At 47.8% G+C, this 71282-nt stretch overlaps 1 protein-coding gene across 2 annotated transcripts; it reads right to left on the reverse strand.

Annotated features, from left to right (window-relative positions):
• Positions 1-1546: 1546 nt before the first annotated feature.
• Positions 1547-55932, reverse strand: Slc7a8 (solute carrier family 7 member 8). 2 transcript variants are annotated; one of them, XM_055615823.1, is made up of 12 exons: positions 55593-55932; positions 55126-55313; positions 38187-38391; positions 37128-37279; positions 16070-16195; positions 14392-14545; positions 13762-13885; positions 11806-11909; positions 8058-8154; positions 5633-5782; positions 4003-4180; positions 1547-3565 (listed from the first exon to the last, which is right to left on the reverse strand). In XM_055615823.1, exons 2-12 carry the CDS (start codon positions 55280-55282, stop codon positions 3402-3404), a joined length of 1611 nt encoding a protein of 536 aa, XP_055471798.1. In that variant the 5' UTR covers positions 55283-55313; positions 55593-55932; the 3' UTR covers positions 1547-3401. The 2 variants fall into 2 exon arrangements, with proteins under 2 accessions (XP_055471798.1, XP_055471804.1); XM_055615829.1 differs by having other exon boundaries at positions 55126-55332.
• Between the last annotated feature and the right edge of the window lie 15350 nt (positions 55933-71282).

Genomic DNA, 71282 nt, shown 5'->3' on the forward strand with positions numbered 1-71282 from the left:
CTAAAAGGTTCTCAAAGTGTCTAAAGAAGAAATACTGCCTAAACTCAAGACATCTGAAATTCCTAGCATTAAAGTCACCGCCGGGACTAAGACAGGAAAAAGGCTCAGGCTAGAAAGCCATGCGTGCAGTTCAGGAGACCCACACCTGCTGTTTTGACCAGGCTGAAAGATCATGAGACGCCACTTTATATGGGGAGAGAGAGTCCCAGGGACAAGTGTTTCCGTCATGTAAGAGGGTTTTGGGGAGGCCTGGCCACACCAGAATGGGGCCAACACGGAGAAGCCTTGGTGGGGAGACTTGGAGGAGAGGAAATGGGGTTGCAAAAAGGTGATGTGAGGTTCAGAGGACTGTCTGCCTGTGCTTTTGGGATAACGAAGGGTGACAAGAGGGAGAAATGGAGAGGAGGTTCAGTCCCACCCAAACGTTAATCCAAAAATGTCGAACAGGTGAAGTGACTTGTCTGCGGGTACACAGCTGCTCTGTGGCTGCCTGCCCTCAGCTCAGCATCTGCCATCCTGGCATAGAGCCTCTGAGGAGGGCAAGCTTCCAGCCTGTGTGCAGCAAGGACAGCCACAAGCGGGAGCGTTGATGCCAGGCCAGGACGTGCGGTGGAGAGGCCTGGGCCTCCGTGTCCCGGGTGAAGGGCGGTGTGCTGCTGTCCACCCACCTCCTCCCCACAGGTGCCAGCGTTGTCTGCAGAGCTGGAATGATGGCGTCCCTAGAGCGGCTCCCCGGGGGCTGCCCAGAAAGGAGGGGCAGAAGCAAGCTCTAGGCCTAGTCCCATCAACTTTCCAAAATACCATGAGGGCCCTGGCTGTCCTGGAACTTGCTGTGTAGACCAGGATGGCCTAGAATTCAAAGAGATCTGCCACCCTTTGCCTCCTGAGTGCTGTGATTAAACACATGCACCACCATGACCAGCCAATGTGTGTGTGTATATATATAATGTGTATATATATAAAAGACACTTGCTGCCAACCTTAATCCAAGTTAGATCCCTGAGACCCACATGGCGGACAAAAAGAATCAACTCCTGCAAGTTTTCTGACGTCCACACATGTGCTGTGGTATGTGCTCACACACGCACGCACATACACAGAGTGACTTTAACTCCATCTTTTTTCTAGTCCTGGCCCAATATTTGTCTTTATGTTCCTCCCAGCAATTACCCTCTCAGGTGCTTCTGCCAGGCTCCTTGGACCCTCTGGGGCTCTCACCACTGTGTATAAAGCCTTTCCTGCCAGGCTTTGGGTATCACCCCCATCTTTGCCTTCCTGGACTCAGCGTGGTGCTGTTCCCTGGCCTACGTCTCACTGTCTGCAGGGTCTCAGGCTGGCACACAGAGTGGGAGCTCAGCAACCCCTCGGGACTCCACAGAAGGGACAAGGGAGAGTTGCTGGAAGGCACAGGCTCTGGATCTTCTATCTGTATCCCGGGCCTGCTGGAAGGTGGCAGTCAAGGCTCTCAGGAATGCAGTCCTGGAAAGAACCTGGACTAAACAAAAATGCCCACTGGCCAAGTCAGAAGACATTTGATTCAGTGAAGTTTAAATTCATTTAAAAATTTATTACATGAAAAGAAAACACTCCACAGAACAAACCAATGAAATTTAAAACCTAAATGAACTCAGTGACAGATTATTAAGGTTTAGCGCTGCCCCCAAACCACCGTACATTAAAAAAAAATCCAAAAGAAATAGAAATACCAGCTTCAAAAATAGTTATCCAAAAAGTAAGGCATCCACTTAAAAAAAAATTCACGGAAGGGGTGGGCATGGGCTGGAGGAATGAGAGTCAAGGGATGGAGGGATGGTCCCTGGTGCCCTGAGGCCCCACAGCCTGCCTGGACTGTATTTTGAGGGGCCAAACCCAGCCTCTCACTAGTCAGGGGTTCGGTGGGAAGCTGGGAGACCTGATTCAGCCTGGAAAAGGCCCCTGGTTATTCCAGTTTGAGTAGGTGAACCGGGGAGTTGGCGTCTTGCTTTGTGATCAGAGGATCCTGGACTTAGCACAGCAGGTGCGGGAGGCTGCCGGGACACTGTTGCCTTCCTGTGGAGAGCAGGCCAGCAGCTCTCCCGGAGGCAGCTTGCTGAGGTCTCCAAAAGGAGCGGCATTCTGTCCCTGCCCTTCCATCTTGTCCCAAATGGGATGGCAAGATGGTGGTGGGGTCACTTGAGCTGAGGAAGGGGAGGGGAACTGGCCTTCAGAGAACATTCTCCATCCCCACAGCACGGTCTCCCCACAGTGAGGGAGGAGTACCTCTGGGAAGGGGGAAGCACCCTTCCTTCCAGGGAAGGCATTTAACGCTAGGTCTGTCCTGAAGGTTAGAAATAGGGAGCAATTTTAGGCCCAGTTCTAGGATGGGAGATGACTTAAGGCTCGTTTGACTCTAATTTCAGGCCAGAAGGACTTGGGGATCCTTCCTACCTGGTCCTTGAGCCAAGGTCCAGGGGAGAAAAAGGATGAGGGTGGCCGGCAGTGCTGTGGATGGGAAGAGCTGCTGAGAGGGCCGCTGCTTGTTCACACGGGGGGGGGGGGGGGAGCTGTGTCTCTTTGCCCTTAAGAGAGAGATGTCTATTAGACTGAACAGAAGTCTTTCTGGCTTCAAGAAGCTTTGGCACCACAAGGGGGCAGGGGCAGGGCAGGGCAGGGCTTGGCTTCTGCAGGCTGAGCCTTCCCTGTATATTCCACAAGCCTGGCTTAGAGCTGGGGGTGTGAGGGGGGGAGTGGGGGAGTAGAAGGTTTCAGAAGATGGACAGTCCTCCTTCTTGGTCCTTAGCTCAGTGGGGAGGAGGTATGGACTTCCTGGGTGGGGGTGACGGGGTGGGGTGGGGTGAGGTAGGAGATGGGGTAGAGGCCGGGCAGTGGAGTGGAGGTGGGACAGGGTGGAGAAGGTGGAGGGAAGTGAACCCTCTGCCTCTGGGTCCCTGGTGAAGGAAGAGGCATTTGAGTTTCTCCAGCTGACACATTTGTCTGCTCTGTCTTTCCCAACTAACTCACTGTGGCTGCTACCTCTTTCCCAGCTGAAGCTTCACCTGGGCTAGGAAATAGGGAGAAAAAAACAGCAGTGAACCCAGGTTTCTTAGCGGCACCTAAAGGGTGTGAGCCCAGGAGGAAGGGCCCCATAGGGTACCCATGGTACCTCCACTTTCCTCTAGCCCATAGGGTGTGTACAGGCCCTGGTGCACTGACCTTGACCTTGGGCCTTGGTATTGGAAGCAGGTTCTTTGGGTACAAAGGTCAGCATCTTTGTTTAGAACTTTTCACCATGGACACCCAGGTCTTGTCCCTGCCTGACAGAAGTATAGATGTGGGTGTGTGGGTGTGTTGGGAGGTCCTAGGCAGGGAAGCAGGGCAGAGAGGATGAAGGAGGGTGTGGTCAGTTAAAGGGATGGCAGTCTTCAGGGCCGGGACTGCTCCTCTGAGTCCTGGGACTCGGCAGGAGTAGGCCGGAAGATGGGCTTCTGTTGTTCCTCCATTTCGTTCATTGTCTCTTCTGTCTCTGAGTCCCTCTCCTGGGGATACACCACCACGCACATCTTCTGACTCCCTAGGGTTAGCAGCTCTGTGGAAGGAACAACACGGAAGCCAGGTCAGTGTTTAGTGTGCTGCCGGCCCCACCAGTCAGGCCCTGCCCTGGCCAGCTCCTCCATCCCAGCTATTACCTGCCAATAGCTTTTGGAGCACAGCTCGTCCTTGTCCTACCTTATCTGATGGCTGCCTCTTGTTCACCGTGGCTCTAGCCTTTCATTCTCTCCATGCCCACTGACTGTCTGCCCTCATCTCCAGCTTCTATACTGGGTCTCAAGACAACCTGGAGTGGCTCCTGAGAGCTAGCCAGTAGGTTGCCTAAGGTCTGTGTGGGGATGCCAGCTGGTCGTCTCTCCCCGGAGCCCTGTGGACTCAGGTGAAGGAGAACCCTGGCTTCCTGATTCTGGTAAAGCTCCCCAGTCAAACTGCTCTGTGCCTTCCCAAGAGGTCCTCTCTCTAGCCACCACTTACCAATGAAGTCATTGAAACACTTGGGCTTGTGTTGCCAGTAGACACCCAGGAAGTAGACCGGTACTCCCGTCAGCATGATGGCCAGGCCAATGCCACACACCACTGGCTCCGACCACAGGCTGAAGATCAGCAGGAAGGCCCAGAACAGCAAGTAGATGATGGGGAACATCAGGTTGATCTGTGGAACATCAGTGCTGTGAGTTAGGTGGCTCTTAGTGTCCTCTTTACCCTCATCCCCGATGGCAATGGCTGAGCCGCGTTCAGCTCTGTGCCCCAGGCCCTTAGAGGTGCTACATCAACAGATGTGGGTGAAATTGGGCAGTGGGACAGGGAAGCAAAGATCTTTATTGTTCATGTCCCTCCCAGGTGCGGTCGTATAAGACCTCATGACTCATGTCAGTGCCTGTGGCAGCAGGGAAGACAGGGGGATCGAGGATCTGGCTAGGATGTTAATGAATACTTGCAGAGGTCCTTGGGAGGAGAGGCAGGAAGGCAAATGACCCGGAGGTGTTTGGACTCCTGTCTCCACACCCACTTCCAGGCCAGGCCTCATCTGGATGCACCACGGCTCTGCTCAGCACTCACTTTATTTACTTTTAGATAGCATCAGCCTCAATTTATTTCTCCCAAGCAGTTGGAGAAGAAAAAACTGCTTAGGCTCAGGAGACCAGGAAAGCCAACAGGACACAAGGCAGGCTAGGGCTGGGCTGTATTTTGTTCAGAAGGAAACACCAGTTCCACAGGCTCGATCTCCTGCCGGCCATGTGTGCCCGGATACCTTAGATGGTCTTCCTGATCAGGGGCAGCTGTTTTGCTGCCTACTTCCCTGTGTGCTCCGGCTTCTTTCCTCCCCACCAGGAAGTTTTTTAGGACTGGGAGAAAAGTAGCCATGAAAATGCCCAGTGGGGAACTGACAGATCTTGGAGAATCTTTCTTTCTCAGCAGGAACAATCTAAAAGTGTCTTGTCTGTGTTTCTAGATCAGGATTCTCAAGTAGCTTTAGGCTCTACCCAGTTGCAAGAGAACTCAGTACTCCAGTATAACTTGTTCTGAGAAATCTAAGAACAGACAATGCCAGGCTTTTTTGTTTGTTTGTTGAGTTCACTGAGGCTCCTACTGTGTTAGTGTTGGGAGTTTGAAAAGAAAGGAGTGCAGACACAGATTGGAAAGCTTCATGGAAGAGGAAATACTTTGAGACTCTTTTGGCCAGTGGTTAGAATTTCTATAAGCAGATGGAAAGAGACTCATTTTCGGATAGAGGCATAGTATAGTGAAGCCAGATGTTGGAGGAACAGGGCAGATAAGAGAACCTTGAACACTACCCAGAGTGTAAGATTAAGAGTGAAGAAAGGGGCTGGGGGCAGTGGCATACTGTATCCCAGCACTCAGGGAGGCAGAGGCAGGCAGATCTCTGTGAAGCTAGCCTGGTCTACAAAGCGAATCCAGGACAGCCAAGGCTACACAGGGAAACCCTGTCTCGAAAAAAAAAAAAAGAAAATAAATAAGTAATAAACAAAGAAAAGATTTAGAGTAAAGAAAGGAAATGAACACCCCACCCACCCACGGCAAGAGCCACTCGAGTCAATCTGCACTGCAGCTGGTGAAGGGGCTGCCGGGCGGATCCTCTCACCTTGATAGGGCGGGGCATGTCAGGCTTCTTCCAGCGGAGGACTATCTGGCCGGCGACTGTGACCCCGTAGAAGAGGTAGTTGATGAAGCCCACGTAGTTGATGAGGGTGTACATGTCACTGGTGACCAGCATCAGCAGGGTGGAGAGGCACTGGAGACGGGGAGGCAAAGAAGGCACTGGAGGGGATGGTCACAGGTCGGGGGCTGCTCTCCCCCACCGCCAGCCGGGTGTGCTGTTTTCTAGTGGACATCTCAAGAGGGGGACTCACAGCCACTTTCTGTAGCCCAGGATGGCCTATGCCTTTACTGCAGGACCTTCCTTCTGGCTTTTTGAGACAAGGTCTCTCTATGTAGGTTCTGGCTGTCCTGGAACTTGCTATGTGAACCAGGCTAACCGGAGGTTCACCTGCCCCTGCTGCTGGAGGGCTGGGATTAAAGGTGTGCACCATCATGTCTGGCTAAGAACTGCTTTCTTAGCATAGGAGTAAAATCAGGCTATGTAAGCACTGCTGTGGCGTGGGGAGTAATTAATTATTCAGAGTGGCCTGGCCTTGCTGGGATTAGCTGGCTCTGGGAAGCTCTCATGGCTCAAGCTAATATACTTCTTTTGGTTCTTTTGGCCTCTTAGGGAGATTGTGAACTGATAAATAAAAGCTTTGGTCTTATCGTCATTGTCTCACAGCTGTGAGATCTCATTTATTTTTCCCTTAAAAAAATGACTAAACAAGTCTGGCCCAGTGACACACGCCTGCGATCCCAGCACTTGGGGAGGCAGAGGCAGGCAGATCTCTGTGAGTTTGAGGCCAGCCTGGTCTACAAATTGAGACCAGAACAGCCAGGTATACACAGAGAATCCTTGTCTTGAAAAAAAAAAAACAAACAAACAAACAAACAAAAAAAAACAAATAAAAATCATCAACAAAATATGATTAAATACAAACACAATAAGGTTGTTTTCTTAGCTTTCTACAGATACAAACTCATTTAGGCCTCTAACATCGCTATGAGGTTTTCTCGATGGAAGTCACTTTCCAGCGTCCAAGTCGTCTCTGTGACTCTTTCGGAATCAACTGTGCCCTTCCACTCTGATAATCTTCGAAGGCCATTGGAACGCTTACTTCTCCCATGAGATGTGATGGTGACCAGATTTTGTAGGCGAACAGATCAGATTTTCACTGTATTTGCCTCCAGTCAGAGCTGAGGAAAAGCTGTGTGGCTCCTGGGAAACACTGTCTGCCCTCTTCCATTGCTTTCTGCGGCTACCCAATCTCAATGGCCTTCACGCTGCGTCTGAACACTCACGAATTCTCCCAGGGAGCTCCATTACCTTCACTTCTTCTGACCACCTCTCTTGGGGATCAAAGTAATTTTTGTTGTTGTTGTTTTGGGACAGAGTCTACTTAGTCCTGGTGGGTCTGGGACTTGCTATGTAACTGGCTTTAAACTCAGAAATCTGCCTGCCTCTGCTTCCTGAGAGCTGGGATTAAAGGTGTGCGCCACCATGTTTGTAATGTCTTGTTCATGATTCAGAAGGAAAATAAAGTGAATTCAAAAAAACTTCACGAGGGCAAGTCTTTGCTCCTTAACTCTTCGTATTTATGGTGGTGAGCCTTTAACAGCTGAGACCTCTCTCCAGCCCTCTTTTAACTCTTTACATCAGCGGTTCTCAGCCTTCCCATTGCTGTGACCCTTTAATACAGTTCTTCCTGCTGTGGTGACCCCCCAACCGTAAAATTATTTTGCTGTTACCTTATAACTGTGATTTTGCTACTGTTATGAACTGTAATGTAAATATGATATATGATATTTAGAATATCTAATATGAGACCCCTGTGGGGGTCATAGCCCACAGGTTGAGAACCACTGATCTAAAAGTTTCTGCTTTTTTTTTTTTTGCCCCATTCTTCCTTATTCAAAGTTGCCTTTTTCCCAGCTTCAGATTTATGAGTTTTCCTCTGTGTTTCTTATCAGGTGTACCCTGAACTAGATTTACTCTGATGGCTTTGTCCAAGAGGCTGACAGGGTACCCTAGGGCAGGAAGTAGGGAGAGGGTGAGCACGTGCAGTGACTGGCTACAGCACAGGTTCAGAGCTGTACCCTGGCAGCAGGTGCCAGTAAGTCCAGGGGTAGAGACACATTTTTGTGAGGCTTCGGCATCCCACGTCTTTTCAGTCTGACCCAATAGGACGGGAGGATAAAAATGAGCCAGCCTGAGAGTTGTGGGCGGTTTTAGACTCCGGATCTTCCCTAATTAGATCCCTCACAAAGCCAATGGCAACATGTGCTAGCTTAGCTAGGGCCTGCTGAAATGCAGAACTAGACCGGAAACGTGATGGCTAGGTATGCACAGACAGTCTGACTCCCAACCAAGACTAGAGGATCCATGCACGGCCAGGAGCAGCGGCAGCGGCAGCGGCAGCCCTTACCGTGAAGAGCAATGCTGGGATTGGGGTGCAGCGTTTCACGTGGATCATAGCCAACACACTGGGAAGGTGGCCTTCTCTGGCTCCAGCAAAGAAGAGCCTGGCAGGGAGAAAGGGTGGTCAGCCTGGGACAGCCTGTGGACCACCAAGCCAAAGCTCTCTCATCCATGCCCAGCTTTGGCCCACACAGCAGCACCCAGCACCAGCCAGGAGCCTGCCTTTGTGTGCACACTTCCCAGCTCTGTGTTCTCAAGGGCAGGCACAGTCAGACCAGAGGCAGCCAGTGGAGAGGAGGACAGATGCCAGACATGGAGACAGTGTGATCTGGCAGGCCCAGGGCGCTGTACTGTCCCTCCGAATCACTCCTCGCCTACAAGGCTACATGAGCAGCTCCTCTGCCCTTAATTTTTATTTTTGGTTCTTGGAGACACAGTCCCACGCGGCCTACATGACCCTAAACTTCGCTGTAGCCAAGACAGGCCTTGAATTTCTGATCCTCCTGCCTCCACTACCTGAATACTGGAATTATGGTCTGTCCCACTGCCTGGCTGCGTTTCTCCTTTAATTAAGAACCTTCTTGTCCTTAGGAGTTACTGATTCGCTGGCACACAGCTCTGAGCCACCTGTGCAATGCTTTAAAACATTCTCATCATATTCAGGGTGGGGCTACCTCTTTAGAATAGAGAGGGGTCATGGCTGGAAAAAGACAGGCGGGAGCCCCTGAGAGACACTAAAAGGTTCTGGGGGGTCATTTCTTGGGCGTCCATAGCTGTCACGACTTATCACTTAAAAGTTGTGCATTTTACTGTAGATTCAGTGCATCTAATAAAACTACACATTCTATTCCCAGGAAGCCTTCCAAAACAAAACAAAACAAGATGACCCCCTCCCCCCCAAATCTAACGGAGAAGTGCTGAAAGGTACTAGCATAGAGAGCCAAGCTGCAAACGTTCTGAATGCTTAAAATGATGAGATTGGGTGAAGAAATTAGGATATATCTGTGAGACAGAAAATTATGAAATAAAAAAAATGTATTCATTTTTATTTCGTGTGTAGGGGTGTTTGCCTGAATGTATGTCTGCGCACCGTGTGCCAGCTGTGTCAGCTGAGGCCAGAAGGAGGAGTCGGATTGTTGCACATGGTTGAGCCGCCGTGTGGGTGCTGGGGGTTGAATCTGGGCCATCTCTCCAGCCCTCAGAAATCATGTTTCTGAAGAAAATGATTATTTGAGAACGCTGACGATAGCACGTCCAACAAAAATGCAGAACACAGAATTGTGACCCTGAGCTAGGCATGGGGGCACACGCTTGTGACGCCAGAGCACCGAGCCCGAGGGAGGGCATTTCTCTTTGAGGCCAGCCTTATAGGAGACCCTGTCTCACAGATGGGGAGAGCGCTGGAGGGCTGGCTCACTGATTAAGAGCATTTATCGCTCTTGCAGAGAACCTGGGTTCAATTCCCAGCATCCACAAGGCGGATAACGACCATTTACGATTCCAGTTTCAGGGGGACCTGACACCCTCTCCTGACTCAGGGGGCACCAGGCATACTCATGGTATACAGACATACAGGGAGGCAAAAGTCACATACGTAAAAAGTGACTTTACAAAGTCTAAACACTGGGGGGATGATACACTCTCAGGAGGGAAGGAGATGGTGGGGAAGACAGAGAGAGACTCACAGACGCACAGAGAGACTAACACTCTAAACAGCCCCTTCCCTCTTTTCTCTTTATGCCTCTCTCAAACAAAACCGAAAGCCGAAACAACCCACTGCCAACAAAACCACAATCCTGTAGCTGCCAGCAGCCCTTTACATGTTAGTGTTAGCAGTCTGTTTTCCTTACAAGGATTCAATCAATTAGTGTGTATGTTATTTATGACACACTCGTGGAGTCAAAACGACAACTTGTGGGGGTCAGTTCTGCCCTTCCCCCATGTGAGTCAGGTCCCCCGGATCCAAACTGGGATCACCAGACTTGACAGCAGTGCCTTTACCCGAGAGCCACCCTCCTTTTCTTCTCCTCCGGGGGCAAGTGGCTCCTGATGAGTCTGAGCGTGGTGACAGTGTTAAAGTACACCAGCTCTTGCTATCTGAGGCCACAGCTGGCCTGGAAGTCTTGGCCTTCATGCTTTAGGCTTCTGCGGGCTGAGCTGGGAGGTGTGTGCTGCACCCGGTACAGACTATGGAGTCAGAGAACTGCCACTCCATGCCTGGGGTACAGGGGAGAAGGATGGCAGCAGCAGCCGCTGCTCAGAAGTGCGAGGGCTGCCTGCGACTCCAGCTCCCACAGGCAGCTGTCACCATGGGAACTGCTCAGGCCAGCTTCCCTGATTTCATGCAGACACATGCAGCCCCTCTGTTCTTCCATGCTCCGGTCCTTTCCGCATGCACAAGATGGAGCCTAGGTGGCTCTGCGGGCTTCATCATGCATGTGACCAGGCTCTCATTCACATCCTCCTCCACAGACAGCCAGGGCCAGGTATAACTGTCCAGGTCCAACTGCCCCACGTCAGGGTCACAAGAAACAGTCTCAGCTAGGGGTAGGGGACACACACACACACACACACACACACACACACACACACACACGCTTGCTCAGCAAGGACCATCTGATTCAAACTTTGGGACATAAAAGAATGAAAGAGAAGGGGGGAGAAAAAGGGAGGGGAGAAAGTAGTAGGTGAGCAGAGGTGGCCTGGGAGGGGAGGCCACGCCCCTGGCATCTCCTGCATGCACACGTGACTATGCTACATGCGTGCAGACCACTGTGTGGCCTGCCTGAGGGACGAACCCCAAACTAAAGCGACTGTGGCCAGCCACTGTCCTCCAACAGATCCCAGGGAGCCTCACGGGTCACTGCTCTTCCGCCATCTGCTAGGGCCTCCAGGTGGCCGCGGCTCCTGTGTAACATGCACATGAGGTTGCTGCAGGTGAGGGTGTGCCCCCTCGGCGCAGGTGCTACCCATACTTCCTCTCCATTGCTCTGGGCCCAAAAACATGGCAGTCTCTACTATCTCGTAGGAATTTCTCTGGGATGCGTCAGGTGGCTTGAGAAACAGCGGGGCCCAGACTCATCTCTGCAGAGAGCCATGCATCTAGGGCCCAGAAACCCCATGGGCCACACACATGCTAACCCTTTCACGTCCGGACATCCAGAGGTCCACTCTGGAGATGGCAGGAAGGGGCATAAAGGAGGGGCCTGATCCCTAGATGGATAGGGGGTAAGGCTTCAGGGCCCACTCATGTTTCTGGCTTCCCCAAAAGTTCTGGGTTGGGGTTGTGGCTCCTGGCCATTGCACTGACAAACATTTCCTTACTGCTCTTCCCTACTCCAGCCCTGCGGCCTCCCACAGCACCTGCCTCTTGAGTAGGGAGCAGGCCTGCCTCCCTAGGACACTCAGAGGGAGCTCACGCCATGTCAAGTCCCACTCCAGACATTCATGAGAGGCCAGACCCAGGGGCTTCAGGCACAGGGATCCTTCCTGGTTCCTATCAAAGCAGCGTTTCTTTCTGGCCAGTCCAAATCCAGAAAGGGAGACTCTAGGAATGTAGCTGAGATTCTATCCTGCTGCCAGCCATAGCTCTGTCTCTTCCAAAGTGAGGTGGGCTTCTGCCTCAGAACACCTCAGCACCCATACTAGCATGCATACTCCCGCAAAGGAGGTTGCACAGACCTCCACTGACAGACGAGTCCAACAAATACACACAGCGCAGTGCACACAGAAAAGTGGTCAGGGCAAGCACTCACCGGGAGGAGGTGAAGAGAGAGCCATTGACTCCTCCAAATGTGGACAGGGCAACAGAAATGGGCATGATCCAGGCCATGACTCCTAGGAGCTTCTCGCCGAAAGTCTGGGAGGGAAAACAGGAGATGAGTGGAGAGAAGGAGGAAAAGCCCCTATTCCAGCCTGCTCCTCACTTCTGGAGGGCCCATCTCCCGTCCTCCCTGCCGATTCTCTCTGGCTGACTCGGGAGCCCAGGCTACCATGCCACAGGGGCAGCTGCACATCAGAATACACACCGTGGGTCAACTAGCTGAGGGGCTAGTGGATGGAGATGATAACAGGAATGAACTCACACTTATCCTTCTTCAAGAACGAGGAAACCGAGGCACTCAGTGATCTATAGCTTACCAGAGACTGTACGCTGGGGGAAACGGAGGGATCGTGATTGCAGGCCAGGCGCTGTAAGCACCTGTGCACACTACAGCGTCTCCAGAAACGGAGAGCCACAGACTCATGAGTCACATTCAAACCCTACTCCCACCTTCAGCAAGGTCTGTCTTATCTATCTATCTATCCATCCATCCATCCATCCGACTATCTGAGCTATTCTCTCTCAGCCCTGGGTTTGCTATTTTTGAGCTTTATACACTAGGAATGAAACCTTGTACAGTTGCTGAATACACAGAAGCAGATAATGTTTGTAGGAAAATAAGGCTATTTCTTTTTCTTTCTTTCCTTCATTCCATTCTCTCTTTTTCTTTCTTTTTTTCTTTTTTCCTTCCTTCCTTCTTTCCTTCCTTCCTTTCTCTCCCTCTCTTTTTTTCTTTGTGTAGTCCTGGCTGTCCTGGAACTCACTAAACTCACTATCTAGGCCAGGCTGGCCTCAAACTCAGAGATCTGCCTGCCTCTGCCTCCAGCATGTCCCACCACAGCCTGGCAAGACTGACTGGTTATTTCTTTAGCTGAGAAAGAAGTGGTTGTGAATTTGTAGCTGAGGCTTCACGCGCACATCCATGTGTACGTGCAGTGTAGGAGACCAGCCTTTCCTAGAGTCTCGGAGGCAGGCTTACCGCAAGAGCCCGGGGAAGCGGTGTCTAGACTAGGTGTCCCGCTGTGCGTGGGCGGCTGCTGGCTGTAGGAGGAGGTGGCCGCAGGTGACGGCAGGGACAGTGTTTGTTCTGAAGCTAGGTGAAGGTACAGCATGGCTCCTCATCCTCCTTCAGATAGCAGGCACTCTGTGATCTCTTGCCCAAAGAGCACAAATCACTCCAGTTTCTGATTTACTTACTGGAGTGTGTGTGTGGGTTGTGACTGTGTGGTTGCATGTGTGTGAGAGAGAGAGAGTGTGTGAGAGTGTGTGTGTACACGAGTGTGCCAGCGCGTCTGTGTGTGTGAGTGGTGTCTGTGTATGTGTGTGCGCCTACACATGTGAGTGTGTATGTATATGCATGTGTGTGAGTTTGTGAATGTGTGAGTGTGTGCTGCTGGGGATGGAACATGGCCTTGCACTCTGCTACTGGATTACATCCTTGGCCCTTTAATACCCAGTCCTTCTGGATGAGAGCAATCAGCTTGTATGAGTGTGCTTGATTCCCAGGGGAAGAAAGAACAGGATGGGTGTGTTTTGTAGAAGCATATGTCTCTGTGAAGAGCAGCTCATCTTCTTACATAGTATTCACACTCAGAGTGCTCCAGACCGGGAGTCAGTGAACTTGTCCCATCAAACATTAGATGTCTTACTACTAAAGGCCATATGGACTCTGTGGAACTTCTCAGGTAGCCGAGGTGGCCCTTCTGGAAACACCCCAGCCATCAGTTTGCTCCTGGGCACTTGAGACACCCTGCTGAGGATACGTTTGGATCCCACCCTGAGGATATAGGATGACATCCGAGAGGCACTGGCTCAGGGAAAAGCGAGTGGGCTAGGCAGACGGAGCTACGGCAGAGTTCTGGGTCGGGGACCCTGAGTGAGTTCTTACCACAGCGACTGCATTTGAGGCCAGCAGCTCCTGGGGGGACATTGCAGTGACATACGCGACATTGGCAAAGACATACACAAATGTGACCAGTGGGATGGAGATGAAGATGGCTCTAGGAAGGTTCCTGTAGAGGGAGAGGAGGTGAGAGGGAAGCCTGGACCAGGCATGTGCTCTGCTAAGGGGCCAGTTTCTGACTCGGGTGGGGCAGGATAATGGAGAGGAAACAGGGGCACAGCTTAGGCTAGACATCTGCTTCACACCTGCTTATCACTTCCTGACTCAGATGTGGACCATGCACCCTTTCTGTTGTCTTAAGACTGGGCCTGGCCCCAAACAGATAAAAAGCCGAGCCCTCTCAGGACGGCCCCTTCTCTATGGCAGTCGGCAGTTGCACTGTCCTGCACAGCTTTCTGATTTTTAACTTGCCCTGGGACAGTGATAGGACCCTTTCTGGTCTCTTAGCAAGGCAGACAGCAAATGGTTCAAATTCCTGGGAAATGAACTGTGGCTTCATGGTTGACCAGGACATGTCCAGGATAGGGCCAAGAAGGGGCTCTATGGTTCTTCCTTCCAGCAATGGATACTGAGTGGGCTACGGGCAAACAGAAGAGCCGCACTCATTCGACTTACTTGTAGGGGTCCACAAGTTCCTCAGTCACATAGTTCAGAAAGTTCCAGCCACCATAGGCAAAGGAGCCCTGGAGGAAAGCCAGAGCAACGAGGCCGATGTCTGGCTCTTGGAAATTCTCAAATGCGTTCTCTGGCTCCAGCCAATAGAATTCTCCTGTGGGCACAACAGGCAGGAGGAGGCTCAGAGTCAGGATGAGCCTAGGCCCAGTGGCCCACCCCACGAATTGTCTCGCCCTCCCTTGCAGGGCTAGGCCAGCTCCTCGGTCTGCTCCTCAGTGAGCCCACGGTGGGAGAGGGGGGCTAAGAGGATTGCAGAAATGCAGATCACAGGAGCTCCCGGAACCATGAGTCTAAACAGGGCTTCGGGCTCAAGACACAACTGAGAGTGGGAGGTTCTTGTAGGTGGGGCGCCAGGGTCAGCAGCAGTCTGTCGACCAGCTCCCTCCGATACATATAATCCTCGTTTCGTGAGGAGAGCACCCAGAACCACCACCACTTTCACAGGCTCCGCTGTTCTGTAGTTCAAGTCCATTTTTGCCTGCCTCGCCAATAGCCCATCCCTTCCTAGAGGTTGGGCTGGAGAGATGGCTCACAGAGGCCCAGGGTTCCATTCCCAGCACCCACATGGTGGCTCACAACCAGCCTTCTGGCTTTACAGGCACCATGCCTGCACATGGCGCACATACATGGGGGGGGGGGGGGGAGACACTTACAAAATACATAAAGTAAAAATAAACCTACTTTTGTGTTTAAAGTTTCTGGGCTACCATGGCTTTGTAGTACAGTGCCTGTCCAGCATGTGCCAACCCGGGTGTGAATACACACACCCACGGCACACAGACCCACAGCTGCTGACTCAATCAGGCTGGGGTAAGACGGAGTAATAAGATATGCTATTAGGACACGGCAACCCAGCATTAGGACAGGAAATGAGGAGGTTTGTGTGAGCATGAGAGAGTTGAGACCAGGTTAGGAAGGATTCATTATCTCTTAAAAGATAGGACAGTGTTTCCTAAGCCTAAATTCCTGAAAACACTCTATCACCTCCCTCCTCCTCCCCGATGAAGGGCTTTAATCCTGCTGATTAGAACGATCAAGGGCAGTGCGGTATATAGTATGAACTGCTGATGGCAGGTTCTCTGCTCCGCCTTCAGAGCTTGTGGGCAGGCAGGAGGTGTTCCTGTTTATCATCTCATTTTCTCCAAGAGACAGTGAAGCTGTGAGGAGCCCAGCAGTGCTTCGGGTCCCATGGAAACCAAATACAGATGAAATCCAATGGGGAATGTTGGCAGAGGCCTCAAGAATGTAGAGCTCTTTCCCCCAGAGATTATGAGCAGTATTGAAATATATGAAATTCTCTTCTTCGGTTCTTCATTTTATGATATTAACGAAGAGCAACAGAAAAAAGGAATATCGTCCCCGGGGCTGTGGCAAAATAGCAACTGCGTACAGGGCTCCAGGGCCCTTGCTTGGCTATGTCAGTGCTGGGGCAAGCGTGGAGAGATGGGTCTTTTCGAGGCAGTACAAGGGAGTGGAGGTCCGGCACCCTAACCCCGAGGCAAACAGCCTCTCAGCCCAGCAAGTGAACAACAATCAGAGTCACATCTGGGAGATCTCAGGGTGGGTCCAAGGGAGGATGGGAAGCTGTGTGGGGTCCCGGGGTCCCCAAGTTGCTTACCTTTGCATATCTGCACGACACCCATGATGATGATGAGGGCCAGGGCCAGGAGCTTCCCAGCCGTGAAGATGTCTTGAACCCGGGTGGCCCATCGGACGCTGGAGCAGTTGACCCACGTGAGCAGCACTGAAATGACAACCCCAGAAGCTGTAGGATAGCCACTGCCCAGTAGCACCCCGGTTCTGCCTCCCAGCCTCACACCCACAGCCCCACTGACCAGAGATGTTGGCTCCATTAATAGGTTACAATGGGGATTACATGCCCCAAATTAGAGCTTGGTCAGAGCATTCATTCCTGGCCTAGGGCCAGCGGCCAGGAGTAGGCAGGGCAGTGTGGGCACTGACTCAGGAGCCTTATTCATGACCAGGGTACAGAGTGGACTTAGGATTCCAGTTATTATCTGTTCCTGGGGAGCCCTGAGTCACTAGTATAATCTTGGCTATTGCCTTCCTAAATCTGGTTCTGGGACAACAGAAGGCTAGAAACTTGTGACTTGGGTTTGTTTGTTTATCTTATATGAAAGATTTATTTGGGGAAAGGGAAACAGAAGAGTTAGGGACTATGTGGGCCATGAGGGCAGGGAAACAGAAGCAGAGAGAGACAGAGACAGACATGGGGGAGGGGGCGCCTCGATAGAGAGCAAAAGTATATTAAAAAAAAAAAAGTTTTTTTTTTTTTTTATAGGGATGGAGAGATGGCTCAGCAGTCAAGAGCGCCAGCTACTCTTCTGGAGGTCCTGAGTTCAATTCCCAGCAACCACACAGTGGCTCCCAACAATCTATAGTATGATCTGATGGCCTCTTCTGGCCTGCAGGTTTACATTCAGGTAAAAGCACTCATATACATGAAATAAATAAATAGATCTTTAAAAATGCTTTTTATACAATGTTCTGCCTGCATGTGAACCAGCACACTAAAAGAGGCACCAGATCTCACTATAGACAGTTATGAGCTACCCTGTGATTACTAGGAATTGAACTCAGGACCTTTGGAAGAACAGCCAGTGCTCTTAACCTCCAAGCCATCTCTTCAGCCCATAACTTGGGTTTATTAAAGTATACAATTCAAGCCGGGTGGTGGTGGCACAGGCCTGTAGTCCCAGCACTAGGGAAGCAGAGGCAGGCTGATCTTCGAGAGTTTGAGACCACCCTGGTCTACAGAGTGAGTTCCAGGACAGCCAAGACTACACAGAGAAACCCCGTCTCAAAAAACCAAAGGGGAAGAAAAAGTATGAAATTCACGTTAAAGCAACTAGCAACAACAACAACAAGCCTTTTGTCTTCCTGCTCAGCCTCCCCTTGAAGTGTCTGAATTACAGGCTAGGGCCACCATGTCCACGTCAAGGTTTACCTTTTTAAAGAGTACATTTTGATGAGACTTGGCAAATTAATTTTTTTTTTTTGAGACAGGGTTTCTCTGTGTAGCCTTGGCTGTCCTGCACTCACTTTGTAGACCAGGCTGGCTTCAAACTCACATAGATCCACCTGTGTCTGCCTCCCCGAGTGCTGGGATTACAGGCATGAGCCACTGTGCCTGGCTGGCAAAGAATTGTTAATTATTACCATACTCAATATTTCCAACATTCTAAAAATGTGCCTCTTTGTTTTGCTCCTTCATACTCATGAATCCTCTACCCCTGTTACTGGTAACCACTAATTTGATTTCTGTTCCTCTAGTTGTATCTTTTTCAAAATGTCACACCAATGGAATTATAGAGATCATGGGCCTTTTTGGATCTGACTTCTCACACCAAACATAATGCTGAGACCTACTCATTTTGTTATATATTAACAGATTGTTTTCATTGATAGTTACTATTTATTCCATTATATAGACACAAGCATCCTTTTCCTATTCAGTACTACCAGTTTGGGGTTAATATATATCTAAAGCTACTTACAGTAAATCCTAGTATGGAGGCCAGGCCTGTAATCCCAACAGGAGACGAAGCAGAAGATTTGCTGAAAGGTCAAGGTCAGCTGGGGTCACAGGAGTTCCAGGCTAGTCTAGACTATGGTATGACACCCTATCAATGAACCAATCCCTCCAAGACCAACAAACTTTCCAACAACTGGACGTGGTGGTATATATCCTTTTCTTTTTAAATGTAGAAGAATACAGTTTTAACCAAACAGAAAGGTAAACTAAAATCATCCTTCTGCCTAAAAATTAGAAAACAGTAGACAAACTGCTGAAACAGGCAGTTTCTCCATTCTGTGATGAAAATGTTCAACATGAAGACAGATGTCAGAGAGTTGTAAGAGGTAGATAAAAAGCCCCAAATGTGTCAAGGTTGTCCTTTTTCTTCAAAACACCACTAGCAATTACAGTTAAAGGGGTTAAAAATCATTATTGACAGCTTTTTTGTTTTTGTTTTTGTTTTTTTGAGACAGGGTTTCTCTGTGTAGCCTTGGCTGTCCTGGACTCACTTTGTAGACCAGGCTGTCCTCGAACTCACAGGGATCTGCCTGACTCTGCCTTCCCGAGTGCTGGGATCACAGGTGTCTGCCACCGTGACTGGCTATTGACAGCATTTCTGAAATGTGGCTTTTCTCATTGCCAGTGACACCCCTGAAAAAGAGTGCCCCTAAGAAGATAGTGTGCTATGGGGTAAACAGGTTTTAAAGTTTCTGGAAGATCCGAGTTTTTCACTGTAGTTTCTCCCTCAACTCCTAGATAAGGGAAAATTATGTCATTCTGGCCCTGGCTTCTCATGAAGATTTAGGGGATCATACTTACCTGGGGACCTGCTCTGAACAAAAGGGGTACCCATCATTTGGAGAGAGGGTGGGGAATGGTTTCTCTGAGCCCCCTCCTTCATGTCCATCACACCGGGAAGAGGGAGGTCCCCAGGAAAGCCAGCTAGCCTTTGGAGCTCAGGTGGCCCAGTCTTAGTCCTAGCAGCTGTGAAAGGGCAGGGACACTGCAAGCTCATCAAACAGCAAGACATTTGCCTCTAAATCCTTGTTAATATTATCATGTTTAAATTTGCATGTGTTTGTATGTGTGTGTCTATGTGTACACATGCTACCAGTGTGTGTGTGTCCTGGGAGACCAGATGAGGCATTTGGGTCGAGAGTTCTAGGTGGTAAGTTAACTTGGGTGCTCTGGAAGAGAAGCAAGGGCCCTTAACTGCTGAGCCAATTTTTTAGCCCTTACATCTTATTTATTTATTAATTAAAAAGAAAAACCTTTATTTTAGTCAGGTGTGGTGATGGATGTCTTTAATCCCAACATCTGGGAAGCAGAGGCAAAGGAAGAACCTCTGAGTTCAAGGCTAGCCTAGTCTGCATAAGGCTGTTCCAGGCCAGCCAAGGCTATGTAGTGAGACTTCGTCTCAAAAACAAAACAAAACAAACCCCCACCCTTTATTTTATTACTATTGTATGTGTGGGAGGGGATCACATGTCATGGTGCCATGTGTGGAGGTCAGAGGACAACTCTCAGGACCAGTCTGTCCTTCTGCCATTACACAAATTCTGAGGATTGACCTTAGTCATCAGGTTTGTGGAGCAAGCGCTGAACTGAACCATCTCTTGAGCAACCTCAGCATCCCTCTAGGTCTTTGAGTTTTTATTTCTTGTGGGTAAATAAGCTAGGGCTCTGGTCATATGGTAAATGCACATTTAATTTTAGAAGCTGTTTAGCTCAGTGTGAGGGTATGCACCTTTAATCTCAGCACCCAGGAGGCAGAGGCAGGTGGCTGGCTGTGAGTTCAAGGCCAGCCTGGTCTACAAAGGCCAGGGCAGCCAGGGCTACATAGTGTAGCCCTATCTCAAAAAACCAAAATGGGAAGGAAGGAAGAAGGAAGGAAGGAAGGAAAGCAGTTGTATGTTTTCCAATAATAAATGACAGCAAGTTTTCAGGTGCCTTCAGGTGCCTGATGGCCAGCAACTTGTCTATGTTCATTGGTGGCCTGGAGCACAGATGGTGGTGCCTACAGCTCTGCTTCCTCACCTGGGGGTCACAGCACTTCCAACAATGTGGAACCTTCCGTGCTGGCCAAGTGTGCAAAGGCCAAATGCTAGGAAGGTGGGCACTCGGTTTTATTGTTGCACTGTCTAGGCAACTCTCAGGAGCTACGGCTTGCAAAAGCATGTTGTTTTACTTCATTTTTGTTTGTTTCTGTTTTTAGACTAGAACTCACTATGTAGATCAGGCTATCCTTGAATTGACAGATAGATACCTGCCTGCCTCTTCCTCCAGAGTGATGGGATCGATGGTGTGTACAATGGTGCCTAGCAAAACCATGAATTTTAACTTCCTGGTTGTTACAAAGTACTTGAGAACAAAGCGAAGTACTTCTCCTGGCTTTCCTTTTCCTGAAAGAGTCATCAGGATATTCTCTAGTGCTCAAGTTTCACACAACACTGTAAAAGCATTGTCTCTGGCTTTCATGCCTCCCGTGGACTCTGGCTTCCCTTGAATGGCTAAGTTACAGCAACGCCTTCTCCTTAAATGGACTGCTCTTTTCCAAGTGCTTCCCGACCTTGCTGGATACAGGGGACATGTCAGCAGGACAGGAAGGCCCTGTAGTACTGGCTATTGGTCATCTTCTCTCCTGCATTGTTCTGAGCTGTCAAACTCCTTTCCAGACCTACCTGTCCCATAAAGCTTTGTACTTTTATTGATTCCCAGCAACGCGCCTGCAAGGTAAGCTGTATAATCACATTTTATAGACACGGTACAAAGTTTGTCCTTCCTGGATAGAACAATTCCAGACCATTTTACTTATATCTCATTGTGTTACCTGTTCGTATTAATATTATCTGAGGCAGGGGGACTGCTCTGAGTTCAAGACCACCCTCGAGTACATATCAAGTACTCAATTAGCCAGGGCTACACATTAAAATTCGTATGTACATATGTATGTATATATACTGAACATACATAAATATAAATTTTCTGTTTCTCTTTTTCTCTTTTTTTAAAAAAATCTTTTTCATGTCTTTAACTCTCAAGCATACCATTGGTACCTACAAATAGCAGATGTACAACAAATATTTAATAAAGGGAAGAGCCATAATCCATTAGTTCTCCTGTCTCACTCTTCATTCCACACTGCATGCCATTCTCTCCTGTTCCTTAGAATTTCATTGATCGTGGAAACCTCCATTAATTGTGGTTGTTTTCACAGAGTTGAAAGAGTATTGGGAAGTTTGACTTTTGAGAGTAGATTCCTGATTCCTCATGCAAGAAGAGCTATTAGCCAACCTGCTATCATAGCAGAAGTATCAAAACAGGTTGCTGTAGGAAGGATTTTAAGTGCCTGAACAGGGAGAACATTTTGTAAACACTAGAATGTTCCAGATGGACAGAGATCTTGATAAACACACATTTGGTTATCTTACTCAATTCAGTAAGGACTTCAAGATCACGTGCCTGGTGGTAATCCAATCCAAGCCACTCTGAACAACTTGACCATGACCTCATCTTCTCCCTGGGGCCCTGAGACTTGCTGGGTACAAGGCCAGGTGTCCCATACCCAGAAACCTAGGCAGAAACAGCAGTGCGCAAAGGAGCAAAGGAGACTGAATTATAAAAAGAAGACTAGAAAATAAAACCTGCATGGCTCAGGGATGGGTAAGGATTGGGGAGGTGAGGGTTGGTGGAGAGAAGGCAAAAAGTACCTGAGGAAAACAAAGGCAGAGTAGGGAGAATCTATCTCCTTCCCTATGTGCTGGGATAGAAAACATAAAACCCTCTTTACAAGACTCAGGGTGACTGAGGTGACCAAAGAACAGGTGTTCTGTCATGTCGTCTTGCTGTTAAGTGTCTTCTGTTGCCTCCAAACTCCACAAGATCTCAGACCTTGACTAATATTTAACCTTTCATTGTCAAAGAGATCTTGCACAAGTAAGAGAAATGCTGAGGAAGCAGTGGGGTTGAGCAGATTGCCCCTGCTCCCCAATCTCTGCAGAACAATGCTACAGGCCCAAGCCTTACCCTTCACTCTGCAGTTGGACCATCACAGCACGTGACTGAGAGAAGAGAGGGTACTTTGAGTCTCTTGGTATAGCAGAACAGCTTCCCTCCCAGTACAGCTGAAACCTGAGCCTCTAACCCAAGAGGAAAGGTCAGAGAGTGAAGGCAATACTTGCTGGGTGTTTGCCGAGGCCTTTCCTGAGCAGGAGGCCTGGTGCTGCCCATCTGCCACCCAGCACCCCTTTCTGCTGCAAATGACTATTCTCTCTCTCTCTCTCTCTCTGCAGCTAGACCCTGACTTCTGCATGCCTGAAATCTAGTGATTTCAGGAAAGCCACATGTTTATGGGAACACTGGCACTATAGCTTGAAACAAAGATTTCTATCTACCTATCACCCTAGCTACACAGGACCTCTCAGGGCCAGGCACTCTGGTATGAGAGTAAGCCAAGAGACATGAAAGCTAGGCCTAGGGGTACACGCCAATAATCCCAGCACTCAGGAGACTGAGGCCAGGGAGCTGACAAGAGTTTGAGGCTAGCCTTGGCTGCTTAACGAGTTCAGGCTAGTCTGAGCTACAGAGACCTTATCTTAACTTCCTCTTCAACCTAAACCTAAAACAAAAGGGTGAGCACAAAACAATTGGTGGTGAGCACAGCTAGCATGGGAGTCAGAGAGTATCCATAGTGGGCCCTGGCCAGCCCAGGGCACCCAGTGGAAGGGGCCCCAGCAACGAGAACTTTATAGCTTTGGTCTAGCTAGGAAAAGTAATGGAAAACTTTAGTTCTTGTCCATGGTAACCTATTCCTAGTGGTTGCTGGTATCTAGAGCTCTGTGGAACTCTAGACTTATCTGATTCTCTTGAGCATTTCCCACCTGCCCTCTTTTTTTTTGTTTGTTTGTTTGTTTTTGTTTCCTCAGTTAAAAAAATAGAAAAAAAATGAAAAAGACACCAAGACCTGCTGAGGTGGTAAGTCTTGAGTTCAAGGCCAGCTTGGGCAACCTAGCAAGGTTCTGTTTGAATGGAAGAGAGGGAGAGAAAGATGAGCACCCAGGAGCTCATTGGAAGAGCTCTTGACTAGCATTCATGAGGTCCTAGGTTCAGTTCCCAGTGCTGGTAAGAAACAAACCCAAACCAGAAAGCACCCATGGCCAGCAGGATGGCTCAGGGGATAAAGGTGCTTGCTATGGAGCCTGGCGATCTGAGTTCCATCTCTGGGACCCACATGGGAGAGGGAGATGGGATGGGGAGAGACAATTGCTGTAAATTGGCCTCTGGCCTCCTTCATCTGCAACCTGGGATATGCCCCTTCCCCTTATGCCCCTCCCCCAGACAGAGAGAAAGAGGTGAGAAAGAGGTTAGGGGCTGTTGCTTAATCTTTCCAGTCTGAAGAATGTAAAAATAACCTTTATTCACCTGGTTCAATTGTTGTCTCAGAGGGTTACTGCCTCTGTCTGCTAATCTAGAACTAGCCCTGGGAGCTTCTAGCCTCCATACAATCTAACGAGGCCTGGAATGTTTTCAGCCTCTGAGATTTACTGCTGAATAAGCTCACCCATTCTTGATCTTACTTAACTCTGGGCTGGCTGGTTCAATTCAGCTGTTCTGGCTCAAACTCCTCTCCCAGATGACTTACTCAATCTGGCTTTTCTCTTGGTCTCTGAATTGCTCTGCTTGGCCTCAGACTAACTCCAGAATTTGCTCTAATCTCCTGGCTCCTTCTCATTCTCTGGTTCACTCAGTCTTCACCTGAGTTCTTTCTCTGCAAACTACCTTTCTATTACTGTCCCAGTAAAATGGCCTTCTCTCCTGTTTTGCACCTTAAGTAGTTTCCCTTTCCTCTCTCTTCTCTTGAGAGTAGGGTATATCCTGTTCTGTCAAGTCTTTCCCTGTCTCTCCCACTCAATTAGATATCACTTTGAAATGTGGTGCTTCTTTCTACAGACTAATTTTACCTTCATTGTTTGGGATTAAAGGCATGTACCACCATGACTGGATCTAAGATTTTCTTTATCTGAAACTTGCTCTATACCAGGCTGGCCTTGAGCTCAGACCTGCTTGCTCAGTCTCCTGGATTAAAGGCGTGTTTGTATTCTAGCTGGATCACACAGACCTAGAAGGTCTTTGGATGTGATCTCTTGCCAGATCAGCCATGTTCTAAATTAAAATTCTTCTACAGAAGAACTCAATATCTAGATGACAGCAGAGGCAGGCAGGAGAGCCAGCAACCTAGTGCTCAGTCCAGAGTCTAGAGCCCAGAGCCAGTCCACTGGCCAAGCAGGGAAGATGGCCTCAGCCCTTCACACTCTGGGAAAGCTGTGGGATTCCCCGAAAGATTCAGTGTTCCTGACTCCACCTGCCACTGCCCTGCCCACTGTGGAGGGGAGGTAGACAAACTTTGATCCTTAGGCCGTATAGAATTCTCTCCTTCACTTCCTTTGCATCAGGCTCTTCTTAGGAAGTGAGGGTGATGGCCATCCAAAATATGCCAACATTTTAATTCTTAGAATTTGTAAATATTGAAAAGAAACTTTGTAAATGTGATTCATTAAGGATCTGGAGAGAGAGATCTTATCCTGGATTATCTGAATTAAGCCCAAATGTAATCAGAAGGGTCCTAACAAGAGGAAGACAAGAGCCACAACAAAAGAGCTGAGGATGGAAATGGGACGGGAGGTGGAAATAGGGAGAGAGGGAGAGAAGGAAGAAGGGGAGAGTGTTGAAAATGCTGTTGCTCACTCTGAAGACAGAAGGTCCATGAGCCAAGGAATGCAGGAGGACTCTAGAAACCAGAAAAAGCAAATACACAACTCTCCTTCTGGTCTCCAGAGACACACAGCCTTGCTGACCTTTGAGTTTAGGACTTCTGACCTCTAGGGCTCTAAGAGGACAAGCTGTGGAGTTGTAAGCCACGAAGACTGTGGCAGTGTGACATGGCAGCAGTAAAGATGGAATGCAGGGGCAGACACTGTGCAGAAAGCAGGACCTGTCCTCAAATGGCGTTTAAAAAGAGACTGGGTGGAGCTGGGTTGGACTCAGTGGTGGGGTGTGCATTTAGAGGTGCCCAAGGGGGCAATCCCCAGCACCAAACCAGAAACACTAAAACGAGCAGCTGGGCCACACAGCCCTGGACCCTAGGGCCCAGCAGGAAGAGGAACGGCTCTCTAGAAACGGGCTAGTGAAGGTGAGGTCACCACGTGCTCATGTAGGTGCACACGTCCACACCACAAGATGGACTCTTCTGGTTGTCCAACCTAGTTGGGAGCCCTCGACTAGGATACCATCACTGCTCTTCCTCCCTGGGTAACTGTCCTGCCGTGGACAACAGTGGTTTCCTTCTTCTTTTAGAGAAACCCAAAGCAAAGGAGACAATACCTCTTCTCCATCTGAGTCAGTGGCTCTCAGCCTTCCTAATGCAGCCACCCTCTAATACAGTTCCTCATGTTGTGGTGACCCCCAGCCACAAAATTGTTTTCCTTGCTACTTCCTAACTGTGATTTTGCTACTGTTATGAATCATAATGTAAATATCCATGCTTTCCAATGGTTTTAGGCAACCCCTGTGGTGGGGTTGTTCAACCCCCTCCAAAGGGGTCGTGACCAACAGGTCTTACTATGTAGTCTGGGTTGGCTTTGAACTTACTTCAGGCTCAAGAGTTCTGTCACTGCGGTTATGCGCCATCATTCCTGGCTCCATTTGAGTTTTTCAGTCAGGACTGGGCTGGAGGCATCTTGGAAAAAGCTTATTTTATGTTTAACATTGCCAGAAGTAGGTTTCTCCTCCTGATCTTTATAGGGAAGTGAAAACTGTGTAGAAACATGTGTGTGTGAGAGAGAGAGAGAGAGAGACAGATCGAGTATGTGTCACACATTTGTAATCCCAGCACATAGGAGCCAGAGGCAGGAGGACAGAAGCAAATCTGAGGCCAGCCTGTTTTACACACTGAGTTCCAAGGTAGCTGTGGTTACATAAAGGGACCCTGTCTTAAAGAAAGGAAGGAAGGAGGGAGGAAAGGGTGGTGGTGGCAGGTGTGGATATACCAGAGTCAGTAAAGACAGACAGTGAAGGAGAGGGAAAGAACATGAGCAACAGTGTAGCAGGTGAGGGCGAGAGAGGAGCAGAAGGGAGAGAGACCGGAGGCCAGGGCAGAAAAAAGAAAGATTGCAAGGCAACAAGCAGACAGCTGCAGAAAGAGGGAAGCAGTGACGCCACTTTGTTGAAACCAGAACACCCTGTTCCACTCCAGAATTTCAAAATAAGCACCTTTCTGGGATGGAGCATCCAGCTCTCTGAAGCAGCTATAAATTCCACCTGGCCAGGGTGAGCGTGGTGCCGGAAAGGTCGATGTCACTGTCTCACCTTCGGCTGGGGCCTGTGCTTTGGCTAGCATCCCCTGCCTCTGTGGCTCTCAGGCCAAGGTGGAAGGACAAGGTGATGCCTGTGTGCACAGCCCCGCAGGGTGCCTGTGAAGCTGCTGGGACACTGGCCCAGTAGCCGGAGAGGGTGTGGCCACCCTGGGCTCTCTGATAGGCTGGATAGAGTTCCCTGGCCACTCAGGAGGAACTGGGCACGTGTTTCTAATCGTGGAAACACTGGGCATGTTAACTTCATCCCTTTCCAGATCTTGGAGGTAACCGGTGCTGGCTGCCAAATGGCACTGATAGGCAAAGAAAATAGTGCCGTGAGTTCTAAGGCACACAACCTGAGGCTGAGATAAGTTCTTCCGGAAAGCTGCAGGACAGAGCCCCTGTTCTTCCTCAAAGAGGTGTAGGTGGGTGGGTGGGTACAGGGTAGAGGTGGAAGATGGAGTTCGCTCCCAAGAACTACCCCAGAATCTTCTCTGGTGAAGCCGCCGCCGCCGCCGCCGCCGCCGCCGCCACCACCACCACCACCACCACCTTCTTCTTCTTCTTCTTCTTCTTCCTCCTCCTCCTCCTCCTCCTCCTCCTACTTCTCCTCCCCCTCCTCCTCTTCCTCCTTCTCCTCCCCTCTCTCTCTCTCTCGGCAGGACCTTATGGAGTTGAAGCAGGCCTCACACCCACTGTGTGGCCGAGCCTGTCTGGCCCTCCTGCACCTGCCTCCCCAGTGTTGAGAATTCGTGTGTGTGCCATCACCCAGAGACGGTTTTCACACGGGGTGAGGAGTCACACCATAAAGTCTTTAGGCACCCTGCCTCCCCACAACAAATGTTGGCATTGTCCACCATGTGATACAACAGGACTGCAGGAAGTTATAGATGTAAATAACCCCACTGCCGAAAACAAAACATCAAAACAGAGCAACGGCAACCAGCAATCAAAGCGGCCTTTCTTCAGGAACGACGCTTTGATCCTGCAAATGGCTATGAAGTGTACAGTAGCGGTTTGGTTTTAGAAATAGATCTTGCCCACCGTAGCGGAGTATATGTTCCTTCCCCAATCCCTTTCATCTTGATGCGCTGATAATTCAGAAGCCTCAGAACTCCCTCTTATAGGAAGAGGTTCTCTGAGCATTTCCTCTCTGTTTCAAGGACAAGCCCTCAGAGGAGAGCTGAGAACCGCCAGCCAGTGTTTCTGGAGGTCATGCCTGGCACAGATTCTCCTGGATACTTTGACTCCTGCTGTGCCACCTCCTCCTCCCTTCCCCTTCCTTCATATCCTTTTCTCTCCAGGGCCAGATGCTGGACCCGCAGTTCCTGCTGAATCACCATTCAGTACTTAGGTTAGCCAAGAAGTCTGAACCTAGCTCAGCGTTTTCCAATAGCTGAGTACTTCTTTCTTCAGTGCTGGCTAAACATGGCCCTGACCTAAGCTGGGTAGTAGAGAAGAGAAAAAAAAAAAAAATAAATGAAGACACTCAGAAAGCAGGAACACCATGCCATGCCACCCCATGGAGCCTCATTTTAACCCTACTCCTTACTGTTCCAACTGTGTCTGAAGTTTCTTGTTGTCTCATTCCCCAGTTCTCAGAGCTGATGCTCTAGACACAGAACAAGGTTGGTGTTGGCTGCTACTGTTAGGTCTGACCTGCTTAGGAGTCTGACTGACTCATTATTATATTCAGTCTTGGGGGAGCAGGTATGGATTCTGGGAAGTCTGATAGGTTCTCCGATAGAGAGGCTCATGGACTTGGTGCTCACCAGGATCTATATGCCTGGACCATGCTATAGGTTCCCCGCATGGATCAGCTATAAGCCAACTGTGAAGGCAGCCAGCATTCAAACTTGTTAAACAAACTAATCTTGCCCCTTCTCTCGTTCAGTACCAGTAGGGCCCCACTCTCTTAATCCTGTAAGTCCCCGGAGCTCATGCTCTCTGGCATGTGATATAAATTTGGCATATAATGTTAATCTTGCCAAGTTCACCGCCTATTAGCAGCTGATCTCAGGAACTACATCCATGGGTTCCCCTGGGAAAAACAAAAGTTATCTTTGAGAGTGCCAAGAGAAGGGCAGGGGAGAAGCCAAGCTTCTCTGCTGGTATAAGCAAGGAAGGGGTAGATTCTTGGTGGAAGCTGAACTCCTGGGAGACTTGTTTCAGGAACCCTCAAGCTTCTTCGTTATTTCCCCAAACAGGATAGAAACATTCCTGAAACAAGCCCTTCACTCGGCAGTTTTCTGGATAGGAACTTTAGCAAAACTCCAATCTAAGAGTGAAAAGAAAGCCGGAGGCTACAAGAGATGCTAATGGAGGCCGTAAAAGGAGGCGACCTGGATCAGACATCCACAGTGAAACTATATGTCTCAGGAGGACAGTGCAGAGCCAAACCCAGGCCCGAGGACTGGCAGCACACAAACAAACCAGTGGCTCCGTGTCTAGCACCAATGGGCCTCCAGGGAATATGGCCGCCAAGCTCTCTGCGATGTATGGACTTGCTTACTATGGCATGTACAGTATAAAGCTCCATGCCATTAGCTGTTCTTTTTTTTTTTTTTATTGGAGATCAAGACTGAGCCTATGCTAGACACACATGATGAGTGTGACTGAGGTGACCTTAATTCCAGGACAACAGGAAAAAGCAACACCCTGAGGCCTGATGGGAAAGGGAAGTGAAATGGCACTAAGATGTGAGCATTTATTCTGGCCCTGTAGTCATAAAGTCCGAAGGCACAGGGAATGTCTTCTTCAAGTCCTGGAAATGGTTCTTGGGAGTGGAGGGGTGGCAGGGAGGGCAGCCAGCCACCCACAGCAGGGAGAAGACATTAAAATAATATCTAGTGTCATCCCTGATTTATTTACATATATCCTCCATTAAAATAAAAACGCACCCTCTTTCACTCTTCCACCCAATCCTGGCAAATCTTTTTGTATTTTTTTAGACAGGGACTCACTATAGAGTCCTGCCTGGCCTAGAACTAGCAATGTAAACCCAGTGGGCCTTGAACTCATAGAGATCAGTCCACCTCTGCCTTCCTGATTGCTGGTGTTAAAGGCATGCACCATGCTTAGCAATACTGGCAATTTTATTTCCTAAATACCAAATACGCTAACTTCTCTCTACTCCCACCCCTGAGTCATCTCACAGACACTTCTAACCCACATTTCTGCAGCCACAATGGAACCAGTTTCCTTGCCCCTGGCCTTTCTCCCTAGGGCCACCCATTTGCAGCAGATTCCTCTAAATGCAACTCTGATGTTCCTCCTCCGTTTTGAAACCCTTCAGTGCCTTCCTTCTAACTTGGGGTAGAGCTCATCCCTTCATGATGGGATTCCCATTTCTGTCATATTTTTATTTTGTTTTGTTTTGTTTTTAAGTCTCTTCATACAACCATGGATATCACAGAAATCGCTATGTAGACCAGGCTAGCCTTGAACTCATAGAGATCTTCCCACCGCTGCCTCCTGAGTGCTGGGATTAAAAGTGTGTACCACCAGGCCTGGTCCTTTGTTACATTTCTTACTGCTTATTCTATACTGTGGTTACATTAGACGACCTATAGTCCCATCAAAAGGGCCATGTTTGAAAACATTTTCCTGCCCCAGCCCATTCGATTTTTCCATCTACGTGGAGCACTGCCTGGTTATCCTCAAGCAGTCTGTTTTAGAGTCCCACTCTGTAGCTTCCGTTAGCCTAGAGCTCACTATGTCGTCCAGGCTGGCCTTCAACTTGTGGCACCTTTCCCCTGATTTCTGGGATTACACGTGTGTATCATGATGCAGAATGAAGCTTTTGGTTTTGGGTTTGTTGTTGTTTTTGGTTTGTTTCTATGTCCTGTTTGTTCAGAACAGTATCTGGTGTGTTGTGGGTACTTAAAAACTGTTGACAGTGTTGTGATCTCATCTTAATAGTACTTCTCAAGAGATGCCCTTCTTTCTTCTCTATGACCTGGTGCTGGGGATCACACCAAAAGGCTTTATGTCCACTAGGCAAGTATTCTATCACTGAGCCACATCCCTACCCCTTATTTCACGGCTTTACAGCGGGCATTTTTAGCAGAATCCTGGGATAGCCACCTGAGAAAGGCATCTAAACAGGAACCTGCTTGGCAGCCCTCAGGACTCTGAAGGGACCTGGGAGGCGAAGGCAGAGGGACTGCATTCCAAGTGCTCATCTCATCGCCTAGCATGGGGCACGGCCACCTTACACACACTTTCATTTTGACTTCTCAGGCCTGCTAGATTCTTACTCCTCAGTGGTAAAAAGTCAATCTGCCAGCTGCTTCCACCCCTAAAATTCTCTACTTCTCACAGCACAGCATCTTTGTGAGACTAGTTTTAGTTCAGGCCATCATCTCCTTCCCAGACCAAACACATTTAAATATAATATATTATAAATAAATATATAAATCATTCTTCCTTCACTGGTATAAGGCATCCTTCAAGATCTGCTACTGCCTACTAGCAAAAGAACTCTTCTGGGACAAGGGAAAGGCCAGAAGGAAGTGCCACCCAGGTGTCTGAGCAATGTTTAATGTTTATGGATGAGAAGTTTGAGTCTAGAGAATATGAAGGCTCAAGAGAAGATGAACTGAGATCAAGGGATTTAGATGCTGAATCCCCTTGTGTCATAGAGACTTGCAAAACAGGGCAGCGTGCTGCTTCAGGCAGCTGGAGCCTTTGCAGAGGGACTGAGTGTGACCCAGGGTTAGGAGAAATGCCTCAAGTTCTTTCCCTTCCAAATGGCTTGGGGAATGGGGAGAAATCTGCAGCCTTGGAACAGCAAGCTCTCAGGAATCTCTGCAGAGATGGAGCCGAGGATAAGCGGCATTTCCCCTCTGCTATGCATGCCGGGCGCTCTGTGCTCCTTTCTCCGTAGGGCAAGGAAGAAGGAATTTCTTTAGGACGTGATCTACAAGAAGTCTACGTGAGTGACAACACTGTCATTAAAACCCTGGGCAGTGACCAGTAGGGCCAGGGACTATCTTAAATGCCCACTGGTCTCAAAGAAAAGAAGAAAAGTTGGGAAACATGATTCTTAGGGGAGGGATTCTAAGGAGTGCCTCGGTGGTAGAAAACTTTCCTAGAACACGTTTAAGACCTTGGGTTCATCCCCAAGTCACCTCCAACCTCTGTCGGAGACCCAGGTGAGAGACTATGAAAGGCTGCCCCTTAGACCTTGCACCCACTGTGTCATTGAAGCCACTCTGTTTATAACACTTGTTCAATGAAAGTTATAAGAGGTCATGCTTACACCAAACCCCTCCACTGGGGCCCCAACACACCAGGCTGAACCTCAAAACAAAGTCACCTGTGCTACCAAGCCATCAGTAAACTTTACCCAACCTTCTGAGGCTGAGGATTAGAGAGATGATGGCCATAATTTCCAAAGATGTCACATTCAATCAGTATGACACATTCCCTCTGCTCTAATCCTTATACAAAGAAATAACATGAAATGAGTTGATGTTAAGCTAATCAATTACTCTTTTTATTGTGTCTCCCTTGCCTTACTTTACAACAGTGGTTCTCAACCTGTGGGTCATGACTCTTCTAGGGGTCAAATGACCCTTTCACCAGGGGTTGCCTAAGACCATTGGAAAACACAAATATTTATATTAAGATTCATAACAGTAGCAAAATTATAGTTATGAAGTAGCAACAAAAATAATTTTATGGCCAGGTGGTGGTGACGCACGCCTTTGATCCCAGCACTTGGGAGGTCAAGGCAGGTGGATCTTTGTGAGTTCAACACCAGCCTGGTCTACAGACAGTCCAGGATAGTCAAGGCTACACAGAAAAAAAAAAAAAAAAAAAACCCTGTCTCAAAAAACGAAATGATGATGATGATGATAATTTCATGGTTGAGGGTCACCACAACATGAGGGGGTCACTACAACATGAGGAACTGTATTAAAGGGTCTTAGCATTAGGAAGGCTGAGAGCCACTGTTTTACAAGGCTTTGAAATTACCAATCTGATTTTTGGGCCTTTGTTTCTACGTTCTTTAAGCTGTTCTTTATCTATAAAATCAACCTCATTTGCTAGGACATTAGAAGTCTTATTCTTTTTTTATAATTAAAAAAAAATGTGTGTGTGTGTGTGTGTATTGCGTGTTAGTATATACATGTTCATGAAGGTTCCAGGAGGCTGGAAAGGGGTGTTAGATCCCCTGGAGCTGGAGTTATAGATGGTTGTGAACCACTAAAAACAATGCGGATGCTGGGAAGTGAACTCTAGTTCTCTCCAAGAGCAGCCAGCGCTCTTAACTGCCGGGCCATTTCTCTACTCCCTAGAGACTTATTCTGAGTCATTGAAAGAATGGTTTCTTGATTATAGAAGAAAAATCAAGCTCAAGTGGGCTCTTTGGGTGGGTACAAAGGTGTGCACCAGCAGGTGTTTAGGAGGCCTGAGGCGGGAGAATTGCCTGGACCAGCCTGGAGATGTCTCACACTAACAAACAAAAAGTCTTCTAGCTAAATCATTTTGATGTTTGCCCTTTGACAGCCAGGAGAGATGGGACTACATGACAGAGGGCAAGCGGGGGAGGCACCAACACCTACATCTACATCCCCTCCCTTGGACCTCACTAGATGGATTAGAACACAGGAGCATTTGGGCCACATTTACCATAGCCATGGAACAGGGGCAGGCTGAGGGCAAGGTGAGGGCAGTTCACTGTGACTCTCTCTGTGTTCTTTTTCACTCTTTTCCTGGAGACCCAGCTGTTTGTTCTCCAGATGATCAAAAGAGACAAATCGTAAGAGCCAGGCATGTCAAAACCGAGTTTAAACACTTCAAAATCTCCTTTCCTATCCCCTGCCCCTCCTGAGCCTCCTTCAATGTGCATGCTCTGGAGACCAGGGAGAAAGGCTTTTCATCAAATTAAAACGTAAAATGCCTTCTTTTCTTATTGCCTGGTGACCAGGAATATTCTGCTGAGTCAGCAGTGAATAATCAGCTTTGACCTAAATAATAGAATAACTCACAGCGCTGTGGTTGCACAAGCAGGTCCAAATCTGCAGTTCCTTCTTTTCCCCTTGTCCTCTCACCCACCCCCTCCAGGCTCTGGGCAGGCAAGCCAGTTACATCAGGTTCTTTCTGCCTCTCCACCCCCATCTGGCCTGTCCCAACTTCATTTCTCTTCAGATAGCTTCCAGAAATGGTCCCACCACAGAACTAGGCCTGACCTCTTCCCCTCCCTCCCCCAGCAAACAGGGGCCTTGGGCTTGGCACACCCACTCTCCTTCCTGGACCCTGCATTATAGACCAGTGACTGCTCCACAGAAGGTGGCCTTTCTTTCAAGCCTCTCGTGACTCAGTAGCTCCAGTCAGTCATCGGGCAAATGAGACAGTGGAAAGCGGAGTTTCCTGTATAAGTGTCATCCCAGCCCCACCCCCGCCCCCCTGCATACCCAGGCTCTCTGCCACTTCTCCCAAAAGCATGTTGAAAATGGGTGACTCTCTGCCTCCATCTCCAAAGTACCATTTGACACAGCTGGCTTCCCTGTCCCCTGCTAAGAGGACGGGGTATACTGGATGATGGTGGGAGTGGTGAGAAGGGGTACTGAAATAAAAGTCGTCATGATAGCAGGGTGTTGGTAGCACCCTGACCTAAGGTGAACTCAGCCTTCAGGGACCCAAGGCAGGGACCCATTCAAAAGCTAGACTATATGAACTTAATTCAAGGGTGGCTTGGGCTACATGGGAGATCTCTGTCACAAGGCAGGGGGGTGGGGTTGATCGGATGTGATGAGTTGTGCCTGTGACCTCAGCATGTAGAGCCTAAGACAAGAGGAAAGCTACAAATTCAAGGTTTTGAGGCCAGCCTGGTGAATACAGTGAGTTTCAGGATGGCCGGATCTACGTACTGAATTTCAAGACAGCTAGGGCTACACGGAAAAACCTTGTCTCCAGGAGGATGAGGCAGGAAGATCTCCTGAGTTGGAAGCCAGCCTGGTCTACAGAGTGAGTCCAGGACAGCCAGGGCTACACAGAGCCCTGTCTCAGAAAAACAAAACAAAATAAAACAAAAAGAAAAAAGAAAAACCTTATCTCAAAAGTTCCTCTGCCCCAAAGATGCCAGCGTTGTATAGCACGGCATCCATAGACCTTTTTCAACACAGGCTACCTTAAGGAGCTGTTTGAAGACGGCAATGGAGGTGGATTTAAATAAAGTCCTAGAAGGAGAGGAGGAGCTTGTGAAGGCAGCACCAGAGAGGCTGAGGCACGAAGACTAGGGGCAGCCTGGACTATGTAGCAAATTCAAAGTGAACTTGGGCTATGCAGTAACCCCCCCCCCCCCCCCCGCCGTCTCCATCTCCCAAAACAAAACACCATTCAACAAACCAGAAAACAGAACCTCCGCACAGAGACTCGAAGCACCTGGGACCTGTCCTCCGTTGCCTCTGGTCTCCTAATGGAAGTAGGAGGAATAAATTTGGGTTTAAGATTCCCCTCCACCCCCCACCCCCACTGGAATAATATCTAGAGTCATACCTCAAGGACAGGGAAAAACTATTACTCTCAGAGGACAAGACTGGCTCTGTTCAGATGGGGGCAGTTTCCTTGCAGCTCCACTTAGGAGTCAGAAGACTTTATTAGATCTCTCACAGCAGGAAAGGGAGACAGCAAGAGTCTCCAGTTCTTGACTTGTCTGGGGAGGGTAGGTGTGGGATGTACTGTATGCAGCCTGCCTCCCTGGAGCTGGCTAGGCAAGAGCTCTTCCCACCACTTGAAAGGGCTGGGACCATCTGCGCGCATGCAGGCATGGATGCATGTGTGTGTGTGTGTGTGAGCTCATACACAGACTTCACTACTCCAGAGTCTTTGTGCAAAGTGTCAAAATCCGTGGCAGGTCTGTGGCCCGTATACCCGTATACTCAAACTCCCCCTCAGGAGGTCAGAAAGCTGCGTGCTCCCAACTGCATACTGTGGCCTGGCTCCTCTCCCGGGGAGGGCCCACACGGCTGTGGAGTTCTGGATTTCTAGTAGAGGATCAGAGGAGTCCTTCTGTCTGAGAGTTTAGCAGCATCAGCAGACAGGAGGAAGCTGCCTGCGCACACAAGACACCGAAACAGTAGCAGCCAGCACTCATGCACTTCCTTCTTCCTCCCTTGTTAGCTTGTCTGATCGCAGAAAGGGCAACTTTTCCTACATTCCCACGCTGACCCAGCTGTCGCAATGCAGCCATGAAGCACCTGCGAGTGGCCCATATACCCATACACTCAAACTCCCCCTCAAGAGGACCCCAGGTCAGAAAGCTCCGTGCTCCCAACAGACATACTCTGAGGCACACACAGCATTACAACTTATGATCCCGATCTCATGAGGAGGCAGACAGCAACTCTACCAAGCAATCAGAATGTGTGGCTCAGAGCTGAGGGCATTAGAAGCTTGAATCTGGGGCACACACTCCTTCACCTCTGGGTCTATATAAGCAGGCCAGACTAAATGTGCGACTACTACCCCCAAACAAGGGTTTCACCTTGCCTAACTAAGTGTGGGGTCCACGGCAGGGTCGACCTCCACTGCCAAATAAGGCAATCTTGCTAAGGTCTTTTGCTAAGATCCTCGGAGATCGTCTAGAGTGGTGGGTGGTGGGTCCTCCCTCCCCCATCACACTGGCAAGGCAGAAAGACAATGCCTGGACCTGGAAATGAACAGCCAGGACTGTCCCTACACTGTCAGAAGCTGTAGGAAGACAAGGCCTTGAGTCAACTCTTTAAGCGCAGCCTCTGAACAGCTGCTTGAAGAGTAAGTGTTGGAGTAAAGACATGGAATAGCCCAGTCCACAGGATCACTGTTCTGAGAGCCGACTGCTGGGAATGCCCGGAAGCCGGTGCCTCAGAGAACCGTTCTCTTAAGGATCTGCTGATTCCACCTCACAGGTATCTTCCCATCTTGAGTTTTCCCTGAAGCCAATTAAATCCTAACCATGCCTGCAAGGCTTTTCCTTCATTTAAAGCAAACAGCAAAACCAAACAACCTATCCAAGCCAGACCGGAAAGAAAAGTTAGGCAGACTTCTGGCACTTCCAGGCCGGCCTGGTTTATACATTTGGCTCTCAGAAAGCTAGGACTACATAGAGAAACTCTGTCTTAAAAAACAAACAAACAAAAAACAAAAATTATCCATCCAGGGCATGGGCAAGGAACAAACTCTCCCCCAACACAGTTCAAAATGCGTGTGAGATGGCGATTTCTAAGTTGCCAGCACAACTGCCTGCCACACGGTTGTCAGGGTCTTCCTCAGCTGTAGAAGCAAGTATAGCTGCACTGGAAGACCAAGGACTCGGAAGCCCTGGACTCCACGAAGGCTCTGCCTCTTGGGGAAAAGCCACTTGCCCTCGGCTCCTGGTCTCCTGATCTTTCCTAGGAAAATGACAGCAATGGCCCAGCTTACCTCATGGATTTGTCATAGGCTCAGATCAGAAATCAGATAGCAGAGGTGAAAGTGCTAACATAAAGAACTCTGGCATCGAAAGCCACCGTGTTTCCAAGCAGGTATTTATACTTCTTGTTTGTTTGTGATAGGCTTTGACGGTGTAGCCTAGGCTGGCCTCTAGCTCAGTATATCCTCCTACCTTTGTCTCCCGAGCTCTGGGATTACAGGCACATGCCACCGTGCTTGTCTTTCACCGTGCAACTGTATGGAGAATCCACTCCTCCAAAACATATTCATAGGGAATGGAAAGGAGAGAGAGAAAGAGAACGACAAACCAAGACATGAAGGTCGCCGGGAAGACTGAAAGAGGCCGAGGTCCAGATGTCACTTACACAAGCAGATGGCAGCCAGGAGTCGCAGGCCAGATTCCGGGGGGAAGCAGGTGGGGAAGAGCGGCTGCAGCACGTAGTTGGAGAACGTGAGGGCGATGACAGCTTGGTTGGTAGGGTAGATCACCAGCACGGCAATCCACAGCCGCAGGAACCTGCAGGAAGAACAGGAAAATCATTGCCTGGCGTGGCAGGGAGCCAGAGGCAGCGGCAGAAAAATCCACGTGTGGGGCAGGGATGGGGGTCGGGGGGACTCTTGAGCAAGTGAGCAAGTGAGATAAAGGCGCAATGCCCCCTTTGTTTCCAGAGATACTGAAGAGGCCTGCCCTACCCCAGATGAGACCCTTTGTAATGCTGGTGACACAGTGTGACAGCAGAGACCAACATACACTTCAAATCTTCTCTGCAACTTTAGTCCTCTATATCCCAGGGTGGAAAAACTGAACCTGCAACCCCAGAGTTCTGACCCCAGAACACACCAGGGGTGTGGCTACATAGCAATCGCCAGGGAGGCATCAAAGAGAAATCTGCAGAAGTGCCTTGCACACCTTTTGGTGCTGGATGAGCTTCCCCAGTCAGGGTTAGAGAAGCCGAGAAAAGTCAAGGGCTTGACTCTGGAGGGAGGCCATTACCCTCGGCTATGTAAGGCATGGGGATGTCTCGTCTTTAGGCAGTCACTCGTGTGTAGGGCTCTCCTTTGGTGACTGCTTTCCGCAGAACTCTGTGGTCAGTGATGTCTGTCACCTTGCTTTGCTTACAGAATCTTGTCCATCAAGTTCAGTGTGGAGATAAGGGGATGTAACCTGACTCATCTCCTGAGTCTATGAGTGGTGACACACTGGACACTAGAAACTCTTGTCCTTGGGCTCTTTTGACCTGACTCTTCTGTCCCAGATTTCTCCTTTTTCTCTACCAGTGGCACCAACCTGCAGCCCATGGGCCACGTGTCTCCCAGGAAAGCTATAAGTACGACACAATGTATTTTTGGACGACAGGGCCATGTTGCTATGCCAGAAGGTTAGCCGTCCGTGTTAGGCCACTGAGGCCTGTAGATAAGCTCACCCAGCCAGTCCTCCGAAGATGTCCTTGACATAGGAGTAATCACCTCCAGACTTAGGGATGGTGACACCTAGCTCAGCATAGCAGAGGGCTCCCACAGCCGTGATGACACCAGTCACAATCCAGACGATGAGAGCAAGGCCCACAGAGCCGGCATTCTCCAGCACACCCTTCGGCGAGACAAAGATTCCAGAGCCAATGATGTTCCCTGCACAGGCACAAAGACAGACACAGCCAGGTCAGGTCAGTCGGCGTTTGCAGGGACACTGCATCTCTGGGCTGGCTCCTGAGCGCCTTCCAGAGGGTGGGTGCATCCAGCTATGATGCTCGCTAGGGTTTCTTCTCCGATCTGGTTCTAAAATGTTCCCAGGGCCTCCAGGCAGGTGTGTCCAGTAACAATTCTTCCTGGAGTAGGGCAAAGGGCAGAGAACTGATGAGGAACTCACAAGGTTCGTGACTCCTTAGAAAAATCCTGTGGAGTCAGAAAACACTGCTCCCATTTTCAGTAGAAGCAAACAGTCTGAGGGGAGCTGGTGAACCCTGTGAGGCTGTGCCGTGGCGACGGCTGGAGCAAACGCTAAAGCTCAGGGCGCTCTGGGTAGGTACACAGGTTCAAGCTAAGGTGACAGGCTCTCAGAACTGGCTAAAAAGGTAGGAAGAGAAACATGCTCTGCCCAGAGACTCTCTGTCAAAGCTTCAAAAATGAGGCAAAGGACAAATTCTTTTGGACAGATTGTAGCCTCACACCATGACGATTTGTGGCTATGGGCTGGGTATAAACACATACTTGGAATCCCAACACTCAGAAAGCTGAGGCAGGAGGGTCAGGAACTCAGGGGTAACCTGGGCTATGTAAGTGAGACCCTGACTTAAGACAAAACAAAACATTTATGAGTGGACGCAACAGCCTTAGAAGCTGGTTTCTACTTGGACACAACAGCCCCACCCTTGTGGGAAAACATGAAACAAACCTATAAAACAGTCTTAGTTGTCTAGACGTGGCTTGTGAGAGAGTACAATACGTGCAAGGCCTCAGCTGTACAGTCCAGAGGCCTCCCTCCCTCTGCTCTCATATGACCCTCAGAATCACCTTGCAGAATTCCAGGAGGAGGGAGAAGGATGGGCTCTCTCTCTCTCCACTTTACTGACCAAGAGCTGAAGAGACTGTGGGGTTAAGTGGCTTTCTCTAAATTCCTCAGCTACTGATGGATAAAATTGGATCCTGAAAGCTGTCCCCTGGTATTTAATCTGGTGCTCTTTCTACTAATCCATGTCTGCATGCATAGGGCTTGGCGTCCTCTGAGAGAGGCCGGCAGCAAGCACAAAAAGGGGGCTCCTGGGTCATGCTCATTGGACAGAGCAGGAAGAGAGTAGGGACAGCCCCTGACACACAGGTTCCTAAGTTGGCTTCACTCATTTCTATGCTGAAGATGAAGATGAGGTCCACACGCACTTTGAAAGCTCTCTCCTCATGCTCTTCCCAGCTCACTACTCAGAGCCTGAGGGAAGAAGAAGAGACTAGTCAGATCTAGGTGAGAAGGCAGAACTGGAGAGCTTGCCTCAGCCCAGGGCTTGACAATGTCCCAGAATCCACCTTTCTTTGGTGGTTTGGAACCAGTGAGGTAAAGTGTTGAGCTGGAGAGCTGGCTCGGTGGTTAAGAGCAAGAGCACTTACTGCTCTTGAAAAGACTGTGGTTCAATTCCCAGCACCCACATGGAGCTTGCAACCGTAACTCCAGTACTGGGGCTCCAAAGCCCTCTTCCAATCTTTGAGGGAACAGGGCATGTATGTGGCAGACATACATATGTGGACGCGAAACATTAATACACATAAAATAACAAAAGGAATCTTAAAAAATACATTTTCAACGTGTGAAGTTTTATGTTCTGCTTCCCAAATCCAGCCAGAACCCAGCCTCAATTCAGTTCTAAAACATGCAGTTCCAAGCCAAAATGCAACTCCCCCCCCCCCTTTTGAGATGAGGTTGAGCAATGAGTTAGTTGCTAGCCTGGAACTTGATGTATACACTAGTAGCCTAGGCTTTCCCTAAACTTCCATTAACCCAACTGTCTCTGCTTTCTGAATGTTAGGATCACACAAAGACACACAACACTATCTGGCCCCAAAATCCAATTTGCAATCCAGTTATGAAATAAAGGGGAAGAAAAGAACATTCGCACTGTAATCCTCTATTCCTCTCAGATGTAAAAATCTGCCATTTTTATATTTTTACAGCTCCTCAACATTAAATTCAAATGTAAATATCAGGACAAGAAGAGGCAGACAAGAGGGGTCGGCTCTTATGGACAGTTCTTTCTTCTCTTCCTTATGTGAAGCCCTTCAATAGAACAAGAAGACATCTTTTCCCACACACATTCTCTATGACCTCCTCTCTTAAGGAGACTAAAAGATGGTCACCCAGTGTTCCAGCCCCCGGGACATGGTCACCCTGTCAAAGGATTCTTCAAGCCGGGCAGGGTGGCTCACATTTAGAATCCCAGTGCTCAGTAGGCCCAGGCAGGAGAATTGCCTTGAGTCTGAGACCAGTTCTCGGTTTGAACTACAGTGTTGACGCTGTCTCAAAACAAAACAAACTAAACAAAACCACCTGCCAAAACTAAATGTGCTGCTGTTCCCAGGAAGACAGGAAGCTCCAGGAAAGGAGAGTTTTGGAAAGAAGACAGTAAATTCCTTGCCTCTCTGGGAATTATCAAAAGAGTGATCTAAAGGGCACTTCACAGCCATCCAAGAAGAGAGAAATTGCACATGGCCTAGCAAGGCAGCTTTAGGGTTAGAAAAATAGTCAATACCAGGAGAAAAACAATGGTTGACTTTGGTCTTAAGGTAGTGAAAATGGAAGGGGAAATGTCCAGGCATTCCTTAAAGATGGGAATGGCAGCTTCACCGGGAAGGCAGATTGTCCCGTCAAAAGCTCTGCGCCTTAGGAATGAAGAGTCCAAGTTCCACTAAGGAAAATTTCTAGCCATAAGGAGCAACCAGGACCATGAGTACTTCTGCCACCTCTAGGCCATTCAGAGTGCACACATCAATCCCAGGGTCCCCTGGAAGAGGAGGTATACAGCGTTAGCTGATCTTTGAGGAGTCTGTGGCCCAATTATTTCCTGGAGGAAACAAGGGAGTTCTTACTATCCCCATTTTGCCATCACCGCTGACTTAGAAGTATCTGGATTAGAGGCTGCACCTTATACAGAGGGGGTAGGCAGATTCAACTTCCTCCTGTTGGTCCAGTCCTATCTGCAAGTGGTGACATGAGCATGCATGCTAAGTACCTCGACTCTCAGAACGGCTTTCTTAAATAATGCTAATGTCTGGTCTCCCCCAGGAAAACTGAGGCTCAGAGAGAGAAAGACTTTGTCAAAGTCACATGCTGTGTAAACAATTCGGTCTGGTGGAGAGGCCGAGTCATCAGACTGCAGGCCCAGGGTGTCCTCTAGACCCCACATTGCTTCTCCTCCGGCAACAGCACCGCACACAGTGCAGCCCTGGCGCCTTTAACTTGTGTGTTGTCCAAAGTTAACTTCTTTGGGGACTTTTTTCCCCCCTTGTTTTATTGTTAACTCCATTCCTAATGCTGCAACCCTTTAATACAGTTCCCCATGTTCTGGTGACCCCTAACCATAAAATTATTTTCGTTGCTACTTCACAACTGTAATTTTGCTATTATGCAAAATTATCTATTATCTGTGCTTTCTGATGGTCTTGGGTGACCCCTGTGAAAGGGTCTCCCCCCCCCCCCCCCCCCCCCCACGGCATAACAATCCACAGCTTGAGAACTGCTGGTCTAGAAGGTCATTTAAGAATGTGATAAACGCTGGGCCTGCTGGCCCACACCTTTAAGCTTAGCACTGAAGAAGCAGGGGCAGGTGGCTCTCTGAGTTCAAGGCCTAGAAAGCGAGTTCTAGGACAGCCATTCTACAGGGAGAAACCCTGGAAACCCTGTCTCCAAAAAAACAAAACAACAAACAAAAAGAATGTGATGCCTACCTTGCCTGGTGGTTCCAAGGGGCCTGAGGTCAAGGTCTTAACCTGTTTCCGCCCACACTGGTTAACACAGCAATCATCATTAGATCTTTAGTGAAAGCTGAATTTTAGGATGCCTGGACAATGAGGCATAGCTTAACTTGTTCTGTCAAAGAAAAGCCATGCAAACTGCTTCATTAAAAAAGAGGCCAAGTTGTATCAGTGGGTAAGCCTTCATAGGGAAACTGCCAGAACTGAGAAAATCCTCATTTGCTGTGAATAATCACTAACTTCCTCATCCGTGTGCCAACACCCATGTGACCCCCTATTATGGCATTACTCACACTCAGGCTTGTTCACACTAGAATGCTGTAGCCCTCAGAGAATTTCCTAAGGAGAGAAATTACAGGCCTGTAGTGCCCAGCAGACTTCGATCCAAAAGCCCTTGGCTTTCCTTACCCATGCTAAGTCCAGCCACAGCTTCCTGCTGGGCGTCAGGGCTGAGGTCATTGTGAGGATGTGCAGAAAAAGCTGAAGTCAGTGTGATTTGTACTTCTCCAGTGGGTGGGTAGGAGGATACCGATGCTTTCAGACCTGGGGAATGGTGAGGGGGCAGGAGCTTGGGGGTCAGGCTTTGACCCTCACACCCAAACAGTGAGCTCCCTAGGCACCTTCGTCTGCACACACTCTCCCATTAGGGCAGTACAGAGAGCTTCTCTGGGGGTGGGGGCAGGCCAAGATGCTGACACGTGCCCTGTCAGAGTAGAGATGCAGGTGGAACCGCGTGACTCCACTGTTCTGGATCCCTTACTACCATGGACACTAGCCTCAGAAGAGCCAGGGTCCTTACTGCTCATAAGCCACGGAACTCCAGTTTTCCTGAGACTCATTTCCTTTATGTTCACAGTGGGAGTAATGGCTCTTGCCACACCTACTTTGCTATGGGGATCAAGGCAGCTTACACCTATGTAAGACTATAATCCATGAAATGCTAAAATAAAAAAATTTAATTACTAGCATTTGTAGCAGTAAAGGCAGAGCCCAGCCAGAGATGAACACAGCAGATTGGCTTTGGAGGCTTGGCTACCAAACAGCACTGTACAGCCAAGACCATGAAGCATCCTCTGATTCATTTGTCTGCTTGTCTAGGTATAATTTTGAGATGCTGCAGGGGGACGGGCATCAGGTAATTGCATCTCAAGAAGTATTTATTGATCGCCCACTCTGTACATGCTTGCTTTGAAAGGTAATTGGGAAGTACTTGTTCATACATGGTCTTTTCACGAAGTAGATGGAGCCAATCGCCACCCACTAGTCACTGAAAGACAAGCATTGTGGCCCCGGGGCTACCGAGCCGAGCCCTCACTGGTTCCTACTAAGGAGCCACCCTACCTCCAGCAACTTTGTCTTCTCTGGTGAGTTTCAACCAGGGACAATTTTGCTCCTACTTCCAGTGGACAACTGGTAATGTCTGGAGACACTTTCAGTCTTCAAACTGGAGTGCGGGCACCCCTGGTACTTTGGGTGTCATGGTCAAGGATGCTGCTAAGGATCCTACAATGACCAGAGAACGTCCCATAACAAAGAAGGATCTGGCCCAAGAGGCAACAATGTCAAGGTTGAAAAACCCTCATCTTCCTTCAAACTTCAAAGCCAAGGTCTGGCCAATCCCAAACTTCTCTTTTAGATTCAAAGCTGGGTAGGTTTTGTTTAACTTAGCTAAGCACAAAGATGTATTGTCTATGGTAATAACTAGTCTTTAAATAAAAATTATAGTAAAAATACATCAAAATTTATTGCTCTGATGATTTAAGTATTTTAAGTTAAATGTTTACACTGTGTGTGTGTGTGTGTGTATGTTGTGCATTTGCTATGGCACACATGAAGAGGTCGGAGGATGACTTTCAGGAGTTGGCTCTTTCCTTCTAACATGCAAGCCTTGGGGATCGAACCTAGGTCATCAGGCTTGGAGGCAGGTACCTTTACCCACAGAGGTATCTTGCCAGCATTATTCTAACTCTTTTTTTAAGACAGAGTCTTATGGCACCCAGGCCTTGAACTAGATCTGTGGTCAAGGATGACCTTAAGTTCCCATTCTCCTATCCCACTTCTCTTTGTTTGTGTGCTTTGGTGGTCTCACTACATAGCCATGGTTGTCCCAGAACTCACCATGTAGACCAGGCTGGCCTCAAACTCACAGAGATCCACCTGCCTCTGCCTCCTAAAAATTGGGATCAAATGTGTGTGCCACCATGCCTGGCCTGTCCCCACTTCTTAACACACCTGGTTTATGGGTGTGTGTCAGCGTGCCCAGCTACCTTAACCATCTACAGTTTAGTAGTAGCAAATAATTTCTCCCCAGTGTGGAGGTCAAATGTAGGTCCTTGTACATGTTGGTCAAGGGCTCTACCAGAGTTCTCAATCTCTTGCTGATTTTTTTTTTTTGAGTGACTGCTATTAGTCAGCAAATACACTAAGCACATACGACATGCTAAACCCGAGGAAATATGAAAATGAGATTCTCAAGAATTGAATGCATGGTAGCACACACCTTTAATTCCAACACTTAGGAGGCAGAGGCAGGTGGATTGCTGAGTTTGAGGTCATCCTGGTTTATAAAGAGAATTCTAGGACAGCCAGGGCTACACAGAGAAACCATGCCTCAAAAAACAAAACAACAGAGAAGGAGGGTGAAGAGGCTGGGTGTGGTGGCCCACACCTATAATTCCAGCACTGGGAAGCAAAGGCAAGCTGGTCTCTATGAGTTTGAGGCCAGCTAAGGACACATAGTTAAAATCCTGTCTCAGACAAAAAGGTCTGAATGAAGACATCCAAGTGAAAATGGTGCTGACCACAGAAGGCTGAACAGAAGCTGTGTTGGTGTAATTATAAAGCTATTTAGAATGATATATTAGAATGGATGGCTATCCAGGGAAAGCTGAGGGAGGAGGATCTCAAGTTCCGGGCTAATCTTCACAGCGTAAAGAGAATGAGAAGGGAAAAATAAATCCAAAAGTATGGAGTTGGAGAGACGACTCATCAGGGGTGAAGAGTACTCGGTTTTTGCAAAGGGCTCAGGTTCAAGTCTCAGCAACTATATGTAAGCAATACACCATAATTTTTTGTAAAGACTCCTTTAAAAAAAGAAAAGGGGGGAAAAAAGCAAATCAAAAGAAAATCTTCATGAAAAAAAAAAAAATGATACCCATGCCTCTGTGGAAGTCATTCAAATCCTCCAAGAAAACAGAAAGGCCACTGGCTGGCTGCTAAATGCTTCAAGCCTGACCTGAACTGGTCAGTACTTGTCATCACTGGCCTACTGAAACCGACATTTCCGAACTAGCATTAATGAATGGGATATGTGGTTGGGAGTGAGAACTGAAGTGGGGTGGTAGAAGATGAGCCCAAAGAGGGAGGAAAATGTTTCACTGGACGCAGACCAGAGCACAGGTTGGTTGTCATACCCTGCAAGGAGCCTCCACTATGCCAGGCTTGGTGGCACACACATGTAAACCTGACATTTGGGAGGTAGCAGTAGGAGGATCAGGAGTTCCAGGCCAGCTTTGGCTACATGGTAAGTTCTAGGTAGCCTAGGCACAGTAAACAAAAGATTGAAGGAACTTCCACTTTACAGCTAAATAAACTGGTAGCATATTCAAATTACAATTCCAAAAAATAAAAAAAATTAAAAAAAAAAAAAAAGAAAAGGCTGGGATGTAGCTCAGTTGGTTAGAGCACTTGCCCAGAAAACACAAAATTTTAAGTTTGGTAAACCAGGCATGGGTGGTCCCTACCTGCAAACCCAACCCTGGGGACACAGAGGCAGGAGGATCAGAACTGTAGTATATTTGAGGCCAGTCTGGACTACAGGAAGCCCTGTTTCATGGCCTCCGACACCTAGGCATAAAAAAGAAAGTTACAAAGATCATGCATGGGAGGTGGCTCAGTAGGTAAAACACTCGCCACGAAAACATGGCAACCTGGGTTCCAATCCACAGAGCCTGTGCAATGCACACGTCTGCAGTAATCTATGTGTTTCTACCTGAGATGGAAGGTACAAGTGTGGAGGGCCAGCTAGTTGTGGTTTATGCAGTGTCAAACAACAAAGAGATGCTGTCTCAAGCAGGGATAGATGTCCAAGGCTGTCCTCTGACCTCCACACAAATATAATGGCATAGGCATGGCCACAATCACACTCATGAATGCACCTGTCCACATGGAGTGTCTCTCTCTCTCTCTCATACACACACACACATACAGGGATCGTGCATAGGAAAGCATTTTGCCAACTCAAGACTATCTCTAAGCCTGTCATTTTCTGCTGTGCCTCTAATGTTCTTTGATCTCTACAGTGCACCTCTCCAAATCATAGAAATTTTTATTTTAAGCTTTCTATTTCTAGGCTGTGGGCCCAAATACTCTTAAAACTTTTAAAAAATGTTCTGATTTTGAAACAGGGTCTTCCTATGTGGTCCAGGTTGACTTGTGGCAATCCTACCGCCCAGCCTCCCAGGAGAACAGGTATGTACCACCAAAGCAGCTCCTCTCCCAGACACAAAGATGAGAAACACACACGGTAACCACAAGGCCGGCTTTAACGAGCTGTGCTGCTCTGCCTGAGATGTGGTACATCTTCAGGCACACTATGAAACCGGCTCCCTGGGAGTGACGTTACACCGCTGATGCCGAGGATATTAAAAGCAAACCAATGGGAAAATCTGCCAGCGTGACAAAGGACGAAGGATGAGACGATCGATAAAGCTTTTCAACTCAAACTTCATTCGTTCTATAAATAGCACAGCTCAGAATAGATTTGTGGGATTATTTCACTTCCTAGAAATGAAATTCACTGGTGCTCAGCACAGGCATGCTATGCTCAATCACTGTTAAACACCGACCGGCCCCACCTACATCTAGAATCCCTAGGCTATGGCCTCCGTGATGCCATTCCCGGGTGACTAGGGAGATGGGTGTGGTGACAGTTCTCTGTTGACATGTTCTGGGAAGCCAGCAAGGTCTAGCTCCTCTTGCTCCATAGGCTCAATCGGGAATTGAAAATTAGAGCAGGGAGCCAGTGGATACAGATCAGTGGGGGAGAGCTCTTGACAGGGCAGAGCCCATCTAGGTTCAAGCCCTACAACTGGGGGCAAAGTCAGAAGAGAACAGTTTCTAGCCCCCTCAACCCCCCCACCCCCAGTCTCACGAATGGTCCTTGTTTTCTGTAGATCGGAATCTGTTCCTGGAACAGCTTGCTCCTGGCTACATTTTGAGATCTTGCCCATCATCCCCCAGTAACAACAAGAAAACATGAAAAACAACAACAGAAATTCCTGAGGCTTTTTTTTTTTTTTTTTTTTTTTGGTCAAGTTGGGAGCAGACTCCTGGCTTAGCTCTCCTAGAAAAGCAGAAAACCTCGGTAGCCTGGCAACTTGAGGGGCCCCTGGCTAAACTCAGGGAGGGGCTGTGTGCCACCTCCCTGAAGTGGCCATTTGCTTTGCTCACAGTGGTTTTTTTTGGTTTGTTTTTTGTTTTTGTTTTTTCCTGCTATGTCACTAATGCTAAAATGAAATGGGATCTTGTGCCTGCTATTTAGTTGTTGTTTGTTTGTTTTGACACAGGGTCTTGCTAAGTAGTCCTGACTGCTCTCAAATTTGCTACAGATGTGAACCAGGCCAGCTTTGAGGAGCAGCAAACCTCCTGCTTCTAGCCCCAAGCGCTGGGATCACAGGTGTGCGACATCAATCCTGGCCTCGGCGCCTAACATTTTTAGTGGGCACTGATTTTCTTTCCTAGACTAAGTATTTCCTGCTAGTCACTCATTCTGCGGAACTCTGCCCTTTGAGGGAACATATCTGAGCCAGATAGTTGCAAGTTCAAACAACTGCCCTTCAGCTCTCTAGTTCCTGGAGGCAGGAAGCTTGGGACAGGATGCCGGTCCCGGCCACCTAGTGCTCCACGCAGGGGAGCCTGTCTGCAGTGCTCCAGGCCCCTAGTGGGACTCTATCTCTGCTAACAGCTGCTCATTTACCCACTTGAAACTTTTACTTCTGTGCTAGCACCAACTGTGCAAGATCACCTGACGTTCCTCCAGGCACCCTGGACATGGTAAGCAGTAAGCATTCACGGAATGGTATCTAGCTGCTTATTATGGTATTGTTGGCTATACCTTTTCCTACTCACCAAGATGTGTTTGTTTTGAAATGTTTTTGAGCTGGCTTCGGTCCCAGATTCTCTTTGAGAACAATGAGAGTTTTAACATATTTTCATCCTGAATGAACCAAATCCTAATACTCCCATGGCTTTTTAAAAGTGGAACACAAATTCAAGAACACAGTTTTTCTAGACTCCCTCCCTCGGGTCAACATGCAACAAACGGTTCTGGGATCAGATGTTAATCTGTGAGGTTAGAGTCTAAAATGTAAAATCTTCTCAGGTGGTGTCATCCACAAAGGTCTGAAATCCTTGGACCTGAAATTATACAATGCTCACCTGCTCCAGTTTTCCATACATAGTTTTCAGGCTGGCCTTGAATTTGGGATCCTCCTGCCTCAGCCTTCCAAGGACTATCGGCACATTTGGCTCAGATATCCTTTCTTTTGGAAAAGGTTTCCAATGTCATACACTCATGGTTTCTCCAGATTCCACCCCTAGTGTCCTCCTCCTTCATGACCGATTCCATTGTCACCTGACTTTCCTCCCCCCACTCTGAATTGCTGCTAGGAACACTCTAGCTTCAGACCTTTCAGTTACCAGCTGTGTGGCCCTCAGCAAATTACCTGCTTGCTCCACGACTCCATTTAAAATAGTTACAATATTATACTTCCATCAGAGTTTGAATAAGATTAAATAAGATAATATTAAATAAGATAATAGCTGCAAAGACATGGTAGCACAGGAATCAGCATTTGGTAAAAGCTCAATAAATAACGTTTTGTTCTGGCTGGATACGGAGGCACATAACTAACTTTAATCCCAGCCTTCAGCAGGCTGAGAAAAGAAGAACCCCAGGCCAACCCACTTCAAAAACAGACAGACAGAAGCCAGGTGTGAGCTCTGCAACTGTAACCTCAGCACTCGGTAGGCTCAAGAAGTACGACTGCCATCAGTTTGAGGCTAGCCTGGGCTACATGGAGAATTCCAGGCCATCCTGCATTAGAGTGAGACACTATCTTAAAAACCTACTGGCATGTTGGCACATGCCTAGACCTGAGTCTACCCTGGGCCACCTAGTGAGGTCTAAGTCAGCCAGACATTGGGAGCATAACTTTCTCCCCGACAAACAAAGCAGAGGCTGGAGCAATGGCTCAGTGGTTAAAAAGTGTATACTGATCTTTCAAAGGACCAGACTTCTGTTCCTAGCATCCACTTTGGGTGTCCCACAACTGCCTGTAATTGCAACTCCAGGGGTCTGCTGTTCTCTTCTGCCTCTGTGGGCACCAGCACACAGACATCCATAATAAAAATAAACCCAGACATTCATAACAAAAAAACAGACAGATAGACCTAATAAAATATATATAAAAATTTTGTAAAAATCAAATCAACCAACCAATCAACCTTCCTACCATCACCAAACACAAAATAAGCAAGCGAACAAGCACTAGTCAGCAGTGTGGCCACCACTAGTTCGTTGTGGTAGGCCTAGGACCATGAACTAGGGAGGCTGTGGCAGAAGGACTGTTTGAGATAGATCGGCCTGGGCTACACGGCAGATTTAAAGACAGTTTAAGCTGCATAATGAGAACCTGTGGCTAAAACAGAAAAAAAAAACAAAACAAAACAACAACAACAAAAAACGGTTTAGAACTATGTTGAGAGTCAGTGATGTAGCTAGACCTGAATCCAGTATTGTCATGCAACAAATATCCCTTATATTTAGCACATAGCATTACACATACCTTTCTCTCTCTCTCTCTGTCTTTGGTTTCAAGACAGGATTTCTTTGCTTTCTTTTTCTTTCAAGATTTATTTATTTTATTATGTATACAATGTTCTGCCTGCATGTACACCTGAATGCCAGAAGAGGGCACTAGATCGCGAGCCACCATGTGGTTGCCGGGAATTGAACTCAGGACCTCTGGAAGAGCAAGCAATGCTCTTAACCTCTGAGCCATCTCTCCAGCCCCCACAGGGTTTCTTTGTATAGCCTTGGCTGTCCTGGACTCACTTTGTAGACCAGGCTGGCCTTGAACTCACAGATCAGCCTGCCTCTGCCTCCCTGAGTGCTGGGATTATAGTCATGAGCCACTGAACCTCTGTGTGCGGCTACAAATGTTTTTCTCTAGGTTCTGTTGCTGGCTCGTTTGATTTTAGGACTAACCCCAGCGCCTTCAGCTACGTATCTGAGTACACGACTGACATAAAGCTACCTAGACATTCAGGAACTCTGTAGACACGTCTCTCACATGGCTGGGAAGAGCTTTAATTTACAAAGGAGTTGATGAGAACATGGCCTGGGCTGGCCAGCTGTCTCAGACTAACTGTCCCAGTAACTGTGCCAGAAGCTCCGCCTCCCTCCCTCCAACCTCCGGCCACTCCGCTCCCCCTTACACTAGAGCGCTCCTCCACAGGAGCATGGCAAGCATTGCTTCATCTGGAAGAATAGAAACTCCTGCTAAGACTTTCGGGGAAAGTGCCCATTTAGTACCTAACACACGGAAGTAGGGCTGGCAAGATGTCTCTGTGTGGCTATGGTACCTGTCACCAAGACTGGTGGTCTGAGTTACTCCAGGGCTCATAGTGGAACAAGAGAACTGACATCCCCAAGTTGTTCCCAGCCTGCACACACCAGTAGGACATGCATATACATACACACACCACACACACACAAACTCTCACACACATACCGCACACACTGTAACAAGTAGATACATAGAAAGAGTAGATAATTATGCTAGGCTTACTTCTAGACCGGAATCTTGGCTCCAAAAATTTTCGGTGTATGACCTTTGGCAAATTGCTTATCCCTCTGGCCTTCCCTTTCCTTATTTGTAGGAAAAGATACTATGTGCTGGGCACATCGAGATTACTGTGAGGGACAAACAGATAATAAGTGCCTGGCTTAGAACATATATTTAATAATGGCAGCTATCACAGGAACTTTGGTATCATCAGTAAATGAGTTTTTCATGCCTTTTTGGGTCTAGGGAGAGTAGTGCACCTGACCCCAAGAGTGCTCCCTGACCAGGTATGTACCTGAAGGCAACAGCCCGGCTGCTGGGCCCACGCACTGTTAAAGTTAGGAGGGAGTATGTGTGGCTCTGTGTTACATCCCTTGCCATTACTGAATCTCTAGATTCCATCCTCAGGACCACCACCAACAACAACAATGAGAAATTAAAAAAAACAACACACACACAAAATTATCCAGGTTGATGGAATTAATCCTAGCATAACGATTTCCAAGCTAGGCTCCCAACAGTCTTTTCGGTAAATGCTTACTGTTCACCTTTCTGAGATAGCATCTTGAGGTATAGCTAGACTGCCCTTCGAACTCAAGATCCTTTTGCCTTAGCCTCTGGAGCGCTTCGACTACCGTCACCTGCTGCCGTGTCTGGTTTACAGAAGTGCTTTTCAGTTGGGGGACTGGGTCTTGTGCACACTCGGCAAGTACTCTATCCCTGGGACGGCCCAGGGAGTATCTCCTTCCCTTTATCCAAGGAAACTAATCTCAACGATCGTTGGAGAGACTGTGCCACATCAGGCGCTCCGCTGCACTCAAGACTCAGAGATGTGTAGGGCCAGTTTGTTCTCCTCTCCTCCCCAATCCTCCCCTGCCCTCCGGTCTGCACCTTGTAGCTGTATCTACCCCAAATTCTCAGTGATCCTTCCTCAGCTTCCCCAGCGTTGGCAGCACAGGCTTCACAGGGATTGCATGAAATTTCTGTGTCCCTCCCTCCTGCCCTTCTGTTCTTTCAGCTTGACTCCAGCATCTGGGAGCACACCTCTAAGTCTGAATTTTTGCTCGGGGAAACAACTGTGTCAAAATTGCTTTATTTACAAAATCTCTAAGAACTGTCTTCACTATGCCATCTTCCCCCACATCCTCCAAAAGGCCCCTTAAACTAGTTGTTGCTAAGACCCTCTCTCCTCTTGGGTCATCCACCATTCCTCTATCTTTACCCCAGCTGCAGCCAACTAGTCCACACTGTTAACTGTTGGTGATCCCCGTTTGATGCACAAGGCTCTCATGACCCTGACCCGAGCATAGATAACTTCACAGCATTAATCTTCTGTTGGTTCACCTTACATTCCCATAATAGTTGCTGTTTGTTACTTCTAGTCATCTTTGGTAAAATTTTATAAGCTTGCATGAAACGTATTTTAACTTGTTCCGTTAAGCCAGCAGGACATGAAGCAGACAGCTCCTGGGCAAACGCCACTTTCTCATATCGAATCTGATTCTTGTTTTTTATTTTACTTTTATTTTATGTGGAGGATTGCAAGCACAAGCATGTATGTGTAGCACAAGCATGCCTGGTGCCCTGGTGTGGGCACTGGGGTTACAGGTGATTGTGAGATGCCTGACAGAGATGCAGGGAACACAATTTGAGTCCTCTGCAACAGCAGTATGCATTCTTAAATAAAAAAACAAAAAGCCTTTTTAAGATTTATTCATTTCTTGTGTGTTTAAGTTTTGCCTGAATTTATGACCCCCACAGGTGTCAGATCTCCTGGAACTGGAGTCACAGACAGTTGTGAGCTGCCATGTGTGTGCAGGGAACTGAACCTGGGTCCTCTGAAAGAGCAACAAGTGCTCTTAACCACTGAGCCATCTTCCCAGCCCTCCCAAGGTCTTCTAAAATCACTTTAATTACCTTCCTTCTACATTGTTAACACAGAGCACCAGATCACTGGACTCTCTGTGGAATGGAAAGTACCATCTCTGATGTTTGCACTTGGTCTTGGAAACAACTGAACTGTTATCACTTAGACGCCCACCCAGAAACGGGCAGGGAACCTTCTCTTCACTTTGGTGACTTAATGGTCATGCAGGAGGGGAGGTAGAAAAGATTTTGTCCATGCCATTGGTCCCTAAGAAGAAAGTTCTTTCTCAGCTCAGTGAAGGTAAATGATTCCAGGACTCTGGAAAAATATGCTGATTTCCCTAAAATCACCCAGAGTGTCTAGGCCAGATCAGTCATTCTTACTGTGATGTTACCATGAGGAGCTATTGCTCTCTCTCTCTCTAAGTGTCTGGGCTGTGGACAGATCAGTAGTGGCATCTCCCCTGGAGCTGTGCTTATATCTGAGTGCCCATTCCTTCACAGACTTTGAGAAAATAGTTTAAAAAATAACCCGCCCCCCCCCAAACCTTAGCATATAAGAAAATAGCCTCCGTCCATAAAAACCTGCATATATTGGGGGATGGGTGAGCAAAGCAGAGTCTAGAAGAAAAAGGGTTTAGGTGTGTGTGTGTGAACATCTGTGTATGAATCAGACGCTTCCCCAAGGGAGGGGGAGCAGGGAACGATAACCCTATCAGTCAAACTGATGAAAGACGTAGGCTCTGGCCTATTTATAGATTTCAAATTGGCCTGTGTTATACAGATTGCGTACCACTTTGAAATTCATTTTTTTTTCCCAGGGCAGTTGAGATAAAGGAAAGGAAAAAATATAACAAGAAAAGGTAATGTGAGCTGAGATCCTAACTATTGTTTGGAGATTTGTTCCCTCACAACATTGTGTGTGTCTGTATATATAGGTGTATGTATATATGTGTATGTATACATAGGGTAATTAGGTAAAATTCCATTTTGAAAAGGGACTGGTGAGAACATGGTCATGGAGTCAGGGTGGAGAGGTGAGGAGAATTGTCTGGATACTGTACTGATTTTATTTGCCTTCAAGGATGATCTCCAGTGTCACTGTTGCTCAGCTGCCAAGTGTCCCTGAGCCATTCAAGGAACACTGTTACATCCAGAGAAACTAGTTCATGGGCAGCAGGTCACAGTACGCCCTCACACAGGAACTCCAGGGAGAAATAACAGAGACACACCGGAGGCAGAGAGCCTTGTGGCCCTTTCCCTGGGGAAGGAGCCCTCTGCCAAAGACAGCAGACTAAAGGCAGCTGAGCCACCGCCCAGCACCCACCTCCACCTCCGTACCAAGAGAAGAGAGTCCTAGGAGTTGTCTCTGGAAGCTGGTGCCCTGCACTGTCCCTGTCCCGATCCTCCAGGCTCCTCTCCTAAAAAGCTTCTGAGCACACGTTTCGCTCAGGAAGGCTCAACTTACTCCCAGTTCCCTCTAAGAGCCTCACAGGGTCTTCTGTGGGTGTAACAGCCAGGTGGCTCCCACTAGGCAACCAGAGAAACTGCAAACTCCGTTTAGGGCAGAACATTAGGCAAGCCAGCTAGCTCTCCCTTCCATATTTTCCTCATCTATGAGAGAGTAGGAACAGCCCTGTCCCATGTATTTCCACAAGCGCTACATAGGATGGACCACAGCCTACAAAGAACCTGACATTATTATTACTGGGCTTTGCTATTTTTATTACACACCACGGTGCTTCATAACGTAAGCCAGCAAAATACTAAATATGCTTCAAAAGCGGGCTCGCAGCCTGCTGAGGGTGGCTGCATGAAAGCCAGTTAAAAACCCATGTGTCAGCCTGAATTAGGATCTGCTGGATCAGAGCTGCCCAGTGACAAGCCGGAAAAAAAAAAAAATCGTTACACTTTGAACAAATCCCGAGGCAATGCCCGGGACACAGAGCCAGGCTGGTTCCTGACTCTGTCTGTAATCCACGGCTCACCCTGGCTTGGCCCAGGCGATGTACCCGACATTCATCATCACTTCCACAGTTCTCACACTTAACCGGCGCAGGTGGTTGACCACACAAGCCACTGGCAGAGCGGAGCTGCTTTAGAGGCCTTGGCGGGGTTAAAGTCCCGCGGAGGACCCCCGGAGAGGGGACGGGGTGGTGCCCGGAGGCGGCGGCCGCAAAGGACCCGGACTCACCTACGATGATGCCACAGGCGCTGACCAATCCGATCTCTTTCTTCAGGGCTACTCCGCCCCCTCCCGAGGCAGCCTCGGCCTCGAGGCTTGTGTCGGATCTGAGCTCACCCGGGTGGCTCTTCGCGGGGTTGTTTCGGTGTCGGGCTCCCTTTTCCATCTCTCTCCGTTGGGCTTCCGACCTCCAGAAGCTTAAAAAAAGAACTGTCTCTTTCCAAACGCCCGTGCGTGTCAAGGTGTAGATAGGTGGGGAAAACAGAGTTTCCAATTAGAACGCCCTTTTCAGAGAGAGAGAGAGAGAGGAGAGGAGAGCGCTCCTACCCTCTAAAAGTGACAGCAGTCGAGGGAGACCTGTAAAATATTCCCACTCGGTACCGACACGTGTCACTCCTGCTCACACACAAGGGTGAGGACAGGAACATATATATATATATAGAGAGAGAGATTTAAATACAAAAATAAAACTGTACCAGCGACTCCAGCTGGAATTCTCGGGAAGGGGTTGTCTCCAGAAGCCCGGGACGGCTGTGCTCGGGGCACCGGGCGGCGGCTCGCTCTGGCCAGGGTTTCCCTGCAGCCCTCCTGATAAAACGTTGATCTCCTTCACCTTCCCCCGGGCTGTCTCCTGCGACGAGGGGAAAAGTAGTTCTCGCGGGCCGAAGGGGCGGAGGAGGAGCTCAGGTACTTTCTCCTTGCTCGCCGGCCCCGGGCCGGGCGTCCACCTGCTGCGGCCGCCCCTTCTCGCCCCTCTCCGGCCGAGCTCCGAGCTCACACCGCAGACCGCTCCATCGCCCGGTGCCGCTGAGTGGCTGCTGCGCTCGCGAATGTGCTTCCCTCCCGGCCGCGGCGTTTATGTGCGGGCCGAGGCTCCGCCCCCACCTCCTCCGCTGCTCGCCATCCTCAGCCGCATCGCCTCCCTCCTCTTCTATTTAAATGTTAGTTCCCCCCCCACCCCCCGAAGGTCACCGAGGAAAGAGCTTAAACCTCCCCCCCCCTCTCTTTTTTTCTTTTTTTCCTCAGTGGAAGCGAAGGAAGGGTCGGCCGCGGCGGAGAAGCCACCGGCCACGGCTGTATCTGTTTGTGAGCACACTGCAGGGGCACAGTTTTGCAGGCTTTTAACGCCTTCAAGAAATAAACTGGCCAGGGTACTAAAATGTTCGGGTGCGGATCATTTGAGGACAAGGTCGATCAGGCCTCCGGGATATCAACATAAAGCTGTTTCCCTGAAACTAGGGGGAGGTTTGGTGAAGGCAGTGTGGAAGGATTTGAGGCGGAAAGCGGTTCCCTTAGGGACGGACCATCGTGAAAGGTAAATAAAATCAAGAAGATGAAGTGGTTGCAACGGTCGTCCGAAGCAGGGTAAGAAGGACTCTGGCCTGGTTCCGTGACTCCTAATGTCTTAGCCACTCTTCGAACAGTCGAACTTTAGTTAGGAGGTGTGTGAGCCCCTCGCTGACCCCTCGCAGGTCTGTTGGTGGTTAAGAGATGAGCAACCTTTGAGCATATTGACATTTTGACATTTTGACTCCGCTTCCCTGAAGAATTTAAGTCAAAACTGTTGCTTCACTTCAAGAGCAGTGTGTATTTCTAACTCTAAAGCACTTTGGGAAAACAACATAAAACAGTACTACAGACAACGTTGAAAAGATTTGTTTGTTTGTTTTTGTTTTTGGGTTTCTCTGTGTAGCGTTAACTGCCCCGGACTCGCTTTGTAACCAGGCTGGCCTGGAACCCACAGAGATCTGCCTGCTTCTGCCTCACCGAGTGCTGAGATTTTTTAAACATATTATACAAAATGATTTGATTTTTAAATAAGCCTTTAAACAAACAACAACAACAACAAAATTCCAAAGGACAGGGTGGCATACACCTTTAATCCCAGCACTTGGATGCAGAGGCAGAATGATCTGAGTTCTAGGCCAGCCAGAGCTACATAGTGAGATAGCATGTCAATAAAACAAACAAAACTCCCTAGTCTGACCACTGACTACACTAATTTGGCTTATTCTTTGGGAAATGTCCTAAAACACCTGGGCTTTCCAAGAAAATGAGAAACTTAAATCCTTTAAAAAACGGGGTTGGCTAAGCTATCTAGAACAGCTTTTCCTGAAGGGACAAAGTCCGGATCAACAGGTTCCTTTCCCATCTGCCCCTTGATCGCCCAACTCAGCAAGTATCAAGAGGTTTCAAAGGTTGAGATCTCAACCCCATCTCCTTCTGTTGGTTCAAGATATAGCAGATTGAAGGCCTCAGGAAAAAAAAAAGTGGGGGAAAATGGGGGTGGGAGCATGTAAATCATTTTCAACAAAAAGAACAGACAAGCTTTGGAATATATAGCACAAAACTCTGTGGGAGGGAGCAAGGAACAAGTCAGGGGAAAATGAAGAAGCTGTGAATTGCCTCTGGCCTTTCTTGACAAGCTTAGAAAGCATTAAGGGAAGATTTGATGAATTCATTATTGAGCAATTCAACTTGAAGACTTCTGTTCAGATTTCAACATCAAGGGATAAAACCTCTCTGCTTCTCACATGTGAGTTCTTTCCGTAATATTTTGTAGCTTCACTTTAAATGGTGTAGGCTCAGTATGGGATTAAAACAAGCATGTGATGAATTTGTGATCTCTCCAGAAATGAGTGTGAATGACCAGCAGTGTGTAAGCTTCAGTCCTCTCAATTTATGAATCTGGAAAATAAAGAAAATGATATGTTTTATAAATCTTAAACCAAACAGATTTTGAGCTACAGTGTAGCACCAAAACAGAAAGGGAGGCTTGTGATAAACTGATATTTCCATTTCTTTAGTACTTGAAATTTATGAGTGGCTTGCAGCTGTTTATTGAAATATGAAAGCTAGAAAAGGAAACTTCCTCCTTCAGAGAGACCTTTAATTTTATATTATATGTCTCTAGGCTGGTGACATTTTTTGTGGCATAAATGCTGCAGGTGTCAAAAAGTCATACAACTAGTCCTGAACACAAGAAAAAAAAAAGAAGTCTTGGTGTAATATGTTGAGAAAAAAAAATTTGTGAAAAATATTAAAATTAAATTTCTTACATTTTGATTACTATAGCTCTGGTCCACATTTACCTTTGTATTTTTTACTTTACTCTTTGTGTTTAAACAGTGCTTTATGGCTTTTCTGAATAATGTCTCATTTCCCCCTCCCCATTAATTTTTTGAGACAGGGTCTCTCCATGACTAGCTTGGAACTCACTATATAGCATAGGTAAGACTGGTCTTGAACTCATAGCGACCTGTCTGCTTCTGCACCCCAAGTGCTGGGATTAAAGGTGCACAGCCCCAAGTCTGGCTGACAAAACCAATTTTTGTTTTCTTGGTGTTTTTATTTGTTTTAGACAGAATCTCACTATGTAGCCCATGGCTGGCCTAGAACTTGTTCTATAGAGCAAGTTGGCTGGGATTAAAGGAATGTGCAACCAAGCCCAGCTAAACCCAGTTGTTCTTAAATATTTATTATCCTGTTGCTGAAGGTCAAACACAGAGCCTTGCTAGACAAGGCTGTTCCACTGAGCCAACCCCTCCCCGTAACTTGTATTTTAAGGATTTTAAAATCCTAGGCTAAGGCTCAAAGAAGTGTCTTATTAGAACAAACACCGGGTCCGATCAGGGGCAACTGGGTTGTCCCTGGTTTCCACCGAGCTGCCTCAGGCTATGTCGGCGTCTCAACTCCCTTCGCTTGGAGAGAAATGGACTGTTTTATGATCAGGATCTTCTCGTGTTTTGTCGCTGGTCGTTTGGGATACGGTTGTGTTTTGTAGCCCAGGCTGGCCTCGGGGTCATCTGGCCTCAGGACCCTGTGTGTTGTAAGGAGGAAGGACGTTTGTTGGGCAGGTGGTTTTCTGAATACTTGTGATCCTGGGAAGAGAAAGGCTGTGTGTGGCTGACACCTACTGCACGAGAGAGGCGATGGCAGGGGGACATGCTACTGCAACAGGTAGACACACTCGCACACGTGGGCTTCTTTTTTTCCATATATATTTTTTTAACCAGTCCTTTGGGAAACAACTGGTAAAAAAAAAAAAGTGTTAGTTCAAAAGAACAGAGCATGAAACCAAGCCACTCTATTTCTGGCTTTGTTTGTTTCTGGATGTTACAGCACTTTATTCTGGCTCACTGTAAGGGAGCTGTGACATCTGAGGTCACTAATGAGGGACCTGACGGCTTCCGCTGAGCCAGTTCATAGCCCTTGCTGTGCGCCTTTCTTACACAGGGCTGTCAAAAAGCCAGAGGGAACCCTTCTTCAAAGTGAAGCCCACAGAGTAGGCATGACAGCTCGTGCCTATAAACCTAACACGCAGGAGGCCGAAACAGAATTGCTGTGAGTTCAGGACGATCTGCCTGCAGTGTAAAACCTTCTCAAAGAGCATAAATAATTACGTAAGTAAATAAAATTAAACCCATGACTAGGCATGCCATAGGAGCATGGGTGTCTCAGCACTGGAGAAGATACAGCTGGGGGATCATGAGGCCTAGGCTACAAAATGTGTTAAGTCAAGCCTAGGATACACATCAAAAACCCTGTCTCCAAAATCAAGCAAGCAAACAAAACAAAACAAGACTGGAGAGATAGCTCAGCAGTTAACAGTACTTGCTGCCCTTGCAGAGACCACAGGCTCAGTTCCTAGCACTGTGTGGCAGGTCAGCAGCACCTATAACTCCATTTCCAGGGGATACAACGCAGGCAAAACACCCATACACATAGAATAAAAATCATTTTTTTAAAGCATACACATCTCCCCAGGTGTGGTGAACAGCACCCTGGAGGTAAGGCAGAAGAAATGGCATCTCCAGGCCAGCGTGGGCTACAGGGTGAACCCTGTTCCCAAAGACAAGGACACAGTTTGCAATTCAGCCCTAGGGCATCTGCCTACCATTTGCAAAGCCCTAAACTTGACCTGCAGAATCACAAAACAAAACAAAATCATTGTAGAGATAAGGCTCTTTATCTTAGGCAAACACAATAAAACTTCTATCCAGTTGTGGTAGAAGTATCTATATTTAAGTACTCAGGACTAGAGTCGCCTAAATCCTTAGAAGGACATAGGGCCCCGTGACAGACTGGGTGCAGTAGAGGAGTCTAGGAGACATGGCCTGCAGCAGGGAACCTGCTGTGTTTCTTTCCCACCAGAGAGGGGCTGGTTTTTGGAATCCGGCCAAGTGCAGCAGACAGAGGGATAATTTTCTGGAATTTTTGTCTCAGAGCAAGGGCTCGTCTACTCCACAAGGGCAGGAATGAATTACCCATCGTGGCAACACAAAGGCGTTCTCAGGACCGCTTAAACTTCGGAAGAGGCAACTCCCTTTGAATGTGGTGTCATGCCTAGGAGGCAGAGGGGGACTGCCAAGGGCCTAGCCAAACGTCAGAACCTCTTCATTTCCCATTTCACCTTTCTTACTAGCTGGCATTTGCCTTTTCTTTTTACAATTTTTCCTCTTAATTTTCATCTGTTTTCCCTCAGTAAGTAACCTCGGTGAGGTTTCTAGAACTATTGCCTCAGAGAGTTACCAGCTAGCTGACTGTAGACCTTAAATCTTATTCTTTAATTAATTCATTTCTTTTTTGGGTTTTAATCTTTTTTTTTTTTTTTTTTTTTTTTTTTTACATTTACTGATTCTTTTTCGTGGGGTGTGTAGAAGTCAGAGGACAACTTGCTAGAGTCTGTTCTCTTTTTCCACCATGTGGGTTGCAGGGATCAAACTCAGGCTGTTTAGCTTGTTGGCAAGACCCTTTGCTGGCTGAGCCATCTCACTGACTCAATTTCTTTATTCAGAAATAAACATTTTAAAAGACTTTTTGATTTTATGTGCATGAGTGTTTTGTCTGCCCACACGTCTGTGCCCCACATGCATACAGTGCCCACGGAGGCCAGATGTGGGCAGCGTTTCCCCTGGAAGTGGAGATACAGGGGGTTGTGAGCTGCCGCATGAGTGCTGGCTACTGAGCCTGCATCCTGTGAGTGCTGGGAATAGAACCCCGGTCCTCTGTAAGTGCTCCTAACCTCCAAGCCATCTCTCCAGGCCAAGACTTGTGTTTTCAGACAATTTTCCTCAAGGCAAAGGCTTACTTTCCTTTCCGTTGTAATCAAACTAGCAACCAGGGTGTTTGCCGTTCAAGAAGTATGGTTGACTGAGCGTCTAGGCTGAGACAACACACCGAGCTCCCAGGATGATAACAATTTAGGAAAGCAAGCCTCACTTTCCTGTGTTGTAAGAACTTTTTGTGGTGGTTTCTCGTCTGTGTGTTCACACATGTACAGGGAGCATGTGTGTCCAGTGCGTGTGTGTGTGTGTGTGTTGTTTCCAGTGCTGGGGCTTGATCTAGGGCCTTAGGAACGCTCAGCAAACTATGTGCTACTAAACTACAAGCCTAGTGTTTTTTGTTTGTTTTGTTTTACTTTTTGGACACAGTGTCTTCAAACTCATGGTTTTTCTGCCTCAGCCTAAGTGCTGGGATCACAGACCAGGGGTGTGGCATGCATAACACTGAGGAAAGGCTCTGGAAAGCTGCAGGGATGTAAAGGTTGTATATGAGCGCCCCGATTCCCACTGTTACCTGTCCTCAGCAAAGAAAACTTGAGTGATATACAATGCTCCGAGAGTGCCCATACACTCACAACCCTTTTCTGTAGCAGTATGCTGTAATTGTTCCATTTTATTACCAGCTGTTAATTTGCTCACTACGTCTAATTTACACATTAACCTTATCTTATGGATGTATAAAAAAAATCACAGTATGTCTTGGGTCCGGTATTATCTGTGGTTTCAGACGTCCATGGGGAGGGGGGTCTGCAGATACACTCCTTGCGGATAAGGAGAAACAGCTGTATATAGAAAGAATCATGAATCAGAATGATAATGTCCTTCACGACAGAAAACTAAATGTTTGAATAGAGCAATGCCTGCCTACAAAATTCTGGAAGAAAATAAGTTTGTTTTCCTGAGACAGGCTGGCCTCAAACTTGCATGATCCCTGACTTACGGGATTACGTGTATGCTGCCACATCCAGTTAGGAAAATAACCTTCAATTTAGAAAACTATACATAGCTAGCTGGGCCCGGTGAGATGGTTGAGTGTATGAAAGCGCTTGTCACACAAGCCTGATGGCTGGAGTTAAAATCCCTGAAAACCACAGCGGAAGGAGAAACGATTCTTGAAAGTTGTCCTCTGTCCTCCACACTTGTGGCATGGTGACTCCCCCAGTGAGTGGATGAATGTGAAAAATAGAAAACAGGGAGCTGGAGACATGGCTCAGTGGTTAAGAGCACTGGAAGCTCTTCCAGAGGATCAGGGTTCAAGTTCCATGGCAGATCACAGCTGTCTGCCACTTCCGTTCCAGGGGATCGGACACCCTCACACAGACATGTACGCAGGAAAGACATCCATGCACGTGAAAACAAAAAACAATCTTTAATAAGTAGAGACATGCATTGTTTCTGAGCACGCATAGAATATTTATAAATAATTCCAGTCACTGGGTCACATGACAGTACATTGTACATCTCTGTGTTCTGCCGACTGAGGTCTGTGCCTGCTAAGCCTGTGTTCCATCACTGTGACACACTCCTTAAACATTTCAAGACTTGAGAACACAAACTAACCACAGGTTTTTTTGGGTCATGGTACAGTTATGGTGGAAATAAAATATTTTTAAAAAGGTTATAAGAAACATTGGGAAAACTGAACGACGAACTAGATAGTCACTAAGTTAGTAATGAAACATCGAGAAGTTAACTGACAATGAAAGTATGCACTAAAACCTCACAAGATGCAGCTAAATTAGCCTTTGAGACAAATGTAAAGGATGGCCTTGCCACCATGGACCATAGTCCTCTGGAACCACAAGCTCAAATAAACTCTTGTATAAGAGGTTTGGGTCAAGGTGTTTTATCAAAGCAACAGTAACTATCCTCTCCCCTCCCCTTTCATTTTCCTTTTTTTTCTCTCCCCTTTTCTGTTCTCCCCTCCTCTTTCTTGCCTTCTCCTCCCCGCCTTTTCTTTTCCCACCATGCTGGATGTTGAACCTAGAGACCTGTGCATGCTTGGCACATGTCTTCCACAGTGAGTTCTGTTCTTGGTTATTTTTTGGACAAAAGACGCCAATCATTTGACCTACTTCCTCATTTGTAACAAAGTTGCTGTCCGTCCCATCTGCTCCCTCCCCAGACCCCTCTTCTTATTCCTGACTCTGGATTGAGAACCCCAGTGTTGAACGGCACAAGCATTGCCGACATCCAGGCTCATTTGTATCACAGTCAGCTCTCTGTGAAGGGGCCACACCGGCCTCTCTGCAGTTCTCAGATGCTTCTGCCAAGGGCTTCAAGGCTGAAGGTTCCCTCTGTCCGAAGGTTTTTCTCTCCTCTTAGCCTAGTTCTCTGGTATTTGTCCTTCTGATATGATGCAAGTGTTGCTTCCTCAGACCATACCCCCCTCCATTCCTGGCCATTGATTGTAATCTTTGCTTTAGGATAGTCACCTGCATTCATACAGTATAATATCGTATAATATATGATATAATCACATAATATAGTATACACATATACAGCACCATCTCACTAACTACAGTGATCATATGATTAACAATGACCCCACCAAGAAGAAGGCATGAATGCAAGAATGATGGGTTCATTTAAGTCCCCATAGTTGCAAAGGGTCTGGGACAAATGTTGCTGAATGAGGGGCTGAAGGTGGCTCAGTGGTTAAGAGCACTTGCTGCTCTTGTAGAGGACCTTAGCTCAGTTCCAGCACCTACATGGTGGCTCACAGCTACCCTGATTTCAGTTCCAGGGGATCCAATGCCCTCTTCTGGCCTCCATGAGCATGGCGTACATACATACAGGCTAGCAAACACTCATAATTAAACACAAAATAATTAAATCTAAAAGCAAAGTTGCTGAATGAATGAATGAATGAATGAGTTTGGTAGGTGGTAATGCTTGCTAGACAATTGGATGAATGAATCCATAGCCCAAAAGAAAGACAAAGGCTAAAACTCAGATTTGACAGTTATTAGCACATAAGTGGTAGTAGATATTATTATGCACGAAATGGGCTTAGAGTGAAAACACAGGATCTACCACAGAGCCCAGACACTCAAGCTGTGTCAGTAAGGTACCTGTTCCTATATATAAAATACCCGGAAGAGCCAACGTCAAGGAGCCAGGCTGTATTTCCATGGTGGGATGCGGTGGTGGAGCAGAGCTTCCTACTTTATGGATTCTGGGAAGGGGTGGGGTCAGAGTTCCAATACTCTCTTCAATGACAACCCCTACCCCTGCCCAGGGATCTAAATTCCGTCCACTAGGCTCCATCTCCTAGAGGGATATCCCCTACCAATAGTGCCACAGGCTAGGAGTAACTTCAAGGGCCCCTCAAGAGCAAAAGTATAGCCCCAGTCATTGAGTCAAAAACCACTTTCCTAACTGGGTTCAGTGGTGCAATTCTGTAATCCCAGCACTCAGGCAAAGGCAGAGGCAGAAAGGCAGAGGCAGGGGGATCTCTGAGATCGAGGCCAGCCTGGGTTACAAAGCGAGTCCAGGACAGCCAAGGCTACACAGACAAACCCTATCTTGAAAAACTAATGAAAGAAAGAAAGAAAGAAAGAAAGAAAGAAAGAAAGAAAGAAAGAGAAAAAGAAAGACAACAACAAAGCACATTCATATTAGGTGTGGTGGAACAAACCTGTAATTTCAGCATTCAAGAGGCTGAAGGAGGAAAATCATGAGTTCAAGGCCAGCCTGGGCTATAAGACAAGACTCTGTCTCAAAAGCAAGCAAACAAACAATTATAAAGAGGGGCGGGGAGGACAGCCTGGTCTGTAACACGCTTGCTGTACAAGACTAAAGACCCGAGACAAGGCCGAGCATGGCGGCCTACGCTTGGAATCACAGGGTTGGGAAAGCAGAGATGGGAAGATTCCTGGGGCTCAGTCTAGCAGAACTGGCAAAACCCAAGCCAGTCAGAGACCCCCTTTAAAAGAGAGAGAGAGAGAGAAGCAAAAACAAAACAGCCCCCCCAACAAGTGGCTAGAATAGCAGCTGAGGTTGTTTCTTGACCTCCTCAACCACGCTCACATGTACTGACAAACAAAACCACAACAAAGAAAGAGCACAGCAAAGGGTGAAAGCATGAAGAAAGCCCCTCTCAGCAGCTTTCCCCTCTGTGTTCCCCACTTCCAGCCCCATTTACAGCACTGTGCTTGTAATCACCCTATTATAACCGAGAGAATGTCTCCCACAGGCTCACATGTTCGAATCCCTAAGTCACTGGTGCTTTTCGGGTAGGGTAGGTTTGAGAAGTGTGGCCCTGCTGGAGGAAATACGTCACTGCGGTGGGCTTTCAGATCTCAGAGCCATATGCAATTTTTTTTCTCTGCCTGCCTGCCTCCTCCTGAAGATTTGAGATGTGAGTCCGGGCTTGCACCTTTGCTGCTCCAGCCGCCACCGATGGTGATGGAGGCTTGACCCTTCAGGAACCATGTCCCGGAATAAGCTCTTTCATCTATAAGTTGCCTTGTTTATATTGTCACTTCACAGAAACAGAAAACTAATACAATCATTTGTGTCGGGTGCACTCGAGAGCATGTGTGCGCGCGCGCGCACACACGCACACACACACACACACGCATGCACACACAGTCTGCTCCCTTTCAGTCTGTCTAATTAAGGACTAGGTCTCGCTGATTCCATCTTTAAAAACTGTCCTGTAGCTGTCTTCTCCTGTCCCCAAACTGTCCTAGTCCAAGGACTACTCCCTTGTCTCCTGCCCTGAAACCATTCACCACCTGTCTCAGTTCCCCGGAACCCTCATTTGGTCCCAGACTAATGTTTTATGAATTGTGGGGCCAATCATGCTTTCATCCTGCTCCACAGCCTTTGGTGGCTCCCCACCGAACAACGCAGCAGTCCCTAAGGCTGGTGGGGTGAACACCAAGTCACAGGGGAGGGGGGTTAAAGCTAGCCACCTACCTGCCAAAGAGAGAAAATGATGAAAGTAAAATAGACTAGAACTGGCAGGATACATCCATAAACACCAGAACTACAGGTGGATTGATGGGTGGACCATCACAGCTGATGGGAATAAGGGCTGTGGGTACCTGACTGAAGAGTACAGGCGACGAGATGTGCTGTTCATCTCAAAACACTGAAACGGACAATATAGTAAGCTCTATGCTGAACACAGTCTAGGTTAGGAAGGAGGTGGGTGAGTGACTGTCTCTAAAGTTTCCCCAATGAAGAAATGATAAAAGCTGGGTGTGGTGGAATCTCAGCCCCTGAGAGTCAGGGGCAGGAAGACCAGTTTTCAAGGCTAACCTCAGCTACATACGAGTTTGAGGCCGGCCTGGACTATATGAGACTCATATAAAAAACCAAAAAAGAACACCCCTCCCCCCCATCCAAGAGAAATGAGAGATATTTGAAGAGATGCAGTTTAAGCCTGATTTAAACATTCGTGGTGCAGGCATGGGCTGTTAGGATTTTGGAACTAAACCTGCTTCTGGGTTGCCTAGCAACTTATGATGTCATCATGTGTCACCGGCCAGGTGGCCAAGCCTGGAAGGCGTGGTTCCCTTGCCCCTTAAAAAGACAACCTGACATGTGGTCCCTCTCTTCGTCATTCCTCTCTTGGTCTCTCTTCTCGCCTGGCCTCTTGGCCTTCTCCCCTTTCTCTATCAGGGCACCCCCTTCTCTCTCCTTCCACCCTCCTCTCTCTTCCCCCCATCATGTCTTGATTTCTCCCCCTTCTCTCCCTCTCTTTATATCCACCTGATAAACCTCTTCATATAAGATCTGTTGTTCGTCTAATCATCTTTATTTAATTTGTCCCATAACCTTACATGGACTAAATCATCACATGGCACTCCACTAACAGGCACAGCTTTCATTTCTCAACAAACCAGCTGAAAACAAGTTGAATTAAGAAACAAAAAACAAAAAAGCAAACTTGGCTTAGCTGGAGAAAGTGCTGGGCAACCTCTAGGGTACAACCTTCTCCTGCAGTACCCTCTGCTGGTAACTTCCTGTCACAGTCTTCATTTCACCCACAGCATTCCCCGGGATCTGCTATTTCAGCAGACCCACCAGCTCGAGGAAGCCACCACCTCAGAAAGAAAGTCTAAACTTCCATACAAAGATGTCCAGGCTCACTCTCCTTAGCATCATTTTTCCCATCACCCCCTTGTTGTGCCTGCCTCCTAGTCCCTTCTGCAACCCTGGACCATCCTGTGTTTTCCCATATTAAGGCTCATATTGGTTTCTCTTCTGCCTGGTGTGTGCCTCTCCTCACTGCTGCCGTATAAAAATTTGCCTTATTTCAGGCCCATTCAAACGCCCCTTTGAAGCTGGGCATGGTGAAATGTGCCTAAATCCTAGGACTTGGGGGACTAGAGACAGGACAGTAGTGCTTGTTTTTAAGCACTGTTTTATTTGGGGTTCTGCCGGAGCCGACCGGCAGAGTCGAACAGTTCTTGAGTGGGGAGTGAGGATTGAAAGAAAATAAAATTAAAAAACAAGACACAACACATGGGATCTGTTCAAGAGGGCTTTTGGTAGAAACTAAGCTTTCGGTTTATTCCACAGTCCCTTTGCATAGTTAGAGCAAAGCACTTTGATACAATGAAGTTTATTGAGAAGTCAAACTTGTTTACCTCGACCACCTGTCTGTGTGAGCCTTACACAAACAAAAGGAACTTGGCAACACATCCTGTCTACCCCGTCTCCAGGTGAAGGCCAGGGTGAAAACATGTTTTTCACTGAGAGCTCAATAGTAAAGCAGCCTGACAAACAAGCAACTCTCCACAGGGTCCCTTAAAGCCTCGCCGCCCCCAACCCTAAGTGGAAGAGGGGGGTTAATGGGGAGAGGGGGCACAGAGCCCTTTATTTCTCCCAGCTGTTTAGGGTTGATGGGTTCTTTTAGGGCTATGCCAATCTCCATCAACAGCAAAGGCACTTGGGGGTCTCCTTAAGTCGCTGCAGCCGAAGTCTTTCTGTCTGTCTGCTCCAAACCACCACACACAAGAGACGTCTCTGGTCTCTCAAACTGCCACTGGCCACGTGCCATCACAGCAGGCCACACTCTCTCTTTCTGGGCTCTTGTATTTATATCCACGGAGCCCTAGAACACGCCCCTCTCTGGCCAGCTGCCAAAGGCTACTCCATGCATGAGAGAGTTTTCAATTGTGGACAAATTAAAGCTCAACTAAAAATCCCACACCTGGGATTAGAACAAAAACATATTTACGTAACATAACTGAGTTTACAAAAAAACCCAAACTGCCCTTACACAGGAGCGTTGCAAGTTCGAGGCCAACCTGGGTTTCAGAGCAAGCTCTTGTCTCAGAATAAACAAACAAGGGACCAGGGCAGTTGCTCAGGTGCCAAGAGCAATCGCTGTGCAGGCTGCATGACCTTAGTTCAGTACCCCACAGGGTGTAAAGGGAACACTGGCTACACAGCAGAGAGTTCAGCCAGTAAGGGCTCTTGACTCAAGTCTGAAGGGCCAGTTAAACCTCAGCGCACGCGCGGTGGAAGGAGGGAACAGACTTGCTCAAGAGGTCCGTGTCTGTGACTCCATCTGCAAAACAGGTGAATATAACAAAAATGAAATGAGATAAATAATTTCAATTTAACCTTGACTAAACCAATTAACGTACCAAATCCGTCCTAGCTCATTCTAACACAGAGCTTCCCATTTCCCCTCTTAAAATTAACACCTGTTAAGCTGCTTGCTGCCGAATTCAGATTCAGCCGCCTTGCCTCTTTGCCTGGCTTAATAAAGGATCTCTTTGCATTTAGTTTGTGCTTGGAAATTGGTGTTTGGGTGTGTCTAATCTGGAGTCCCACAGTGCTCAGGTCCCCTTAATGGTTACCCAAATTTAGCTCCAGAATAAACTCTTCCTTTCGAGGCGAGAGCGGAGTTTTGGCGTCTGGAGAGATAAATAGAAGTTAATAAACTAATAGAATATGAGTAAGCACCCACACACTCGAAATGAAAAGGTATTGTTTTTGGATGCTATTCAAGATGGCAGCAACCGCCCCCACCCGAGGGATCTCGGGCAGCCCCTAGGAGCCTGAGAGACCCACAGAATCACCGCGGGTGATTCATGCAGAGACGACAGAGGAGTCTGAAGAGTGCACAGTGTCTCTGGAGAAACTAAAAAAAGGCAGGTCCTGTTGGGGGTTGGTCTGGGGCTATATATATAAATGCTAAATTCTGGGCCCCAAGCTCTGGTTGTAGTCTGGATGTGGACATTGCTCTACCCACAGAACAATGTTATGTAAACTTTGCTCCCGAATTATCTGATTGGTTAATAAAGTAAGGCTGGACTGTCTGTAACTGAGTGGAAGAGAGCAGGCGGGGCTTCGGTTCCTGTGCTTGGGGTCTCAGTAGGAACCAGGGGAGGGAGAAGGGAGGAGAGGAGAAGCAGGAAGATGGAGAGAGAGGACATGGGTTGATGGAGCAGATCCAGCGCAGACAGGACCAATATTGACAAGCAACTTGGGGAATTTGGCAGGAAAGTAACTAGACTAGCTTAGAAAATTAGTATAATTCATACCTGCCCCGTTATTGTGCTTAAGCTATTTAAATAAATTAACAGGTCTCTGTCTCAATTATTTGTGAGCTAGTCAGGGTAAAAAGCCCTCTATAATTAATAAATATTCTACAACACAGGCTGGTCTACAGAGTGAGTTCCAGGACAACCAAGGCTTTGAAGAGAAACCCTGTCTTGAAAAAAAATTAAATTAACAAAACAAGGACAGGGGAATTTCCTACTAATGAATTGGACACAGATAAAAATGGACATGTATTTTTAAAGACAAAAATGATCAAAATTCATGCAAAATGAAAAGATAACCCAGCTATCCCTACATCTAGCTGACCAGATTTTCACAAAGAAACCCCAGACCTAAAGAGAAAAACAGGAGAGCTTTTCTGAACATTTAGAGAGAAGGTATGCCAGTTCTCTAACATATACTTCCACAAAAATGAAGAAAAAACAAAACATTCCCAAATGATTCTTTGAGACTAACTTTATCCAGACACCAAGACCAGAGATATTACAAGAAAGCTAGATGGGACAAAGCCAGTGGCGGGGCTTTGACGGTAAAGGTGACTGCTGCCAAGTCTGGTGAACTGAGTTTGACCCCCGCGACCCGGATGGTGAAAGCAGGGAACTGACTCTCCTTTTGATAGGAGATGTCCTGTGACCATAAGTTCATGGCCCAAGCGCCCCCCGCCTATAAAATCAAAACACAAAATTAACAAAAAAAAAAAAAAAAAAAAGGGCAAAACCAATCCACTTTCTCTCATAAACATAAATGCAAAAATTATAAAGTTAATTTCAACAAATCAAATCCAATAATACATAGAAAGGGTAATAATGATGAGCAAGTTTTCCCTAAGAATATATTGTTGATTAAACACATAAAAACAAACAAACAAAAAAAAAAACCATGTCATTCATTCAGTGCCACATTGAAAAATTAACATATCAACAGACATAAAAAGACACTTAAAAAAGCAGTATGGGGGGGGTGCTCACTGGAGAGATGGCCTTGTTCGTTCTTCTAGATGCTCTGAGTTCTAGTCTCTAAAACTGCATCCTGGCTCACAACCACCTATACCAGGATCTGGCGCCCTCTTCTGGCATGCAGATGTACATGCAGATAGAGCGCCCATACATAAAATAAATCTTTTCGAAAGCCTGGAGAGGTGATGGCTCAGTGGCTATGAGCACACACTGCTCTTTCAGAGGGCCCGAGTTTGGTTCCCAGAACCACGTTAGGCAGCTCATAACTGCCTGTAACTCTAGCTCCAGGGGATCCAATGCCCTCTTCTGCTTTGTGCACACACACAAATAAAATCTTTAAAAAAAAAAAATGTTCAATTCTGATTTTTTTTTTTTTTTGCTTGTTTGTTTACTGTGGTTGTTGGTCTCTTTGTTTTCTTTCTGAGACAGGCTCGGACCACGTAATCCAGGCTGGCTCCGGGTTATGACTGTTCTTTTGCCTTAGTCTCCCAAGTGCTGGGACTGTGGCCATGAGTCACCACACCCGCTTAATCTTGATTTTTTTTTTTAAACAACAAATTATAAACAGAAGGGAACCTCCTTGAAAGGGCATTTGTGAGGATTATATAACTGA

Source organism: Psammomys obesus, unplaced genomic scaffold, assembly GCF_907164565.1.
Source record: "Psammomys obesus unplaced genomic scaffold, mPsaObe1.curated_primary_1811, whole genome shotgun sequence".
Taxonomy (NCBI): domain Eukaryota; kingdom Metazoa; phylum Chordata; class Mammalia; order Rodentia; family Muridae; genus Psammomys; species Psammomys obesus.

Coding starts and splice junctions, on each gene's coding strand:
- Slc7a8 (XM_055615823.1), bottom strand. CDS start 55,282: ATGGAAAAGGGAGCCCGACACCGAAACAACCCCGCGAAGAGCCACCCG. Junction 37,280..38,186: donor ATCTTCGGAGGACTGGCTGG/GTGAGCTTATCT, acceptor TTCTTCCTGCAG/GTTCCTGCGGCTGTGGATTG. Junction 3,566..4,002: donor GTGTTTCAATGACTTCATTG/GTAAGTGGTGGC, acceptor TTCCTTCCACAG/AGCTGCTAACCCTAGGGAGT.